We start from the raw sequence: 72,089 nt of genomic DNA, 5'->3' as shown, positions 1-72,089 counted from the left end.
TGGATGGGAAGAGAAACGTCTTCAAACTCGGAAACAATGTCGAGTGGATTGTTTTTTTAAACTTTTTTTGTTTGAGATAAAAACCCTCATTTCACTGCTAATTTAATGTCATTCTTACACAATATCCCGCTAAAGGAAATATATAATAGTTTTTAGACAATTTTATACATTTTGGCAGGTCCAAATATATATTTACTTCTTACTATGATGCCGACGTCGACACTACAGGATTCTGCAGCAATAGGAGTAGTAGGCTGAAGTCACTTGAGACAGAGCCCAGGCGTTTACCAGATGGTTGTAGCTCTGTAATAAAACTGAGAAATGTTTTTTTCCTGGGGGTTACATTTCTGAGTTTCAAGCGGACCCAAAAAGAAGTAAACTGAGGGTGAAGATTTGCTAAACTTCTAGGTGCTGGTATCAGTTTTAGGAAGCAAAAGGGTTGAATTGGGCTTAAAGTCATGTTTGCCATTAGTGCAAACAGACGACCACAGCTGCTTAAAAATGGGGATGAGTTTAGTCCATAATGTGCTGTGTTCCCTGTCGCAGGGCTAAATGAGAATAAGCCATTCAGTTCGACTCATGTTAAGACACAGATCTCAATGAAAACCTTAGCTCAGAACAAAGGATGTATTTTGTAGTTTTAATATCATCTTAAATAGTCTGGAAAATTGTTTACTGCTGTATAAGAGGACCTTTGTAAAGCAAGAGCAACATATTTCTCCTCATTAGTACAAGAGAATAAGAATAATCCTAGTTATCTTCTTATTGCAGTTGCCAAACTGACCCAGAGCCATAGCTCTGTTGAACCGTCCATTCCACCTGTAGTCCTGTTTCTCTGACTTTGGCTGGCCTGATGTGCCCCCTTCTTCCTCTGGCATGGGGGTTGGCTCGGGGCTCATCTGCCTTGCTGCGTGTTTCCTGAATGGCGACGCCTTTTACAGTTGCCTGTATCAAAGGGAGTTTTTCCTCTCCACTGTCCCTACAAGCATGCTTAGTGTGAGGGATTGCCTTTGAGTCAATAAGTCGATGCAATCAGCTGGTTTTCCTTAGTTAGAAAACATGGAATCAATCTGACTGGATGATCTGGTTGAAATGTGCCTTGAGATGACATGTGTTGTGAATTGCTGCTATAGAAATAAACTGAATTGAATTGCAATGGTCTCACCACGGTTGGTTGACTCTGGAACTTTGATTGACACTTTCCCTCTGTAGTCTGACTGTCCGCCATCCTCATCCACCCATAAATCCATGTATACTGCAGCTTTTGGTTTTACTGGTTTTCTTCCAGGAATTTACTTTATTTATGTCTTTAACTCTGCGAGCTTCCCTGCCCACAGCATGATACTAGCATCACTGTGTTTTACTGCAGAGAATTTTAGTCGACTTGTTGAAAACTATGCTTTCTAAGAACAATTTCTTCTCTTTTGACTCTTTAATAATGTCTCAGTTTTAATAAAGCTTGATTCTCCAAAGCTGCTTCTCTAAATAACGTGGTTTAGGTTGATGATGGGCTCTTGGTAAGTCTTAAGTTGTGATCTTCTCCTTCAGTGCTCCGTGAGACTTGCCTTCTGGGCCTAGTGGCTTGTTTTCTGGACAGTAGGCTGACAGGAAAGGGGGTATGAGAGAGGGGCAGAGACATGCGGCAAAGGACCACAGGCCAGATTCAAACCCGGGTATGATGAATCGAGAACTAAGGCCTCTGTACATGGGTTGTGTGCGCTAACCACTGCGCCACCAAAGCACCCCCCCAACATTTATTAGTCATAGAAGCTAAAAACATCTGCGTTTCCTCATGTATTTCAATAATGCAATAATGAATTTTCCTATTAACATATCAAAAAATCCCATTTGATTATTGGAAAGCCTGGGGTTGTTTAGTAGAAGGAATACAAACAGCTTAACAGTGATATTATTTGTGCAACTTTCAACACTAAAAAGCACGAGAGTTGGAAAATGTCTCAAACAGACATGCAGCTGATCCTGAAACAGCAACCAAAACTAACAACTGGGAAAGTACAGTAAAAATACCGTAAACGCAGCAAAGCAGCAAAGACTTCGCTAAAAGCCGGAATACAAAACTGGGGGACAAACAAAACCTCAGAAAACTGAAAGTTACTGAAGCTTAAAGCAGCAGAAACGAGCAGATTGAGGGAAAAAAGGAGCATTGGGCGACCAGCAGAAAGGAAGCTGTGAGTCAGAGACAAGCAGGCGAGCAGCAACAGTCGATTGTGTTTGCTGCTGTGGTTCCGCCGCTTCCTGTCAGCGACAATAATAGCTCCGCGTGTTCCTCTCTGCGAGAAGCGTGGGCGAGGCAGAGAGGTGACACGTGGGAGGGCTGCTTGTTGCTGACGCTCCAGGGGAAACAGCAACATCCCCTTTGATAAATTCTCACACAAACACTCACAGACTTACAACAGGCAATAACAACCTTCAAATATGCAAATAAATGCTCAGTTTACTACAGAACAAGCTGTTATACCCTAAATAGTGTTTCAAATAATTTCCAAACTACAAACAAAAGGATTCAAACCAATTGATTTCCATCTTCATGCACAGAGAAGCCTCAAACTGAGACATACGTCATATATATTTGGTTTGGCACAATTACCAGTAATTCACTCCCACTCATCCAGGACATCACACAAAACCTGTCACTCCCTGCGGTCAGATCCAAGTCACCAGTTAGATGCTTAAAGAAAGTCTAGATGCTTAAACATTGAGTTGCCACCCAGTGTTTTGCGTCCTTGCTGTCTCTAGATGCACCCAATGAAGCAGACGGCCAGTGTGCATAAATACATAAACGATATTTGGCTTAATGTCCCAGGATTTCTGATAACTCATGCAAACTTGGTACAGCTTACTTAAATGTTATATGGAACCATAATTAATGACCAGTAACTGCATTGGCACTTAATTGAGCTATAATAACTTTGCCTTTTAACACGCTGGAGAGGTGTCAGTGGCCAGATGATGCTTTTTATACGGTCCTAGCTTTTCTCAAAGCAAACGGGTTCCAGGTGACGTTTCAGACAAAGAGCGATAAAAAAAAAACCTGTGAAGACTATAAAATGGAGGCTCTTGTCAACGCCTGGTACGGCGAAGATGTGACCTCACTCTGAAGGAAGACCAAGGGTCGGGGATCGTCGGTAGGCACCTGGTGGTCAGGTTCCACTGACCCGGGCCTAACCCGGTCAAGCCTGGAGGAGTGATTCAAGGCCAGTGGGATCAGCACTTGCAGTGGTAACCATGAAGGACCAGTGCCAACATCACTCTGTAGATGTAGCAATTTGCAGTCAGGGACCAAAGCCGCGGCTCTTAGGATGTGAAATGTCACATTGGGGGGGCTGAGCTTCTGTGGGACGTGTAGCAAAACCGGTTAGAAATATTCAGACTCATTTTCATGCATAGCCTGGGCTCTAGAACCCAGAACTTCTAAAAGCAGAATGGGAGGCAGATCTTTTAGTTCTCAGGCTCCTCTCCTGTGGAACCAACTACCAGTTTTAGTCCGTGAGGCAGACACCCTGTCTACTTTTAAGGCTAGGCTTAAAACTTTCCTTTTTGATAAAGCTTCTAGTTAGAGTGGCTCAGGTTATCCTGAGCTATCTCTATAGTTCTGCTGCTATAGGCTTAGACTGCTGGAGGACATAGGGACCCCTTTTTCATCATTCTGCTTCATTCTATCTCTATTCTCCCACTCTGCAGAATCTGTTAGTTCAATCTCTAACGTTCTGCTCTCTCTGCTTTTTCTCATAGTAGCTTCATCTGGTCTGTTCCTGTTTGGCTGTGACTCCATCCTGCCTGGAGAGAAATATCAGCTGTGCTGCTGCCATCAACACCTTTGTTTCTAGATGTTGGAGCTTGGCCTGTTTTCCAGTGTGGTCCTGTTTCTCTGACTGTGACTAACTGGATGTGCTCTCTTCATCCTCTGACATGGGAGCTGGCTCGGAGCTCGTCTGCCTGGCTGTGTGTTTCCTGGACGGGGCCGCCTGTGGAGCTGGTTGACAGTTGCCTTTTGTATCTATGCTTCTTTTTCTATGTCTGCTTCTGTCTCCTTGAACCCCAGTGGGCCTCAGCAGATGGCCGCTCACACTGAGCCTGGTTCTGCTGGAGGTTTCTTCCTGTTCAAAGGGAGTTTTTCCTCTCCACTGTCGCTACAAGCATGCTTAGTGTGAGGGATTGCTGAAGAGTCAATGAGTCGATGCAATCAGCTGGTTTTCCTTAGATAGAAAACTTTGAATCAATCTGACTGGATGATCTGGTGAACTGGAAAGTGACCTGAGATGACACGATGTGAATTGGAGCTATAGAAATAAACTGAATAGAATTGAATGAGAGAGTCTGGACTCACTTCTATTCTGGAATGGCCCATGAGTGGAGGCCGAGGGCTGGGGTGTGTCTGCTTAGCTCCAGGAGTTAGGGGCCCTTAACAGGGGCCACCCAGTCTCAGTAGATTCCCATACTATCTACGTTGGCGCTAGGGACCACCCTGCTTCCTGGTCCTGGTTCCTTAAAGCCAGCGCTCTTCAGCTAGCTCTTATTATGGGACTGCAGAAGAAATTCTGCCGAGGCTTAAGAGCCCTTACCGATTTTAGGTATTGAGATCAGGCCGATTTATTTTACTGTTTATGGTGTGGCACCATATGAAATGATGATTGTCTTCCCTCGGTTGTTTAGAGACCCTTTGCTTACGCTGAGCTACTTTTCAGCCTTTCTTAACTTTCAGTTGCTTTTTGCAACTTGCTGCCTTTTTCCTTTCTATTTACATTTTCTGTTTGAAATGCAACATAATTTTGGTGTTTCTAACATTTTTTTTTAAACATTTTTTCGGAATCCATGTATTTGCAGGGTGTTTTCACTCCTTGGCCACCCATCGTAGCTTCTCTGACCACCAACCTGCAATAAACAGGTTGTGTTAGTTTTTTATCGCCCATAAGGCAGCAGAACGACCAAAGCTGGGTCTGAAATCAGATGGAAACAGTTTCTGCAGAGTCGAAACCATCAGAATATCATTTTCAGATTTTGGTTCAACACAGCAGTGTTAAAGCACACAGGGCATAATCACCCCTCCGCTTCATCCTTTTCTCAACATGGAAACAAACAAAACCGCAACAATTTCTCATATAAACCTGTCCTCCCCCCACCCACAGTACTGACCTTCAGACAGCTACGTCAGTACCAAATATACATCATTTAAAAAAACATGAAACTTACTGCCTGAGCCCTGAAGACTGGCTTTCACTCACTTTTTCCTCCACTTCCTGTAAGTTCAGACTGAGGTTGAAACACTACCTGAATGTTTAGTCTGCAGCTAAAAACAGATGTTTGCATACATGTAGGTGTCATTAAAGACTTTAGAAGTTTCACTTTTTGCATCTGTTGCAGAAAAATCTAAAGTGTTGCTGCAGTTTTTTTTCTTCATAGTTTCATTAGCTTGAATAATAAATAAACCTTCAACATTGAGAAGTCTGCATAGAAGTAATAGAAATGTTCCTAACCATAGAATAGTAGAGAGATTTGAATAGAATTTGAATAATTCCATACTAACGAACGTGTTTTATGTTGCATTGACACATCCAAACCTCTGCATTTCACTTACTTAGACAAACTTTATTGAAATTTAGTTCTGTACAGCTCTCACGACATTTCAACTTCTTTAAGTGCATCAGTGACCAAAGTAAACATTGGGGAACAGTGGGAAAAAAAGCTGTTGCAGAACCTGCTTCTCCTCATTCAGGATCAGGCTGTTATCTTTGCACCAGTCCACCAGCTGCTCCACCTCCTGCAATGCAGTGTTTACCCCCTTGAACTGCATCATTAAGTAGGAGGAGCTTCAGTGGCATGAAGATGAAACCCCATTGTCATGAAAAACAATCAGCAAATAGACTGAATGATGGTTGCTTCTATGGTGCAGGTTTGTGCATTTAAAAGAGGTTATTTGAAAAAAAAAGGGAAAAAAGATCATATATGCTGCTGTTGTTTCAGAGATATTAAAGATTATTTTTTTTAGAACACCCAGAGGTCAACTACCTGTTAAACTCTCAATTGGATCAAAATTATCTAGCCAACTTTTTCAGTGCGTTTTTGCTTTTTTCATTTTTAAAATAGAATTATTGTTAATTACAGCCGATGACATCACGATCCCAGCCTACATTAGTGCTGCGCACGTTTCCTGACATTGAACATGTCATTCCTTACCTTATTTAGTGTCTGGAGTGATTGTTTTATATCTATTTAATCACCAGCCTCCAAGACCCTTTGCTTTCGACCTGCCGTTACCCCTGGCAACCCCATAATGTTTGCTGTATAGGTCTCGTTGTTGACATTTCACAATAAAAGCACAGGTGAAACTTAATATCACGGACTAATGCTAACTTGTTCTCTATTAACAACTTTGGAATCACCTTTGGGAGACCATCATTTTTGGAAAAGCCCGAAAAGAAAAATTGTCCAATTTGGTTCATCTAGATGCAGCTCGGATTCGGTCGGATTCAGCGGGATTCCTTTGTAAATCTGCCCCCTAGAAAGCCCCGATGGTAGGCAGTGTTACAGTTCTGTGCTGGAGGTGAGTGAGGATGATGAACAGTGCTTCTACGACTAAATTTGTTTGGATGGATGGATGGATGGATGGATGGATGGATGGATGGATGGACCAATGAGCTGACAGTATATATGTAATGATCCAGAATCCCCTCATCCCATTGGTTGATGCAAGAGCTCAGTGGATATACAAGTGGAAAAAGTGTTATTGAGCTAACAATTTTTTTCTGTTTTACAACAGTAGTCTACAGTCATTGTATTTAAGGCACAAACATGTTTATACGTTTGCACAAGTTCGCTCTTGCACCAAAAATGTGCACTATTTTTATTGTTTTATATTCAATTTTAGAGTTTGAAGTTAAGCAGGACAGGCTTGTTTGTAAGATACTTATTTTATTCAGCAAAGCTTGTTATTTTTTTTAATTAAAGTGAATTGCTGGATAATAATTTGTTTTCCATGTGTTCATGTCGCTCACAAATATGCTTCTAATTTAATGCAGATTTAAGTCAAATAGTGGAAAAAAAACATTTCACACACAAAGGCGGGCTGAAAAAAATCACCATGCCAGGAGGGGTAAAGGCAAAAGTGAAGATGTTAAACAAAAGTACTTAATCAAGTAAATGTAATTTGTACATAGATACATAGATGGGTCAGTAAAGGAGGATGTCTGAATAAATCCTAACAGACGATTATACCTCAGCGAAGACTTGGAGAAAACCACAGGATTCCATCAGGAATCACGTGACCCAAGGGATACCAAAAAATAGTTATCCATTGATGTTCATCCATGTCTGAATGATTTCTGTGTGATTTTCATAGTTAACATGCAAAAACTCTCCCCGCCTCTCGCCCATTGACTGCTGGAGATAGGCACCAGCACCACTCGCGACCCCAATTGGGACAAGCGTGTAAGATAATGGATGGATGGATGGACATGCAAATATCAGAACCACCCACCTTATTAACACAGAAAAAAATTAACATTAAAGATGATATTTTATTTCCAGGTGGATCCTCTAAATAAGTGGTCCTCCTAATTGTCAATCATTCTAGTGTGATGTTGTGATTGGATGCCCTCTAGACTCAGTGCAGGAGGTGGGAAACAGACGGATCCTAACTAAATGAACATCTCTGTTGGATAATGTCCATAACTTGATATTGGTTATTTCTTCTCCAGGTGAACAGTTTTATATTGTTAAAACACTTTACAGTGCAGGATTTTATTGTTTATCTTTTAACTCTTCACTATTATGTTATTCTTAGATATTTTTCTAAGATCCACATTTGTTCAACCATTTTTTTCCTATAATCTTTTTGCTGATGAAAACACCAGAATATCCCCATTATGTAGAATTACAGAAATAAATGTGGAAGAAATTGAAAAAAAAAGTAGAAATAAATCATATATATAAATACATAAAACAAGAAATAAATGAATGAAGTCCACACAATGGGGCAAAATTTATTAATAAATACATAAATAGAGAAATATGGGGACCCCCCCCAAAAGAATTTACCTTTTCATGATCAACACATTTTACAAAATGCATTTATACATGTATGTTGTCTTTCGTCCCTCATAAATTCCTAAATATTCTTAAATATAAACTTTACATAAAGTGTCCCAATGGTCATAACATTTTTTTTTTAGTGTTCAGAATTGGCCTTAATATCCTTCGTTTTGTTGGCTTGTTTCTGATTTTCTGGACAGAACATCTAAATCAGTTCCAATAATCTGAAGGGATCTGTCTCCCCCTGGTGGAGAAAAAGGGGAGTTACTGGAACCGGAATTTCTAATAGGCGGCTCAAATCGAACCACTTTTAAAACTAGAAGTGGAGCAACAGCTCCCTCTAGTGGAGACAAGCTGCTGCACACAATTTTTCTAAAACTTCTCAATTTCTTCATGATCCTATGTTGGCAGATATTCAAACCTTTAGAAAAGGTCTCAGATGAAAAACATCGACACAAAGAGAACCAAAAAATTTTACATCTTACATTTCTGGATTTTTACCAGAAGGATTTTCATAAAAATGACGAAAGACGAGAGCAAATTTACATGATGAATTTATTTTAAGCTACAACTTAAAGCAGCTGGATTTTTAAAAGCATGTAAAGATCTGTATAAAACATGTTAATAAAATAAGAGATCAATCCTGCTCCTCTCAGTCTTACAATTTATTCACTCCGTCTTCCTCTGATTATTGTAATCATTAAGAACTTATTTTTCAATTCAGTAATCTGGCAAACTGTTAATCAAACAAACAAACTAACAAATACATTACAAACTTAGTTGAGGTACACAAATACAATTTTTAACCAAGTTAATTACAGAGCTTGTAATTCATCAATTACAATTTATCACATATTTACAAACAGGGGCGGATTTAGGAAATTTGGGCCCCTAGACAAAGACAGGCAGGGGGCCCTCTGAATGGAGAAGATAACACATCAAACAGACCCATTCTACAGATAGAGAAATGTTAATAGAATAGACATTCATTATCTGTTCAACGATTTTCAACAAAAAAAGAAACAAAACCAATATAAAATTTAAGTTTTATGTGAAATAATTTAGTCCTAGAACATTCTTAAAATGATAAAACTCTTAAATTGACGTTTTCTTTCTTTCATAAAGCTTTTCTGGAGATTTCCCCAGTTGCTCCAAGCTTAAAGGAATAGTACACCCAAAACATGATTAGCCTTCATTTTCTACTCACCCCCATGCTGAGCAACACTCTGGAGTACTTTTTTGATATCTCAAATGCATCTGGAGATCTGGGAGGCTTCTTGCTGTCTGCTGACATTCAAATAATGGAGGTCTATGGCGCCCGAGGCAGAAAGGTCCATAAAAGTCCACAAAAAACGTGTCAATATTCCTCCATACTGCTCGTCCAATGTATTCCAAGTGTCCTGAGTGGGTAGCGTCCATAATTTACTCGAAACGAAGTCATTTAGAATGTTTTTAGAGCATAAACAGTAGTGTATAGGATTTCCTGAAAGCGCGCGCCTGTGAGTTCACGAGCCTACGGAAACCGCGGCAGACCAAACCAGATGAAAGTGCGCATTAAACCACTTAAATTCACCTCTGCCAACTCGTCTCTGCATTCAGGTCCTCCAAACCAACACCGCTTTCTTACACCGCTAAAAATTTTTTCATAACTGGATTTATACTTTCCGTTGCCTTACATTTTAGCACATATTGTTTCATTCTTTGCCTGTATTGCGATTTAGGAACTATTTTAACTTGATCTACAGTTGTCAACAGTCCTACATCAATTTTTCCTGTAGACCACAAAGCATTTGGAAGATCTTTAAATCATTTTCATCAGATTGTAATAGCAAAGAATGCTGAGTTATTTTAACACATGCTAAATCTTGAACCTGGGTTTTTACATCGAACAGAATTTTATAACGCTGTTTCCATAGTTGGAACAGATAGACATAGAGCAGAGACGATAAGCATGTTGCATAGAACACAGAAGGATTCAGTTGCAACACCATTACATGTATTATTCATTCAGCCTTGATTCCCCCCAGTGTGGGGAAAATTGCAATGCCTAATTTTCCATCAAGTCTCACTTTAACAGATTAATGGGGTGAGTTGGTGATATTACTACAGAAACATGCAACCTTTCAACCTTTTTTCTGTTTGAAGGTCTTCTTTTTCTATTGCCCTTGACATCCATTCCTAGGATGTTTGACCATTTGCTGATTTTACAAAAATTAGCATTTTAGATGGTTTTTTAGCATTTACATTATCTTTAATACAAGTGTAACAGGCTCCTGAATCGCATATAAGTCTAACCGTCTGTAAATTAATTGCTAGAACTATTCATGTTTTTTTATGCATTTAATATCCCCCATGCTCCATACACATCTACTATTTTAATGGCTCCTGATCCCCATAGTGCTTACCATACCATACCATACCAACTTTATTTATGAAGCACTTTATACACCGAACAGGACCAAAGTGCTGTACACAATCATAAAATACAATAAAATTATAAAATAGAGAAAAAAACGAGTGTAAAATACATATTAGTATACAAAAAGAATAAAACAAAGTAAAACGTCTCAAATTGTGTCAAAAGCCAAGGAAAAAAGAAGAGTCTTAAGAAGGGACTTAAAAGCAGTAAGAGAAGAGGCCTGTCTTATGCTCAGAGGCAGATCGTTCCACAGCTTAGGAGCTGCCACAGAAAAAGCACGGTCTCCTCTGAGCTTGCATTTCGTCTTTGGGACCCTCAGAAGCAACTGATCAGCTGACCTGAGGGAACGGGAGGGTGTATAAGAATGTAACAGCTCAGACAGATAAGAAGGAGCAAGGCCATTAAGAATTTTAAAAACAAATAAAAGAATTTTAAAATTAATCCTAAAATGTACTGGCAGCCAGTGTAAGGAAGCTAAAACAGGGGAAATGTGGTCGAATTTTTGTGTACCTGTTAAAAGACGTGCAGCAGCATTTTGAACCCTCTGAAGATGAGAAATATACAAGTCGCTGACCCCTGTATAAAGTGAGTTACAGTAATCCAGCCGTGTCGTCACAAATGCATGGATCACTGTTTCGAAATGCTGTCTGGAAAGAATGGGTTTTACTTTTGCTAGCTGCCTTAAGTGGAAAAAGCTGGACTTTATAACGGCTCTGATGTGCGCTTCCATTTTAAGACCAGCATCCATCTTAACCCCTAAATTTGTAATAACCGGCTTAACGTACTGAGCCAAGGAGCCAAGACTGGTCACAGAATCAGCAGTGGATCTGCCAAAGATCATTACGTCCGTCTTGTCCTCATTGAGTTTTAAAAAATTTAGGGCCACCCAGGCCTTCACATCTTCAAGACATAAAAACAGAGACCGAAGAGAGGTGGAGTATATATTCTTTAGCGGTAAATATATCTGTGTGTCATCTGCATAGCAGTGAAAGGCAATCCCATGTTTTCTAAAAATAGAGCCGAGCGGAAGAAGGTAAAGTGAGAAAAGGAGCGGGCCTAGAACTGAGCCCTGTGGGACACCACACGACAGTGGAGCAGAGGGGGACCTATGGCCATCAAGACAGACACAAAAAGTACGTTCAGCCAAATATGATCTAAACCAATCTAGAGCTATGTGACCGACGCCCACCCACTGTTCCAGACGGGAAAGTAAAATGACATGATCAACTGTGTCAAAAGCAGATGATAAATCCAACAGCACCAAAACAACAATGTCACCTGAATCAGTTGCTAAAAGTATATCATTAAAAACTTTTAAAAGGGCTGACTCTGTGCTATGAAATGGTTTAAAACCAGACTGAAAAACCTCTAATACATTATGTCCATTAAGATAGGCCATTAACTGATTACAGACTACCTTCTCAAGAATTTTTGAAATAAAAGGCAATTTAGAGATAGGTCGATAATTTGCCAGAACAGTAGGATCCAAAGCTGGTTTCTTAAGTAGAGGCTGCAGAACTGCATGCTTCAGAGCGTTAGGAACAATGCCTGAGGACAAGCTACTATTTACAAGAGCAAGGACAGAAGGACCTATAGCAGAGAAAGCTTCTTTAAATAATTGGGGCGAAATAACATCATCTGGAGAACCAGTTGGCCTTAAGTGATTAACCACCTCCTGCAATAATTGCAAGTTCACACATTCAAAGCTGTGGAAAACACCAGAACAAGGCACCACAACTGAAGGATCATAAGAAGAGGGGATAATCTGGGCCCTAATAGAAGCAACTTTCTCATCAAAAAAGTGTAAGAAGTTTTCACATGCAGCAGGTGAGGTCTCCATAAAGCCACTATGTGAATCATTTAGAACAGAGTTAATAATTTTAAATAGGATAGCAGGATTCTGACTATTTGATACAATCAAACCCGACAGGTATTTTCTTTGGCTGCCTTTTGCAATCCTTTGATAACGGCGCCAACATTCCTTTAATGTTTGGAGAGACACCTGTAATTTGTCCTTTCTCCATTTGCGTTCTGCTCTGCGGCAGTCTCTCCTGGCAGCCCGAGTGACCTCATTTAACCAGGGTTCATGCTTGGATTTTGGAAATCTAATTTTTAGAGGTGCCACCAAATCCAAGGCTGCTTTACTGGTAGAATAAAACCAGTTGCTGAGTTCCTCAGTGTTATTTCCCACATCCTCTGGAATAGTACAGTTCTGATTAAAAACAGAAGAAAACTGACCAGCAGTAGTAGGGTTAAAAACACGACAGAGCCGAGCTGCAGCTCGAGTTTTAGCTTTTCCACGGGACAGCGTTGTCTCAAACAAAACAGGCATATGGTCAGAAAAGAATGAGTCACCAATTTCTAAGTTAAAGACTGAGAGACCATAAGATAAAACCAAATCAAGAGTGTGACCATGTTCATGAGTAGCACCAGTCACAGACTGCACAAAATTAAAAGAATCAATAACATTAAGAAATGACTGAGCCATAGGTGAAGTCGGACAGCAGACACGAATATTAAAATCACCAACAATGAGAACTCGGTCATATTTTGGCATGATATCGGCCAAGAAATCAGAAAAGTCATTTATAAAATTTTTGTTATACTTTGGTGGCCGATAGACTGCAGCACACAACACAGTGTGAGAGCTGCCAAGTTCAAATAGGCTCAGCTCAAAGCTACTAAACGAGGGTACGGGCAACTGCTTGCAAGTAAAACTACTTTTAAAAACAGTCACTATTCCTCCACCAGAGCCCGACATCCTTGGAGAATTAAAATAGCTGCAGTTCCCTGGGACAAGTTCATTAAAAATGCTGGAGTCACCCAAGCCACGTGTCCATGATTCTGTTATAAATAAAAAATCTAATCCTTGAGAGGAAAAGAAATCCCTAATTACGAAAGTTTTATTTGCCAGCGACCTGGCATTTACCAAACCGATCCTGACAGAAATCGGCGGATCCACGTCATCAGCTGCCGTCCGGGACTCCCGGCAGAGAGGGCGCAGGTTGCTAGGATTCACCCTGCGTCTACAGGGCCGAGAAGCGCAGGGACCACGGGACTGGAACGCTCCATCCCGGCCTCCACCGACAGGAACCAGACAGGAATCCACGGGATCCAACACACGCAATGGACAGGAAAGGCGAGGCACCAGACCACACATCGCGGAGGCAGAGAAACCACGCCGCAGGGCAGCCTTCAATCGCACCAGCCGACCGCTGCGCCTTCCACGGCGGCGCGCCCGCTTCCAACAGAAAGGCAAAATCCAGAAACGACACAGGTGAGCTGGAATGCCCAACGGCCGGGTCGAAGTTTTTTCTGCATTATACGTCCTCAGTAACGTGTTTCCAGCTGAGGCACCAATGTCCAGCAATGTTTGGCGATCATACACAATTAGAGAGTTTACACTTGTAATAAAATTAAAACCTGACAGGAGACAGAAACAAAACAGGAGGAGAGTCAGACGGCAAGCCTCAAACACTGGCGCCATCTTGCTCTGCTTGTTTCTAGCCAGCACATAACATTTCTCCATTGATCTACTTCCACACACCATCTATTTAATACTTTTCCATCCACTTCTACAAGTATTTTAAATTATTCGGATCAACCTGACACAAACTTTTAATCCCCTTTATGATCTTCTCTTTACTCTTTCCTGAACCCATCCTTTTTAATTCTTTTACCTCCCTGGCTCTCTTGAGTTATTTTACCCTTAAGTTCTATTATTCTATTATTTTGAAATAGAGGCGTCCCTCAAACCCATATATTTTTTTAAATCCAAATATTGAAGTGTTTATTTTTTGTTGGATCCTGCGTTCCTACAAACTTATAATCGTTGGATTTTAAATTATCTCTAAATTTACTTTGACTTTTACACATTTGAATGAATTTAGTCCAGTACAAACCCCTAGGGTATTCTAAGCACTGGATCTTTATTCAGCAGGACAATACCCCAAAACTGTTGTGGTAATTTCTGTTTCTACCTTTTCAGGTGAGAAATTCTTACCTCTGCATCCACAAGAGTTGTACCGTATTAACCAATGCTGTTTTGGCATGAAACAACGGAAACGAAAGGTTCGATTGTTTCCTCACACACTTTCACACAGTCACTCCTATTTTAAGGCCTACTTTTTAATATTTTTTTAACCAATATAGATGCAAAACTCCTATTATGTGTACACTTTGGAGTCCCAGACTCCGCACGCGCAGGCCCTCGCACGCATCGAATACCAAGATACCGATATCTGTCAACAAAACTTGGTTTCGTCAAATATCCCTGCTGCGGCAGCTGCAAACCTTACTATCTCGAGAACAACACAGAGTCCCAGACTCAAACGCACAGAATACTCAGATGCCATATCTGTCAACAAAACTTCGTCTCATCAAATATTCTTGCGATTACAGCTGTAACTTAAAAGGTCCCAGACCAACTTTTCATCAAAAGCTTCAGGCCCACCCATTGCCGTGCAGCTCAGTCCTCAGCGGGAGTCGTAATCAGGATGCCCAGGGCAGGGCTTGACCAACCTGGCCCCGTCCGGCGAAGGGAGGACGGCTGTCGACAGATTCTTGGCCTTGGTCCCACACGGTCCTGGACAATTGGATCTTGACTTCCGGGTTTCGGCACCAAAAATGTTCGGTTAAAAAATGTAGGTTTGTAAAAGAGAAACTGAGTCCACACAGGAAAGAGATTCAAACAGCTCCTGCAGGAGTGGAAAGAACCCAACCCAACTTTCAACTCTTTCTCCAACCCCCCTCCTGCAGTCGTCTTTTATTAACAGAACATAACACATGGTTACAAAACAGTATTGTTCTGACAGAACAATTGATCAGGTCATTCGACAGGATGCTCTCCTCTTGACTGAATCACAAGGCACAGTGGTCTTCTGACTGAATCACAAGACAGAGTGGAGCATCTCCTTGCTCCAATGTTTCATAAGCACACACACATTAATTTTATAATCATCACTGAATAAGCCTAACAGTAACCTGCCTTTCAGACATAGATGGCCGGATATCAGCATCCCCTGCGACCCTGATGGATGGATGGATGACTTCACAGAAACTAACTCCAATGTCTTTAAACTAATGATGGTAATGGTCTGTATCTTATTTATTTAATATATTGAGCTCTAAACAGACTTTTGTTTTTAAATCCACGTGTTTTATATTATGGATAAAAAGAGGGATTTTATTTCTTTTAATCAGGTTATATTTTTTAATGTAATAATGAAACTGCCATTAAAGAAACAGACTTGCTGAGTGAGAAGAAATTTCCCTATTGGTAAGTGATTTTTAGCAACAGTTTTTTATTTGTAAGCTGCAGCTTCATGTTTAGAATTAAAGCCACAAAGCTCCTCAAACAGAAAAGTGAGACAAACATGTTAAAGGAAACATGATTGAAGCAAAGCAGTGAATTGTGGAAATACATTTCTTATCTCAGCAAACACTGAGTGAGTTTAGTTTCTTCTTCTTCTTCTCTTCTATTATGGCGGAGAGTTTAGTTTCTTGAGAGCAGAACCAATTAAGAGTTGATGATCTGCAGCTGTGGAGCCTGCAGAGAACTGTATTTAAACCTTAGGTGTGGTTTGTAACTTCACTTGTTACTGGAATCATGGGAGGTGTCTGGATCCTGGTGCTTTGTCCTCTGATGTTTTTGCTCCATGGTTTGTAGTTTTCCCTCATAAGTTTATAAGGTTGTTAGATTTGATTAGTGATGAGTTAAAGAGGCATCTTGAAGTGTTTTGACACATTGCCAAACTGTATTGATTCTGCATTAAAATTGTCTCTCAATACTGACACCTGCTGCACCTTTAAAGACGGCACAGGCAGCTTATTTGACACACTGAATTGATTTGATAACCTAGTACAATATCAAGTTATTTCATATTAATCTTTAGATTTAAAGTATCTGTGATATATATATATATAGTGGCAGCAAATAAATGTAAAGATATAACCTGAGGATGCTTGTGGACTACATTTTTAAATCTTATTAAAACAATCAGTTACCTCTTAACTTATCTGAATAAAAGTTTACAGTTTGTACTTAGAGGAAAAAGGACGAGAAAACTAAATTTAAATTGCAATGGCTGAAGCATTCCTATTCCTTTTAGGCTACTACAAAATTATTGTTTAATAAACCCAAAAAGATGCAGCACTTCATCAGATCCATCATGTTAACAGATATGTTTTTAAACAGTTTAGTGAGTCAGTTAAAATCACTTCCTAGTTTGGTCACATGACTTTTTTTGAAACACCTGCACTGATGGTGTTTAGCTCTATGGGCTCCATGATGCATCAGTGTTGCTGTACCCGTCACTAGGTTTGTTTACTTTTTATGCACAGTAAAAATTAGAGGTGGAAAAACTAATTGGCATTTCTAAACTGATTTAGAACACATTCTGAATATTTATAATGTAACCTTTGAGACTTAAAAAATTCACTAACTAATCTTAAATGAGGACAGGCTGTTAATGTAGTACAATTAGAGAAGCAAAACATGTGGAAACTTTAAAAAATACATTTGAGATGCAACGGCTAAAGTAAAACGAAGCATATTTTCTTAGAATTTACTAAATGTATTCAAATGAACTCAACTTTAAGTTTCAAACTTTATATTTTTTTTCAATTCACAAATGGTTGGGCGCTACTTTCGTCATATTGGTATTGGGTGTTGATGATAACCTTTAACTTAATACTTTGGCATTACTGAAGCCTATGTTATTGTGGGGTCTATGCTATCGTTAAGGAGCTCTGCAGTAAACATTTGATTTGTCCACAGGGTCATGCTTTCCAGTTGATAAAAATGAAGCGCATCAGGAGCCAAAGACTGGAAACTGTAAGCTGTGAAGGGGTTTAACAATGTTTTCAGGGTTCATTGCTGGCACTAATGTGGCTTTTCTATTTTTCAGTGTTTTCCCAAAATGAAATTTACATGAAGAGGAAAAGTGTGTCTTTGCTCCAGTCAATGGATTCCAGGTTGAGGCTGATTTCAAAACAAGGTAATAGATTACTGGAACATGCATGAATTGTTTTTAGTTTAGCAATACAATGTAAACAGCCAACTACTTATGACTCTACAGATCAACTGGACAACAATGAAGTGGAGCTTTCAAGTGGAGTGTCAAGCGACGCTGCTGGCTCCCACAACGTGTCAAGCGACGCTGCTGGCTCCCACAACGTGTCAAGCGACGCTGCTGGCTCCCACAACGTGTCAAGCGACGCTGCTGGCTCCCACAACGTGTCAAGCGACGCTGCTGGCTCCCACAACGTGTCAAGCGACGCTGCTGGCTCCCACAACGTGTCAAGCGACGCTGCTGGCTCCCACAACGTGTCAAGCGACGCTGCTGGCTCCCACAACGTGTCAAGCGACGCTGCTGGCTCCCACAACGTGTCAAGCGACGCTGCTGGCTCCCACAACGTGTCAAGCGACGCTGCTGGCTCCCACAACGTGTCAAGCGACGCTGCTGGCTCCCACAACGTGTCAAGCGACGCTGCTGGCTCCCACAACGTGTCAAGCGACGCTGCTGGCTCCCACAACGTGTCAAGCGACGCTGCTGGCTCCCACAACGTGTCAAGCGACGCTGCTGGCTCCCACAACGTGTCAAGCGACGCTGCTGGCTCCCACAACGTGTCAAGCGACGCTGCTGGCTCCCACAACGTGTCAAGCGACGCTGCTGGCTCCCACAACGTGTCAAGCGACGCTGCTGGCTCCCACAACGTGTCAAGCGACGCTGCTGGCTCCCACAACGTGTCAAGCGACGCTGCTGGCTCCCACAACGTGTCAAGCGACGCTGCTGGCTCCCACAACGTGTCAAGCGACGCTGCTGGCTCCCACAACGTGTCAAGCGACGCTGCTGGCTCCCACAACGTGTCAAGCGACGCTGCTGGCTCCCACAACGCTGCTGGCTCCCACAACGTGTCAAGCGACGCTGCTGGCTCCCACAACGTGTCAAGCGACGCTGCTGGCTCCCACAACGTGTCAAGCGACGCTGCTGGCTCCCACAACGTGTCAAGCGACGCTGCTGGCTCCCACAACGTGTCAAGCGACGCTGCTGGCTCCCACAACGTGTCAAGCGACGCTGCTGGCTCCCACAACGTGTCAAGCGACGCTGCTGGCTCCCACAACGTGTCAAGCGACGCTGCTGGCTCCCACAACGTGTCAAGCGACGCTGCTGGCTCCCACAACGTGTCAAGCGACGCTGCTGGCTCCCACAACGTGTCAAGCGACGCTGCTGGCTCCCACAACGTGTCAAGCGACGCTGCTGGCTCCCACAACGTGTCAAGCGACGCTGCTGGCTCCCACAACGTGTCAAGCGACGCTGCTGGCTCCCACAACGTGTCAAGCGACGCTGCTGGCTCCCACAACGTGTCAAGCGACGCTGCTGGCTCCCACAACGTGTCAAGCGACGCTGCTGGCTCCCACAACGTGTCAAGCGACGCTGCTGGCTCCCACAACGTGTCAAGCGACGCTGCTGGCTCCCACAACGTGTCAAGCGACGCTGCTGGCTCCCACAACGTGTCAAGCGACGCTGCTGGCTCCCACAACGTGTCAAGCGACGCTGCTGGCTCCCACAACGTGTCAAGCGACGCTGCTGGCTCCCACAACGTGTCAAGCGACGCTGCTGGCTCCCACAACGTGTCAAGCGACGCTGCTGGCTCCCACAACGTGTCAAGCGACGCTGCTGGCTCCCACAACGTGTCAAGCGACGCTGCTGGCTCCCACAACGTGTCAAGCGACGCTGCTGGCTCCCACAACGTGTCAAGCGACGCTGCTGGCTCCCACAACGTGTCAAGCGACGCTGCTGGCTCCCACAACGTGTCAAGCGACGCTGCTGGCTCCCACAACGTGTCAAGCGACGCTGCTGGCTCCCACAACGTGTCAAGCGACGCTGCTGGCTCCCACAACGTGTCAAGCGACGCTGCTGGCTCCCACAACGTGTCAAGCGACGCTGCTGGCTCCCACAACGTGTCAAGCGACGCTGCTGGCTCCCACAACGTGTCAAGCGACGCTGCTGGCTCCCACAACGTGTCAAGCGACGCTGCTGGCTCCCACAACGTGTCAAGCGACGCTGCTGGCTCCCACAACGTGTCAAGCGACGCTGCTGGCTCCCACAACGTGTCAAGCGACGCTGCTGGCTCCCACAACGTGTCAAGCGACGCTGCTGGCTCCCACAACGTGTCAAGCGACGCTGCTGGCTCCCACAACGTGTCAAGCGACGCTGCTGGCTCCCACAACGTGTCAAGCGACGCTGCTGGCTCCCACAACGTGTCAAGCGACGCTGCTGGCTCCCACAACGTGTCAAGCGACGCTGCTGGCTCCCACAACGTGTCAAGCGACGCTGCTGGCTCCCACAACGTGTCAAGCGACGCTGCTGGCTCCCACAACGTGTCAAGCGACGCTGCTGGCTCCCACAACGTGTCAAGCGACGCTGCTGGCTCCCACAACGTGTCAAGCGACGCTGCTGGCTCCCACAACGTGTCAAGCGACGCTGCTGGCTCCCACAACGTGTCAAGCGACGCTGCTGGCTCCCACAACGTGTCAAGCGACGCTGCTGGCTCCCACAACGTGTCAAGCGACGCTGCTGGCTCCCACAACGTGTCAAGCGACGCTGCTGGCTCCCACAACGTGTCAAGCGACGCTGCTGGCTCCCACAACGTGTCAAGCGACGCTGCTGGCTCCCACAACGTGTCAAGCGACGCTGCTGGCTCCCACAACGTGTCAAGCGACGCTGCTGGCTCCCACAACGTGTCAAGCGACGCTGCTGGCTCCCACAACGTGTCAAGCGACGCTGCTGGCTCCCACAACGTGTCAAGCGACGCTGCTGGCTCCCACAACGTGTCAAGCGACGCTGCTGGCTCCCACAACGTGTCAAGCGACGCTGCTGGCTCCCACAACGTGTCAAGCGACGCTGCTGGCTCCCACAACGTGTCAAGCGACGCTGCTGGCTCCCACAACGTGTCAAGCGACGCTGCTGGCTCCCACAACGTGTCAAGCGACGCTGCTGGCTCCCACAACGTGTCAAGCGACGCTGCTGGCTCCCACAACGTGTCAAGCGACGCTGCTGGCTCCCACAACGTGTCAAGCGACGCTGCTGGCTCCCACAACGTGTCAAGCGACGCTGCTGGCTCCCACAACGTGTCAAGCGACGCTGCTGGCTCCCACAACGTGTCAAGCGACGCTGCTGGCTCCCACAACGTGTCAAGCGACGCTGCTGGCTCCCACAACGTGTCAAGCGACGCTGCTGGCTCCCACAACGTGTCAAGCGACGCTGCTGGCTCCCACAACGTGTCAAGCGACGCTGCTGGCTCCCACAACGTGTCAAGCGACGCTGCTGGCTCCCACAACGTGTCAAGCGACGCTGCTGGCTCCCACAACGTGTCAAGCGACGCTGCTGGCTCCCACAACGTGTCAAGCGACGCTGCTGGCTCCCACAACGTGTCAAGCGACGCTGCTGGCTCCCACAACGTGTCAAGCGACGCTGCTGGCTCCCACAACGTGTCAAGCGACGCTGCTGGCTCCCACAACGTGTCAAGCGACGCTGCTGGCTCCCACAACGTGTCAAGCGACGCTGCTGGCTCCCACAACGTGTCAAGCGACGCTGCTGGCTCCCACAACGTGTCAAGCGACGCTGCTGGCTCCCACAACGTGTCAAGCGACGCTGCTGGCTCCACAACGTGTCAAGCGACGCTGCTGGCTCCCACAACGTGTCAAGCGACGCTGCTGGCTCCCACAACGTGTCAAGCGACGCTGCTGGCTCCCACAACGTGTCAAGCGACGCTGCTGGCTCCCACAACGTGTCAAGCGACGCTGCTGGCTCCCACAACGTGTCAAGCGACGCTGCTGGCTCCCACAACGTGTCAAGCGACGCTGCTGGCTCCCACAACGTGTCAAGCGACGCTGCTGGCTCCCACAACGTGTCAAGCGACGCTGCTGGCTCCCACAACGTGTCAAGCGACGCTGCTGGCTCCCACAACGTGTCAAGCGACGCTGCTGGCTCCCACAACGTGTCAAGCGACGCTGCTGGCTCCCACAACGTGTCAAGCGACGCTGCTGGCTCCCACAACGTGTCAAGCGACGCTGCTGGCTCCCACAACGTGTCAAGCGACGCTGCTGGCTCCCACAACGTGTCAAGCGACGCTGCTGGCTCCCACAACGTGTCAAGCGACGCTGCTGGCTCCCACAACGTGTCAAGCGACGCTGCTGGCTCCCACAACGTGTCAAGCGACGCTGCTGGCTCCCACAACGTGTCAAGCGACGCTGCTGGCTCCCACAACGTGTCAAGCGACGCTGCTGGCTCCCACAACGTGTCAAGCGACGCTGCTGGCTCCCACAACGTGTCAAGCGACGCTGCTGGCTCCCACAACGTGTCAAGCGACGCTGCTGGCTCCCACAACGTGTCAAGCGACGCTGCTGGCTCCCACAACGTGTCAAGCGACGCTGCTGGCTCCCACAACGTGTCAAGCGACGCTGCTGGCTCCCACAACGTGTCAAGCGACGCTGCTGGCTCCCACAACGTGTCAAGCGACGCTGCTGGCTCCCACAACGTGTCAAGCGACGCTGCTGGCTCCCACAACGTGTCAAGCGACGCTGCTGGCTCCCACAACGTGTCAAGCGACGCTGCTGGCTCCCACAACGTGTCAAGCGACGCTGCTGGCTCCCACAACGTGTCAAGCGACGCTGCTGGCTCCCACAACGTGTCAAGCGACGCTGCTGGCTCCCACAACGTGTCAAGCGACGCTGCTGGCTCCCACAACGTGTCAAGCGACGCTGCTGGCTCCCACAACGTGTCAAGCGACGCTGCTGGCTCCCACAACGTGTCAAGCGACGCTGCTGGCTCCCACAACGTGTCAAGCGACGCTGCTGGCTCCCACAACGTGTCAAGCGACGCTGCTGGCTCCCACAACGTGTCAAGCGACGCTGCTGGCTCCCACAACGTGTCAAGCGACGCTGCTGGCTCCCACAACGTGTCAAGCGACGCTGCTGGCTCCCACAACGTGTCAAGCGACGCTGCTGGCTCCCACAACGTGTCAAGCGACGCTGCTGGCTCCCACAACGTGTCAAGCGACGCTGCTGGCTCCCACAACGTGTCAAGCGACGCTGCTGGCTCCCACAACGTGTCAAGCGACGCTGCTGGCTCCCACAACGTGTCAAGCGACGCTGCTGGCTCCCACAACGTGTCAAGCGACGCTGCTGGCTCCCACAACGTGTCAAGCGACGCTGCTGGCTCCCACAACGTGTCAAGCGACGCTGCTGGCTCCCACAACGTGTCAAGCGACGCTGCTGGCTCCCACAACGTGTCAAGCGACGCTGCTGGCTCCCACAACGTGTCAAGCGACGCTGCTGGCTCCCACAACGTGTCAAGCGACGCTGCTGGCTCCCACAACGTGTCAAGCGACGCTGCTGGCTCCCACAACGTGTCAAGCGACGCTGCTGGCTCCCACAACGTGTCAAGCGACGCTGCTGGCTCCCACAACGTGTCAAGCGACGCTGCTGGCTCCCACAACGTGTCAAGCGACGCTGCTGGCTCCCACAACGTGTCAAGCGACGCTGCTGGCTCCCACAACGTGTCAAGCGACGCTGCTGGCTCCCACAACGTGTCAAGCGACGCTGCTGGCTCCCACAACGTGTCAAGCGACGCTGCTGGCTCCCACAACGTGTCAAGCGACGCTGCTGGCTCCCACAACGTGTCAAGCGACGCTGCTGGCTCCCACAACGTGTCAAGCGACGCTGCTGGCTCCCACAACGTGTCAAGCGACGCTGCTGGCTCCCACAACGTGTCAAGCGACGCTGCTGGCTCCCACAACGTGTCAAGCGACGCTGCTGGCTCCCACAACGTGTCAAGCGACGCTGCTGGCTCCCACAACGTGTCAAGCGACGCTGCTGGCTCCCACAACGTGTCAAGCGACGCTGCTGGCTCCCACAACGTGTCAAGCGACGCTGCTGGCTCCCACAACGTGTCAAGCGACGCTGCTGGCTCCCACAACGTGTCAAGCGACGCTGCTGGCTCCCACAACGTGTCAAGCGACGCTGCTGGCTCCCACAACGTGTCAAGCGACGCTGCTGGCTCCCACAACGTGTCAAGCGACGCTGCTGGCTCCCACAACGTGTCAAGCGACGCTGCTGGCTCCCACAACGTGTCAAGCGACGCTGCTGGCTCCCACAACGTGTCAAGCGACGCTGCTGGCTCCCACAACGTGTCAAGCGACGCTGCTGGCTCCCACAACGTGTCAAGCGACGCTGCTGGCTCCCACAACGTGTCAAGCGACGCTGCTGGCTCCCACAACGTGTCAAGCGACGCTGCTGGCTCCCACAACGTGTCAAGCGACGCTGCTGGCTCCCACAACGTGTCAAGCGACGCTGCTGGCTCCCACAACGTGTCAAGCGACGCTGCTGGCTCCCACAACGTGTCAAGCGACGCTGCTGGCTCCCACAACGTGTCAAGCGACGCTGCTGGCTCCCACAACGTGTCAAGCGACGCTGCTGGCTCCCACAACGTGTCAAGCGACGCTGCTGGCTCCCACAACGTGTCAAGCGACGCTGCTGGCTCCCACAACGTGTCAAGCGACGCTGCTGGCTCCCACAACGTGTCAAGCGACGCTGCTGGCTCCCACAACGTGTCAAGCGACGCTGCTGGCTCCCACAACGTGTCAAGCGACGCTGCTGGCTCCCACAACGTGTCAAGCGACGCTGCTGGCTCCCACAACGTGTCAAGCGACGCTGCTGGCTCCCACAACGTGTCAAGCGACGCTGCTGGCTCCCACAACGTGTCAAGCGACGCTGCTGGCTCCCACAACGTGTCAAGCGACGCTGCTGGCTCCCACAACGTGTCAAGCGACGCTGCTGGCTCCCACAACGTGTCAAGCGACGCTGCTGGCTCCCACAACGTGTCAAGCGACGCTGCTGGCTCCCACAACGTGTCAAGCGACGCTGCTGGCTCCCACAACGTGTCAAGCGACGCTGCTGGCTCCCACAACGTGTCAAGCGACGCTGCTGGCTCCCACAACGTGTCAAGCGACGCTGCTGGCTCCCACAACGTGTCAAGCGACGCTGCTGGCTCCCACAACGTGTCAAGCGACGCTGCTGGCTCCCACAACGTGTCAAGCGACGCTGCTGGCTCCCACAACGTGTCAAGCGACGCTGCTGGCTCCCACAACGTGTCAAGCGACGCTGCTGGCTCCCACAACGTGTCAAGCGACGCTGCTGGCTCCCACAACGTGTCAAGCGACGCTGCTGGCTCCCACAACGTGTCAAGCGACGCTGCTGGCTCCCACAACGTGTCAAGCGACGCTGCTGGCTCCCACAACGTGTCAAGCGACGCTGCTGGCTCCCACAACGTGTCAAGCGACGCTGCTGGCTCCCACAACGTGTCAAGCGACGCTGCTGGCTCCCACAACGTGTCAAGCGACGCTGCTGGCTCCCACAACGTGTCAAGCGACGCTGCTGGCTCCCACAACGTGTCAAGCGACGCTGCTGGCTCCCACAACGTGTCAAGCGACGCTGCTGGCTCCCACAACGTGTCAAGCGACGCTGCTGGCTCCCACAACGTGTCAAGCGACGCTGCTGGCTCCCACAACGTGTCAAGCGACGCTGCTGGCTCCCACAACGTGTCAAGCGACGCTGCTGGCTCCCACAACGTGTCAAGCGACGCTGCTGGCTCCCACAACGTGTCAAGCGACGCTGCTGGCTCCCACAACGTGTCAAGCGACGCTGCTGGCTCCCACAACGTGTCAAGCGACGCTGCTGGCTCCCACAACGTGTCAAGCGACGCTGCTGGCTCCCACAACGTGTCAAGCGACGCTGCTGGCTCCCACAACGTGTCAAGCGACGCTGCTGGCTCCCACAACGTGTCAAGCGACGCTGCTGGCTCCCACAACGTGTCAAGCGACGCTGCTGGCTCCCACAACGTGTCAAGCGACGCTGCTGGCTCCCACAACGTGTCAAGCGACGCTGCTGGCTCCCACAACGTGTCAAGCGACGCTGCTGGCTCCCACAACGTGTCAAGCGACGCTGCTGGCTCCCACAACGTGTCAAGCGACGCTGCTGGCTCCCACAACGTGTCAAGCGACGCTGCTGGCTCCCACAACGTGTCAAGCGACGCTGCTGGCTCCCACAACGTGTCAAGCGACGCTGCTGGCTCCCACAACGTGTCAAGCGACGCTGCTGGCTCCCACAACGTGTCAAGCGACGCTGCTGGCTCCCACAACGTGTCAAGCGACGCTGCTGGCTCCCCTTTTAAATAAAGAAATGAACTTTGAATTTCTGTTTCCTGAGTAGAATTATTCATATTTAGCCAGATGGGGTGTCTTATCATAGAATAGGCCAATGTTGAGGGAACCCATTAGACATTGGGTCCAATAGATCTAAACTGAAATGGAGATGAGGCCTTAAGGGCCTCATCCATGAACACCTCCATTCTCAAGTTGATCTTTTCTATTTTTAACGTCAGTTTAATCACCCACGGTTTAACAATACCATAAAGAAAGCTTTGGACCTTCAAGTTTGACAGGCCTGAATTACAGGGTCCTACAACTTTATTTCAACACACCAGAATCAAATGTTCAGAGCTCAACTTTCATCATTCAGAAGTGTAAAAGCTGCAGAACACCAGACCTCAAGGACAGTTTCCCTACTCTGGATCACAGAGCACAGGTATTGGACTCTTAATAGGTGAATTTATACAAATTAGACAAGACTATACAGAATCAAATCGGTTTCTTTGCTAATATCTGAACATGGCCAATATTTTTTTAGCTAGATTGTCTACATAGTCTGGCTTGTCTTTGCTGTATATACAGGTCCTTCTCAAAAGATTAGCATATTGTGATGTTTTCCATAATAAAACTTGAACATTCATATTTTAGATTCATTGCACACTAACTGAAATATTTCAGGTATTTTAATGTCTTGATATGGATTATTTTGGCATACAGCTCATGAAAACCCAAAATTCCTATCTCACAAAATTAGCATATGAAATAGGTCTCTAAAAGAGCTATGCACCTAATCATCTGAATCAACAAATTAAATTGTTAGAAATATTTTATACTGTGTTTCATGGGTTGTGTTCCCCAAATTCCCCAAAAATAATAGAACTTAAGGATAAAATAACTAAAGAGTGCAAGGGAGGTAAAATAATTTAAAAGGATGGGTTCAGGAAAGGGTAAAGAGATCATAAAGGGGATGAAAAGTTTTTGTCAGATTGATCCAAGTAATTTATACTTGCAGAAGTGGAAGGAAAAGTATGAAATAGATGGTGAGTGGAAGGTAGATTGGAGAAATGTTGTGTGCCTGCTAGAAACAAGCACTAGTGCAAAAATATATAAATAAATAGATAAATAAATACATAGATAAATAGTTAAATGAGCTCCAAATAGCGAGTTGTTTATATAATACAGGCACAAAGTAGATACAAGGTTATTATAAAAAATTTAATAAATAGATTTCATGTTATGTTTGTGGGTATTTTAAGTTGTGCGTGAGTCCAGAAGGTAATGAAATCCCTTGTAGATGGAGACAGCTTGAATCTGCAGCATCGGGGGGGGGGGGGGGGCAGAGCCTGCTTGGTCTCCAACAATACTAGGTTATAAACAAAAGAAAAGAACCCGTCAGAAAACGACTTTAGTCAAGCGAACTATGGTAGCGACTGAAAAACATCAATCACCGCCATGTAATTATTCAACCCCCCAGGCAAATTGCCCAATTTGTATCCAGAGTTGGATGACCTTAGTAAATCAGATCTTCCTTTATCTACAGACCAGACGCAGCCTAGAAGTTTTCCACAGGAGGGCGGATTATAGATATTTAGGGTCCATAAAATAAAAAAAGGAATATAGATTTTACAGTGGTATGCCCTACATAGATGAAACACAATATCAGCAGCAACTAAAAAATATGTTAATGGGAGATGTCCAGCCTCATATCTCAGCGTGGGATAAAAAATAAAAATAAATAAATAATTACTCAAACTGGCAACGTCTAATGTAACCACAGCAATGCCAAAAAAAAGCTAAAAAGGGAGGTGGTGCATTAATATTATGGGCCTATTCTATATGTAACCCAAGAGAAATATTTCCTTTCCAAGCCACCGGACCCTTCAAAGGCATCAAAGAGGCAGGGGCGGTCTGAGGGGCCGAGGGGGCTTTCAGCCCAGACCAGTAAACACAGATGAGGGAAACTGGAAGTGTGGGTCACCAGAACATTGGGTTAGAGAGTGTTCCAATCAGATTTGGGAAGAGGCTGCAGGGGCGGCTAGAGCAAATCCAGAGCCTTCTAAAACAGTGGAGCATGGGAGCTGTTGAATGCATAAAAAAACAATAAAAAAAACATAAATAGTACTTACTGTCATGATGGGTTCACTGATGAGACCCAGTTATGCAGAACACCACGGAGACGGAAACAAGAGTAAAAAGTTTAACAATGTTTATTGTTCACAAGCACATGGAATATAGTCTGGAACTGGTTCAGGCCTGGGGACTGGTTCACTGGAGTCTGTGTAGATAACAGAGCAGTTAGCTTTGAGAGCAATGGGGTTTGGTTTTGTGATGTTCAGATTTATACCTTGAGGGTTCCGGTTTGAGCTCAGAGAGAGGAGCTGTTGGGTCCAGAGAAGGTTTGTTTCGGCAGAGTCCAATAACTGCTTCAGCGTCTTACTTCTGATGAGGGTGCAGACCTTGGCTTTGGGTTTCCAGCTCTTAGTCCAGAGCTGCATGGGAAATCCAGAGAAGAGTCTTCGGGTTTGGCTCAGAGGGCAGGCTCGGCAGTCTAAGCTTATCCAGAGCTCACAGAGAAAACTGGTTTCCTGGAAACAGAGACACAAAAGGATTAGAATCCTAGCAGGACTCAGAGGGCAATAAAAGATTCTCAGAAGGTTCTTTGGCTGAGGTGCTAACCAACTAGATTCAACACTGCGGCGTCGAGGCAAGGTCTGAAGTAGTGATGGGTCGGGCAACACCGATGCGTCGGCGCATGTGTCGGTCTCATAGAGCGAAACCTGTGTCGACGTGTGTATCGCTACGGGAAAGTCACGTGACCGAAACAGTTTCTGTATCGGTCACGTGACCGCTGTTTCGAACTGATTGACAAGCCTTTATAAGGAAGCGCATCTGCCAACGAGATGCATCTGCCAAAACAATCTTGCGTGTTTTGCGAATATAAAATTCATCAAAAATTATGGAGCTTCCTCAAACAAAAAGAAAGGTTTCTGCCGTGTGCTTTGATGTCATTTCGGAAAATAAGGTATTTGTTTTAATTTCCTTGTTTCATCCTGTTCCTCTCAGAGTTTCCACTTAATTTTCTGAGTAGAAATTCATTTCAAAGTGACCTTTAGTTTACTGTTCGTGTTATTTTCTGCAGGTTAAACGTCGCAATTGCTCAACAGAGCTTGCATATTGAAATAACAGCACCTCCTCAATGCTGAGGCATTATAGGGCCAAGCATGAGAGTGAAATCCATGATACACCCATGATGAACTCAGGTATACAGGTATTTTACAACTTACTGACTTTGTTTTATTGATAATTCTGAATAATTTACACTTTCTCATTTTACACCATCAAGCTTCCAGGAAGCAGATGCTTGATGAGGCTGTGCTTAATTTCATTGTAAAGGACTGCCAGCCCCTCGCTGTTGTGGAGAATGAAGGGTTCAGGGAGCTGGTTCAGCTCCTTGAGCCCTCATATGTTTTGCCAACCAAAAAGGTTTGTGTGGAAATTATCTAAAGTGGTAGTTTATTCATCAAATTTATTTTAAATATACTGATTTTCTTCTGGTTTGACTTGGTGTGGTTTTCAGACCATCAAACAACTGTTGGCCAAAAAGTACGAGGAGGAACGGGAACGAGTGAAAATGGAAGTACAGCAGACTGCGGACAGAATGTGCCTCAATAGTTGGAAGCTCAAATGAGCCCCAGCCGGGAACATCTTCACAACAGCTGTCTGCCCCCACTTCAGGCATGATATTGAGCATCATTTTTTGTTGTTTTTAAATCATGTACTAAAATACTATTTTATTTATTTTTTTAAGATGACCTTTGGGAACATTTTGATCTCGAAGTGGGGAGGCAGACCAAAAGTGCCACAGCTGATGCCATCCTTGAGGTGCAGAGATACATGGCAGAGGGCAATATTGCGAGGTCCCAGGATCCACTTGTATATTGGAAAAACCAAAGGACGGTTTATCCAAACCTCTTCCGCCTGGCCATAAAATTTTTGTGCACTCCAGCTTCATCTGTGCCGTGTGAGCGGGTGTTTTCCACAGCTGGAGAACTAATATCAAAAAAGCGCAACAGACTGAATTTCAAAACGCTGCAACAACTTTTTTTTTTTTGAATAAAAATTTGTAAAAAAAATACCAGTGAACAAGCATCTTCATTTACTACATGTTTACTTAGAGATTATTACATTATGATGCAGGTTCTCATTATTCATTGACTGTGTCTAAAATATCAAATATGTTTTAATAATAATACAATGCATCATACAATGAATTGCATCATATTAGTGTATATAATAGGTCATCAAATCAGTGTCAGTTAACTCTGTCAGCTAGGTTCCCTGTAGGGATTTTTAATGTCCAGCAGGTGTCAGTATTCAGTGACACAGTATCGACACTGTATCAATACAGTTTGGTAATGTGTCGAAACGTTTCATGACGCCTCATCAACCCATCACTAGTCTGAAGACAGCTTTTATACTGTGGATCCTCTGATGATGGAACGAGCCACAGGTGCGTTGAAGGCTCGGCTCAGGAGGACAAGGTACTTCTCCAGCTCCCAACACTTACAATCAATGGACAGGCAGTTACACTTATTTGTGATTCAGGAGCCTGTATTACTTATATTGAAGATAATGTAAATGCTAAAAGCATCTAAAATGCCACTTTTTGTAAAATCAGCAAATGGTCGAACATCAAAGGAATGAATGTCAAGGGCAATAGAAATAGAAGACCTTAAAACAGGAAAAAGGTTGCAAGGTTGCATGCTTCTGTAGTAATATCACCAACTCACCCCATTAATCTGTTAAAGTGAGACTTGATGGAAAATTAGGCATTGCAATTTTCCTCACGCTGGGGGGAATGTAGACTGTACGAATAGAACATGTAATGGCGTTGCAACTAAATCCTCCAGTGTTTTATGCAACATGTTTATCATCTTTGCTCCATGTCCATCTGTTCCAACTATTGAAACACCCTTATAAAATTCTGTTCTTTGTAAAACCCCGGGTCCAAGATTTAGCATGTGTTAAAAAAAAAACTCAACATTCTTTGCTATCACAATCTGATGAAAATGATTTAAAAGATATCCCAAATGTTTTGTGGTCTACAGGACAAATTGATGTAGGACTGCTGACAATTGTAGATCCATTTAAAATAGTTCCTAAATCGCAATACAGGCCACGGATAAAACAATATCTGCTAAAATGTGAAGCAAAGGAAAGTATAAAACCAGTTAAAAAAAAAAAATTAGGGGTGCAGAAACAAGTCTGTTGCTTGGGCCATGCTATGTCTCAACAGGAGGGATGGCAACTTTAAAATAGCAACATTTTACAACATATGGATTTAATTCTTATGCAGAAATTTTTTTGTAAAGCCTTTACAGTTTGTGTTAGACATAGTCCTCAAGGTAATATAAGACCAAAACGAGGACATTTTCCAGAACCAGATGGAGTTTCTTTAAGTGATGCATATAGATTTTATTGAACTAACAAGAAGTGGCCCTTACAAATACTGTTTAATGATTGATGTATTTTCAAAATGGGTTGAAATAGTCCCAGCAAAGCACGCAGATGCACTGACAGTAGCTAAAGCTTTATGCAAAGTTGGAATCCCACAAAAAATTTACAGTGACAATGGTCCGCATTTTGTTATTCAGCAAATGGCAGGCAGGTTACAAATAACTTTAAAGAATAACTGCGCTTATCTTCCACAAAGTGCAGGACTTGTGGAAATAACAAATGGGACAGTTTAATCCAGGCTTAAAAAGTGTATAAAAGAAACAAAAAGGGCCATGACCAGAATGCCATGACATGGTAACACTGTCCATGAAAATAACTCCGACCAGTGGTTTGACTCTGTTTGAAATAATACATGGCAGACTATACAAATTACAACACAATTGGGGTGGGTGAGGTTCACAATAGAAATGGCACCTAAGGAGGAAGAAAAGACACTAGTAGATCACATCGTAGAGAAATGTTGCAGTCTAAAGAAGTGTCCAAAGCAAATTCACTGCGGTAAAGTTCTTTATCTCCACAGGATCCACAAGCAGTGAGACCAGGGACTGGACTGGGTGTTCATCAGTCATCAGAGGGAAGAACTGGACGAGTCCAAGGTGGAAATGACCACTCCAAGTGCTACTGACCATGCCAACAGGTGTGAAGATTGCTGAAAGACCATCTTGGATTCACCTCAGCCACTGTAAGTTACAGAGAGTGTCAAACACCTAAGGTTGGAACAGCGGGGAAGTCCAACTACAAAGGGGTTTGGTTTTTTTAGGGCCACTTGTCTCAAAGTCGGTGAAGAAATCAACTGATCCCTGTTCTTTAGAGTCCTGGGTGAAATGAACATCTATGCTAACCTAGCTAAAATGGGGTTCCCATGGAGATGGGGCTTCTTTAAAGTTGTGGCTGTTGTGTACAATATCTGTTTCAGTCCAGAGGTGTTCCTGATTAATATAAACTAGTAGACCAAGTCGCTGCAGGATTTGAATCAACAATTTCCTGGTGGTGTACAATTAATAAAAATGTGGATAGAATTAATCATATACATTACAATGTCCAGAAATTAGGTAACTGGTTCAAAGTGGTTTTAAAGCTGTACATGGGCAATTAGCTGCAACTTCACTCATGCCTTTCCAAAACAGAATAGCTTTAGATATGTTATTAGCTGAAAAAGGCAGAGTCTGTGCTATCCTTGGCGAGCAAAGCTGCACCTTCATCCCTAACAACACGGCTTCAGATGGCAGCCTAACTAAAGCCCTGGAGGTCATTAGGTCACTGAATGGTAAAATGAAAGAGCACTCCGGTGTGGACACATCCATGTGGGACTCGTGGTTGGACGCCTTTGGCAAATACCGCACCCTGGTGTCCTCTCTACTGGTGTCCATAGCTGTGTTTGCCGCCATCTTGACCCTCTGTGGTTGCTGTCTGATTCCCTGCATTCAAGGTCTCATTTAGAGACTGATCTCTACTGCTATCTCCTTTCCACAGCAGCAGTTTCAGATGTATCCGCTCTTCGCCCAAACAGATTCCCCAGATGAAGATGACCAGAATGTGGCACAGTTTTATTCCCGCCATGAGTGAACTTGTAGCTCCTCCATGTGTAAGTGAATGTATCTACATTATAGTATGAGCTGATGGTCGAAAATCGTCTTTGAAGTAACTTGTTGGTGAAGTTTGATAACGTTTTGCTATATTCACATTATACACCATAAACAGGAGGGAAATGTTAGAAATATTTTATTTATACTCCGTTTGTGTTTCATGGGTTGTGTTTCAAAGATTTATTATGATGCATAATGTGTGATTCATCTTTTATTAACTCTTGCTTAAGATTGTTCCAGATAAAGGTCATGCAACGGGTGGGTTGTGAAAGAGGCCTGAACATCCTCTTTCACATGCTGGGTTGTAAAAGAGACCTGAACATCCTCTATCACATTTCTTCTAAACATGTGTTTTTTGAACAATTCAATTGTAAAACAACCACATGCTTTGTTTTAACATATGTGCTGAGGTTTAAAGTAAGATCCTTTTGTTTCCCTGTATGTATGTATGATGTTTTAGGTGCTTAGACCTGACATAACTCTAATCACATGCAAAAGATTTGTGAGGCCTTTAAAACTCCCAGCCTGGTTCATCCCTCAAAACCATCGGTGTCAAAAGTTCACACGTTTGTCACTTAAGTAGAAGTATAGATCCTGCAGTTTAAAAACACTCTGGTAAAAGTTGAAGTATCAACTTGACCTAATTTACTCAAGTAAAAGTGAAAAAGTATGTGCTCCAAAAATTACTAAAAGCATAAAATAACCTTTAAAAAGACAGCCAGATGCCACTATATGAATATTAAAGCTCAATTTTTGGACTATTTCTAAAAATTCTGTGAGATAGGGCCAAGGATGAGGGAGGTCTTGTTGGTCTCCGTCTCCCGATACGCTCTCGCCTGTGTCCGACCTTTCAGACATTTCAACATCTTTTTCTGAATCCCACATTGTAGCATGGCATAGACAATTCACGTTAGCAGTTTGAAGAACACCTGCTTGCTTCTGATGATTTCCTTTAGCTAACCAATGAGTGTTTGCTTTATTTGACTCATCCAATCACACTAGTTTTCACTAGATGTGGGCGGAGCCAATGATCTGCATTGGATGGAGCATATGATGGGAAATAAATATTTATAAACATTAAACCAGGGGTAACCAATTAAATAACAGCGGGGTTCGAATAAAGAAAAATCGTCAACCAGTAAAGTTCCGGAGAAATTTTTAATGATCTGTTACTTCAAACAGAATTTAACACTGAAATAAAATGAGGTGTTTATAAAATAAAAATAAAATAAAATAAAAAAAAAACAGAACATTTTAAAATCTAAAGTTTTTTTTTGAAGCAGAGAACAACAATCGTTCAGTTTGGTTTATAGACAATTTCTTGATTCCCATATTTTCTCAAACCCCTGAACTGATCGTTTGTTATTTTCTTTCTTTTTTCTGTCTTAATGTTGGCAGTGGGCTTTAGGCTGCCCTGCAAGGCTTTAAACCTGGGTTTAACCGGAGACTAAGCCATTCTCAAGCACATATCAAGGTGCTCATTTTGAGCCTGGATCCAGATTTATTGTTGATTCTGTTCATGGTGGAGAATCCTGCTTCACAGCAGCAGGTTGAGCCAAACATCCTCTAAATGTTCAGGCTCCGCTCCGGTCCGGCCAGGTCAAGATCCGCTATAGCAATCGCACCAAACAGGAAAAAAAGAGCGGCGAGAAGATCCGGTGTAGGTACCAGATTGACTCGGGCTGCCAGATTGACTCGGGGGCCTGCGCCTTTTGATGACGTCACAATACATAATTGTTTTAACGTTTGCACAATTGCGCAAAACATTTTGATTGGTCTGGACAGCTTACTAAAGTAATTATAGCGGGGTGTAGGTTTTATTCGAAAGCGGGATTGCTGTTTGTAAACGGACAATTTTACGAAGACATTCTCCATGGTCCCTGCGCCTTCTGATGACGTCACCGAATTCGCCATGGGCCTTGCGCCTCCCGATGACGTGACATTATGGCAATGCCACTCAAACAAACTACATTGAGCCCGCGGTCTGCATTTGTAACGAGAATAAATTCAGGAGAATGAAGCTAAAGGGATACAAAAAATAAACTTGTAATATTACAAAACCAAAAATACTACGAATACAAAGTATATTCAGAGATTAAAGTCCCTCTGATACTGTTTAAGTGACTGAGAAACTGCAGATTTGCCACATTTAAGATGGCGGACGCTCTGACCTATCTCAAAAGGCGCAGGCCCCCGAGTCAATCTGGCAGCCCGAGTCAATCTGGTACCTACACCGGTTTGTCAAATTGAAATATAGTAACAACAGATGGGTAACTACAAATTAGAGCATAATTCTTCTTTATTTAAAAAAAACTAACACCGTTTATTTAAAAGATTATATGCAAACTATTGGTTCTTTAACAGACCAGGAAGCAGATTTCTCATCTTCATCAGAAACCGCACATCTGCCGGATGCTGAGGATTTTTTAAATATATCATATGAAATTAAGCGTTTATTTCTGCATGTTTAATCACCCATGCTTTCCTCGTGCTCCGAGGATAAGTCGGAGAGCAGCAATACGGGAGGAACAGCGGAGGCTGTAGGCTTTGCTTTGCGCAGGAGGTCTGGAGCGCTGCGGGCGGAGCATGTGGGATTTCAGGGTAACAGGAGAAGCAGCGCAAGTGATGTTTAGACACTGTTGTCAGACAATATGTGGTAATTTATAAATGTTTTAAATCAGGTTGGGTCCGGATTAGCAAGCAGGTGGGTCCGGATCCGGACCGCGGTCCGCTAATCCGTGACCTCAGAATTAAACCGAAGCCAAGAGTGATGATCACATAAGAGCAAACTGCCTCTATGGATCATCACAACCTTACAGCAGATTTCAATCCTCAACAATCTGGGTGTAGATGACAGCAGTAAAGACGCTTCGGTCTGAGCTGTGGACTGTTTTCTTCTTCTTTGGTTTCTTTAATGTTGGATGGTCTCCCAGGGCAGCAAAACACACATTTCTCCCCTAAAATGAAACATTTGATGTAGAATGAATTTCAATAGAATTTCATTTCATCCACTTCCTCCACTGAGCCAGGAGGAGCGAGTGCTTCAAGAGCTGGAGGCAGTAGTAGCAGCTCAACAACAACTGCTGCTTACCTTAACGTCATACACACTCCGCTTTGTTTGAAATATATATAAATATAAAATGTATAACGGCAGATGTCTGGGGGACAGTGATTCACCTCCATGTTCTGAATGCTGGCGTACCATAAAGAATAAATGATGAACAGTTTAGTTTGTGCCTTCAAGTCGTTGCCCATAGGAAGACGTTACTTGAATATAACGGAATATCTTCAGAGCGGCTCCAAATGACACTAAACTCATTTCGTGAGTAGAACATGATGGAATAACGTAAAATCAGGGACCCAATGTAAAAAAAAAGGTGTTCCCCTTTAAATTGTCTAGACAGCTGTTCTAAACAAAATTTCTTTTTATTTACACTTGTGTATACAAAATGACAAAATAAATCCATCGAAGTCTAAGAATGATGGCAGTTCTGCTAAGGAATGCAATGTGTGTGAAAAATCTGCAATCGATTATTTAGAAAACTATAACTATACTTCAAAGGTTGCATGAAGCGAATTTATTGTTTGTCTAAAAATCTGTTCATAGAAAACTGATAAATGAGTTTCAGTTGGTTACCTCTGTTTTTCCTGCTGGTCTCATAGAGTCAGATTTGTTTTCCTTATCATCAGGTGTTTCTGCAGCGGGAATTAAAATAAGAGTCAAGGAATCAAAGTACTGTAATAGAAATGTAGGTTTGGAAGGATGTATATTCAGTCAGTACCTGGTTTCCAGCAAAAGAAGGAACCAAGAAGTGAGGAAAGAAAAGTGGAAAGAAAACAAACAGCAGGACAGACAGAGAACAGCAGCTTCCAGCACAAACCACACTCCTCCACTGGTCTCCACTGGTCTAAAAAAAGAAAACAATTCAATTCAATTATTTATATTAATTATTTCTTAATCACCTCCTGATTCTGTGGATGTCATTAGCTGATCTCTACCAATACTGACAATTTGCATCATTTATTAATCATAATATCAACAGGAATGATTATTGAAATGTATAAGTATTTTTCTCAAACCCAAAACCCTATTTTATATATGCATGCAGTACATTTGGAAGTTTTTATTTATTTATTGTGACTGTTTCAAACATTGTTTAATTTTCTATTTTATTTTATTTTATTGTGAGATCTCTACTGAAAAAGAGATATTGTTAATATTAATGGTTATTTTGCAGAGTCAATAAATATCAAATGACAAAGTAATTAAAAATACATTCATCAGGTTGACCAAAGCTTGAGAAGTTTCTTGTAGTGTTTTTATTTTTAATATTCCAAATAAATCATTAGATGAATCCACTCATTAACATCTTGATGTTTCATCTTTCTCTGATTCAGCTCCACATTAATGTTAAAACACTTTGGTCCAACTTTTGAAAAATAATTATTCTTCTAGAAGCTCTGTGATCAAATGAGAAAGGAGAACTTACAGAGTGTGATCCTTGTGCTGATGTTTCCATAGATGTAGACATTTTTCTCCACCTTTTGTTCAATTGTTCCACAGTAATAAAGTCCTTCATCAGAATCAGTGACGTTTATGATCAGCAGGTCATACGAGTCGGACGACTGATTCTTTAAAAATTTAAAACGGGGATATAAGTTTTCCCTTTCCGAAAAGCTTTTATGTGTCTCCATCACAAGAGTGGGTTGGTGTTGATGGGAGCAGTTTCTAAACCAGACTATATATACTACAGTGGACGGCCTGCAGTCACAATAGAGGGTGATGTTGTCTCCAGGTCGAACAATCGTCTCCAGCATTGAAGCAGAAATGGAGCAGAGATTCCAGGAAAAAAGTCCTGAAACAGAAAGACGTTGAAGAAAGAACATGAATATTGTTCCAGGATTAAAGCTCCGACATTCAGGAGATCTAAACTTTAAATATAGCCAACTTTAGTTTTATCCATATCATGGTCGTAATTATTTATATGTTCGTAAATCTAAAAATTACCAAAGAGAACAACCAGAATCATCTGCCTTTCATCCATGGCGACATTGATCTGCATCTAAGTGACAGTTTCACAGGTTTCATACGGTGAAGATATGATGCAGATTCTTTCATTAAAGGAGATGTAGAAGCTGATTGGCTGCTGGAATGGAACATTTTATTCTGAGGTTTTTTTGGGCGGGCTTAAATTCATGATGGTCATGTTTGAGGTTTTGAGGACCTGAATGCAGAGACCAGGTGGCAGAGGTGAGACTTGCAGATTTAAAGGGGTCATAAAATGCAAAACCCAGTTTCCATTGTCATAGATGAATAACGATAGTTCAGTGGGTGAAATGGACGTACAGAGAAGTTCAAACCCCTTCAACACCTCATTTCTCTGCAAATCTCACAGTTCTAAACTTCCACTATAACACGTGTGAATTAAAAGAAAGCCCGGAGTTGACGTAAACTCTGGGATGTTACCTTATGTGGTTCTGGTCTGTACTTTTGTCACGCCCCGAAATTGACATACAAACCAGGCCAATGGTTCACTAACCTAAATGCAGTTTTTCAGGCTGCACAGAGAAAGGGGAACATTTTCACAGTCTTCCCAAGGATCCAAAGACTCCACAGGCATGGATACCCGATTAAACCCCCCTCCAGCCCCTCCTCCACCATCACAGCTAACACTTCATCAGAGCGTCATTCCTCCTGTCTCATCTCAACCAGTCAGGTTGAAGACCACCATGATGAGCCTGGTTCTCCCAGAGGTTTCTTCCCAACAGGGAGTTTTTTCTCCCCACTGTTGCTTTGTGCTTGCTCATCATGGACAGGTTTCTGCAACCTGTGTTATCCAAGCTGGCCTTCCATCTTCCAGGTCCCTGATGAAGCTCTAGTATCAGCTCATACAGTCCACTGGATCTCTCCAAACAGCTACAGCAGACCGTCTCTCCAACCAGCAGTCTACAGACTGACCAACTTCATCTATCTCCACTCCACCACCAGTTTGAGACCTGGGGGGAAACAGCCCTGTTCTTTACTCCTGTTCATGCATATCAAACAAAATTCAGCGCTAATGTTTCCTGCTGAGGTCTGAGCGCCTTCTGATAGAAAAAAAATCTTTTAATTGTCTTTTTCTTTCTGTGAGTTTTCCAGATTGAACTGCAGTCCAGCATTAGTCTTCACAAACACCACAGCCTTCTCTCTTTGTCAGCTTGGCCAACTTAGATCAGAAATCATAAATGTAATTATTTTCTTAGGATCAAAAAGGCCAGAGTGGCAGTACAGGAGACAGTCTGATTTAAAAAGAAGCAGCAGTGTTGTAGTAAATCTGCTTTTAGGCATTTATCTTGTATTCACTCATTGGCTGGAACACGTAGCTTTGTGAAACCATGATAGAAATAGTTATCAGATGTACAGAAACAGAAAAACTGTTTAGCAAAGTCCTGTGGTCTCTGCACTGCTCTGTTATAACTCAGACTTTTCATGTTAGTATTTCATTTAAAAGTTATCTCAGTTAAAGAGAACTTTACCAGAAAAGCTGAACTGGTGAAACCTGAATTATTGGTTTGGTTAATCTTTTATTTTCTCCCATTTCATTTGTCTATAATAAAAACATTATAAAAATACAGTTGGTATAAAAATATTGTTTCTACAATTTCTATTGTATTGTAGAAAAAAATGTTTTAAAATCCCCCAAATGATCAATCTAACATCTGACTGGGCTGCAGCCAGTCTGTCCTAATCTGTTTCTCTCTAAAATAGTTGATGATGAACTGCGGTCAGTAAGTTCGTGTTTATCTGCAGATTCAGTTTCTATGCAGAATCACCTCTGCAGATGCATGAGGGGCCGCTTGTTATTGTGGGTTTCCTACATTTAGCAATGCAATAGTTTACAGAAATCCTGAACGTGGTAACAGGTTTTTAAAACTAGGGGTCATTTGGAAGCAAAGGTTTCGATTAATAAAAATACATTTTTGATAAACCAATGAAAGAAAAGAATGTTTTTCAGCACATCTGCTTCTCTTTCATTACAGTAGAGCAGCTTTTAGATAAAGAAACTGATTTCCAGGTATCTCTATTTTCACAGCTTTATCTGTGCTAATCACATTTCTACACTGATAGAAGTATAGAAAAACATTTAGGTAAAAAGAACAGTTTTAGGTGAGTAAACTTCTTAAATAACCTGCATTTGATTTGGCCTGAAATAAAAATTTCCCCCCAACATGTAGTAAGTTGTGATTCAGATGAAAATGAACCTGATAAGTTTAGAGTTAGTAAGTTTAGTAAGTTCAGATGAGTACCAATTACCTTGCTAGCTCCAGTTAAGCTTAAATGTCTTCCTTGAAAGATTTGGTGAATACAAAGGTTCTTCTTTACAGTGAACTGTTTTGATCAATGATTAGTGGTTTTAGGATTTAGTGCACTGGTTAATATTTTGAGAGAGTTTTGATAATTGTCAGTCTTTCACTTCTCTGTTCTTGTACTATGGCTGTAAAAACTACAATGCATCCTGCTGGGTTCGGCTTACTTGATCTTTGCTGGGCTGGATTGTCAAGGGTACCCTGAAACGAATACTGTAAACCTCACTCCAAGTGTCGACCATTAACCCCCCCCCCAAGTTGACCTCTATGCCCAAACCAGTAGGAAGGATCAGAGCCACCTTTTGTTCCCCCTAATTGTCATGATCTTGGCACTGATGGCTGGATTTGGCTCATCTCTTCCACCTGTTTAGCTCCGCCCAGCGCTCATTGTAACTCATCAGATCCACCTGTTCCTGTGTCTTATTTAAGCTGCCTGTTCCCAGCCATCAGTACCACATTATTTGATCTGTCTGTTCTCTGTCAGTTCTCTAGCGTATGAGTGTGTTTCTGATTATCTGATCCTGACCAGTTTCTGCTTAATTCCTGAGCTTTGGTTGCCCCTTATGAGTGTCCCTGCTTCAACCTCCTTACAGCCCCTTTGATGAGTTGACTATTCTTCTCTCTTGTGGGCCAAAGTCCATCTTGTGTGTCTTCAGGACAGCCAGACCCTATGCTGAGTTTTTCTCCTGCAGCTGTTTCTCTAGTGCTGCTACCTTTGTACTCTTTCTTTTTAACCCTTTGTGCACATCTTTGGCTTGGTTGACAAGGTCAGGCAGCTCTGTGCTGAGTTTCTGGTTTTGCAAGGCTCTCTGGGCCATCAGTGAGGAGGCCTCCTCCTGGGCTTTGCTCAGGCACAACTGAAGTTGCTCTTTCAGGCTCCTGCGTTTTAGCCACTCCGACTCCTTCAACTGCAGAACCCAAGGATCTGATTCAGATCATAAACTCATCCCTCATGACGGGTGTTTTCCCCAGAGCCGTACAAACCGCAATTATCAAACAATTGTTGAAAAAGAGGAGGTTGGACAAATTAGTCCTCCAGAACTACAGGCCCATCTCTATCCTTCCCTTCATCAGTAAGATTATTGAAAACAGTTAAATACCTCCTTAATAATGACCAGCTCCTTACATGGTCAGGTTTCCATAGCAACCACAATACAGAGACGCCGTGATTAAGGTGTTCAATGACATCCGTATAAAATCAGACTCTGGAATAGTGCTGGTATTATTAGACATCTGTGCAATTAATGAATTTTTAAAGATAATATGAAGTGTTTTTTTTCTCAAATTAACAGTTTTCTTTCTCTTTTATTCTTTAATCATTAAAAATAAAAAAAAAATGTAATACATATTTGAATCTCAACATAAAACTGTCACGATTTGGTGTTGGATTGAGGACCCAAAAGTAGAGGCAGGTAGGCAGAGGTGAATTTAGGTGGGTTTAATGAGGTTCACAGGTACAGAGGCAGGAATCAAAAAATCCAACAAAAAATAACAAACAAACCAGAACCAAGGAGACATCAGGGGAAACCAAACTCTAGGAGCCAGGGAGAGACGAGGTAAGGAGACAGATGTTAGACAAGGATCCAGCAAACAGGAACTGAAGAGGGAGGCTTTTAAAGGGGACAGAGACAAAGAGAGGGCTAACGAGAGGATTGGAAACAGGTGAGGACAGAGCAGAAAAAAGAGCTAGGGATAGAGGACACAAGGGGGCAGCAGAGGACAACAAATGGAAAACCTGGAAGACAGGAACTAACAAGAAAACAACAAAATAATAATTAAACACTAAAACAAGGAGCAAAGTAAAACTGAATACTCTAAATAAACATAACAAAACCAAGACTGTGACAAAAACTTTACAGTAAAGCCTTAGGAAATGCTGAACTTTTTTCTCAAAATAAATAATTTTATATCGTATTAATCATCAAACTAAATCTTTAAAGAGTTGCTAAAAATCTGGTTTCTTTTGCCACACAATAAGGTCAGTAACAGAAAAGAGCTGAACAAACCCTGATCCAACAATTTGGTTTCAAACTAAAAAGATGTAGCCTGCTGAAGATCTAACAACTGCTCACACTTTAAGAAATTTACTAAACATCTAAGAAGTAGGGTTTTCAGATCAGCTAAAAGCTGAAATCTAAGAATATTTCTAAAATCCTGTCCTTGTTGATGTTCCCCCACCTGATGACTTTAATGACTGTTTGAGTCTCAAACAAGGGCGTAGGTTTGATTTGAACTTTGGTAGGGACACTATTGGTCGGGTGTCATTGGTGCTATGCAATATTCATGCCCTTATTTAAGCTCGATGTAAGCATCCGTACTAAGAGGAATTCATTGTTAAAAGAGAGAAGCATCCTTTTGCTACATTAATAAAAAATGTATAAGCACTACACTCATTAGATGCTGTTTATCAATGTTTGAAGTATCACCGGCTCTGATGAATGTGGAATTAGGACTGTTTTCCACTGTGAAAATCTTTTCATTTGAACGACTAAGAGAGAAGGTAAATACAGGATTTTCCTTTGAAGATATAGAATTGTGCAGAGTTAAACCCCACTCTTATATTTTACCTACTATGCTCTCTCTGTATCAAGCAAAATAATACATTCATTAAAATATTAACTTCACTATAAAAGTTGAACATCTGGGCTGTAGATACTCTGCATAGCCCCTTTCATGTATTTTATCTGGGGCTGAAAAAAAATTAATAGTATTAATTGATTATTTCAATAATCGTTAACTAATTTAGTATGTAATTTATCATTAACTGGAGTATGGAGACTTTAAAACATACAGTAATATAAATGTAAAATGTGCCTTTCCCCGACAGAGCAACCCACTTAGATTGTAAGAATACAATATATATATATATATATATATATATATATATGCAGTGTGTGTGTGTGTGTGTATATATATATATATATATATATATATATATATATATATATATATATATATATATATATATATATATATATATATATATATATATATATGAGATTTAAAAAAATATAAATATAAAATCACTTTTAACAATTATAAAAGACAATATAACACTATTTTATTTGGAATTTAATAATATCCAAAATAAGATTCAAGCATTTTTACCAGACATTAATGTTTGTACTAATTTACTTATAGAATGTGTGGAAATCTAAGTAAGATAAAATCAATATTAATATTCTTCCTCTGATATTCTTCCTTACTATTATTATGTTTAACCCTAATTATGCTTTTTAAACCAAAAATAGCAGATGTATAGGCGCCATTTCTTTTTGTTAAACTGTATAAGAGAAATAACACCTGCTAATAATTATACCTGAACTTCATCAAAGAGTCATCAAAAAATGAAAACAGTAATAGCAACTAGATATAGGCAAAAAGGAAACCCTCACATTTTCTTTTTTAATTGGCTGTGGCTAAGAATCAGATATGTTGATGGCTTACAGCCTTTATTTGCCCATTTTTCCAGCAGTTTTCAGAACTCCTGGCTGACTCAGAATATTTCGTTTTATAAAATAAAACAAAAGGTTTTTGTTTTTTAGTGTACATGATATTCCTTTTTTTTAAATTGGGACTTGTTTTGTAGCCTAATATTAATTGTACTAACCGCGGCATTCTAGTGTGAATAAATGTTAAATTTTGTGCTCCAAGAACACGCAGACTAGAAAACAGCCAATCAGAGAGAGAGAAGGCGGAACTTAAGCCAGAACAACCAATGAGAGTGGAGTTAAACAGCGCAGCACAGTTCCATGCGCTGCTACATGAAAGGGACAGGAGAGACCAGGCAGAGGAGCTGCGAGAGGAAAAGAAGCCACTGCTGCAAAAACTACTGCTGTAAATTATAAACATGTGGCTCACATCCAATTATTGGTAGGGACAATTAGGTCGGTTCAAAATTTTGGTAGGGACATGTCCCTATGGTCCCTATGCAAACCTACGCCCATGGTCTCGAATATTACAGCTGGAAACTAAACCTGAAGAAACCTTTTAAATACGAGGAGAGAAGATGTCATTCAAACAGATTTCTATAAACCTTTTGGTTTTTCATTCCTTTCAATGGCCTCAAGTGAACTAAAATATTATTAGATATAAAAGATTTAAATATATGTAACAGTTTAGATTTACCTTCTACTTTTAGGTAAACAGTAGAGAGCTGGCTGTAAAAGAAAAAAATAGTCACACAGTCTGATGTTACATGATTCAAAAGTTTTACAAATTCAATTTGAGTTTAATAAATGCCAGTGAAAATGTTTGAAAATATATTTTAATGTAAAAAAAAGCAAAAAAAGATGCATGTGTAACTAGAGCTTCTGCAAAGTGAAATATAGAACCAGTATTAGAGTAGTAGGGTACGGCATGTCGGAGGTTCGCTGCTGTTTTTGACTAAGCGGTCTCAGTGAGGAGCTCAAGGCGTCTATGATGAAAGTTAGACATTTAATTTAAAACAAGCAGCAGTCTGCAAAGGTCAGTGCTGGACTGAAAAGAGCTTTACTGATGAACAGAGATGTAAATACCACCAAGACAAAGAAGAGTTACGATGAGGGTTTAAATATTTTTTCTTTAGTTTGAAAGAAAGTTAATAAAAGGAAATAAAACTCTAAGGACTCCTTTATTACTGTTTAACTTCTGTGTTAAATATGAATCTCCTCATGTCTTGATGGCAGAGTATGTACTGAAATCTGAACTTTGGATCGTCCTCTTTCTCTTCGTCCTCTGTGATGGCGGATGGATTTCCAGGGCAGCGTAACAAACATTTTCATCCTAGGAATTAATATTCAGAATCATCATCATTTTAAAAAGTTTAACAAAGAGATAATTTCTATGGAACTAAAACAAATAACTGTTCCGTTGTTTGTTACCTGAGCTCCTTCTGTTTGTCTTGAAATGTCACATCTCATTTTCAGCTTCATTGTTTGCTGCAAGTATAAAAAAAATTCAATATAACTGAATAAAAAGGTTGGTTTCACATTTCTAAATGTCAAAAATCATCTTCAGCACCTTTCTTCAGGCAAAGCAGGTAGACCAGCAGTGAGGAGAAGAGAGCTGAAAGCAGAGAAACAGCAGGACAGACAGAGAACAGCAGCTTCCAGCACAAACCGCACTCCTCCACTGGCCTGGAAATGTTCTGATGCAGGAAACCAGACCCTGCATCTAAAACGAGACACATAAAAAAACTCACTCAGAGGGTCTGCATTGGTCACATTTAATGAAAAGGGTTAGGATTATGAAAAAAATAAAACGTTATTAGTTGTGTTTTATTTTTTATTGAGCCCCAAATAAAAGTATCTAAACAGATTGTTCTAGTCTGTAGTTTTAAAACAGAGATAATTATTTCTTAATCACCTCCTGATTCTGTGGATGTCATTACCTGATCTCTACCAGTAAATACTGAGAATTTGCATCATTTATTAATTATAATATCAACAGGAATGATTATTGATCAACCAAAGAAATGTAAGATTATTTTCTCACTATTATATAAATGCATTCAGTACATTTGGAACAGTTTTTATTATTTATTTATCATTGTAACTGTTTCAAAGGTGATTTAATTTTCTATTTTATGTTTTATTTTATTTTTTGTCAGATCTCTACGGAAAAAGAGATTGTTAATCTTAATGGCTATTTTCTGGGGTCAATAAAGATCAAATGATAAAGTAATTTAAAATACATTCATCTGTTTGACCAAAGATTTAGAAGATTCTTCAAAAGTTTCCTGTACTTTTTTATTTGTAATATTCCAAATAAATCATTAGATGAATCCACTCATTGACATCTTGATGTTTCATCTTTCTCTGATTCAGCTCCACATTAATGTTAAAACACTTTGGTCCAACTCTTGTAAAATTATTATTCTTCTAGAAGCTCTGTGATCAAATGAGAAAGGAGAACTTACAGAGTATGATCCTTGTGCTGATGTTTCCATAGACGTAGACGTCTTCAAAGACAATATTTCCGTTTTCTTTTTTCTCCACCTTATTTTCAAATGTTCCACAGTAATAAAGTCCTTCATCAGAATCAGTGACGTTTATGATCAGCAGGTCAAAAGCGTCGGACGACTGATTCTTTAAAAATTTTAAACAAGGATAAAGGTTTTCATTTTTTTTTGTGTACGTCCCACCTCCAATTGTCTTCACCTCAAGAGTGGGTTGGTGTTGATGGGAGCAGTTTCTAAACCAGACTATATATACTCCAGTGGACGGCCTGCAGTCACAATAGAGGGTGATGTTGTCTCCAGGTCGAACAATCGTCTCCAGCATTGAAGCAGAAATGGAGCAGAGATTCCAGGAAAAAAGTCCTGAAACAGAAAGACGTTGAAGAAAGAACATGAATATTGTTCCAGGATTAAAGCTCCGACATTCAGGAGATCTAAACTTTAAATATAGCCAACTTTAGTTTTTATCCATATCATGGTCATAATTATTTATATGTTGGTAAATTTAAAAATTACCAAAGAGAACAACCAGAATCATCTGCCTTTCATCCATGGCGACGTTGATCTGGATCTAAGTGACAGTTTCACAGGTTTCATACGGTGAAGATATGATGAAGATTTTTCCGTTGAAGGAGATGTAGAAGCTGATTGGCTGCTGGAATGGAACATTTTATTCTGAGGTTTTTTTGGGCGGGCTTAGGTTCATTATGTGAGTTTGGTTGGTGTTTAAGATGATGCAGCTTTGAGAAAAGTAACACTGAGCTGAATGGATGAACTGATGAAAGTAATTATGGATCAAACCAAATACTTTACTTGTTAATACTTGATCGCATTAATTAAAAAAATGTTTGTTAAATATGTTAAAATTCAGTAGAAGATCAAAGACACAGGGATGTTTATCCTTCCATTTTTTTTACACGCTTAATCCCAAGTGGAGTCACGAGGGGTGCTGGTGCCTATCTCCAGCTACAGGGATTTTTAGTTAATCTTAAAATCTCCTTTAAATATTTTACATATTTTTATTTTAGTCTTTCACAGGAACATCTATGTAGGTGAAGATCAGACATGATTAATCTATCCCTGTTACAGATATATACCTCAGGGTTTTAAGGTGGCTGAAATTAAAACTTTATTTAAGAAATATTGTGTCCTGGCTCTAAGGTGGAGACGAGTTTAAAGTTCTGCAGTTCTCCTGGTACTCTGTCTTGTCTCTGTCCCTCAACCACTGAGCCTGCCTGTCTGCATCTGCGCACATCCGTCTGTGCTCGCTGCTGGACTCATGGAACTCTGAACCTGTCTTCACGCTCTGTGGCTTCCTGGAGGCCTGGATCTGTCAGTTCCTGTGCGGATCAGGACCCCTAACTGGGCTGCAGACCAACATTAAGAACTGTTCCTGTCTGATCTGTTTTCTCTGCCCTAAATCTGATTCCTTCCTGCTCACTGAGGTCACTGCATCAGGATTCGCATACTGATGAATTGTTCCACTGAGGACGCTATCTCCTCTGTTTTGCATCTTAGCCTAGCATGCAGTCAACACCATCATCCCACAGAATCTCATAGGGAAACTGGAGCAGTTGGGCTTCAACACACCCCTCTGCTATTGGCTGCTAGACTTCCTCACCAACAGACCGCAGTCAGTCCGGGTTGGACAGAACACCTCTGATGTCATCACCCTAAACATAGGCTCCCCTCAGGGCTGTCATGTTTGGTTTAAGGTTTCTAACCCACATTCAGAACACACGGACACAGGAGAAAAGGTTCAAAGGTTTATTGAAACAACACAGTGAATAAAGAACTGATCCAAGGGGTTTTCAGATCTGGGACTGGTCACGACTGGGTTAACTGCAGAGGGGGACAGAGTGGTTAGCTGAAGTCCAGGTAATTTGTAGAGAGAGTGAGTGCAGGTCTGTACTTGATCAGGAGTTTGAGCAGAGCGGCAGGGAGGGGGAACCAGGAGGGTCCAGAGGCTGTCGGCAGACAGAGGGCTTGGCGGAGGCAGAGCTTGGTTTGAGAGTTTGCAGATACAGGTTTGAGTTTCCCTTTCAGATTCTTCAGAGAGCGGGCAGGCAGGTCTTTGACAGGTTTGATTCTCCAGGGTTCTTCAGAGATCAGACTGACAGATTTCCAACAGAGAAAGAAGGTTTTTCAGGTTTCAGGTTTCAGGCAGGTTCAACCTGGGAAGCAGAGAGGACAAAACCGATTAGGTTCAGGTTTTCTGGGAGTCAGAGATTCAGACAGGTAGGTTGGCTCAGGCTTGCTAACCATAATTGGCAAAACACTCTGGCGTCGGAGTGTAGCTCTCCGCCTCCTTAAGTACTGGTCTCCTGATGAGCAAACAAGCCGCAGGTGGTGAAGTCAGCTCCAGCTCCAGGAGACCTAGAACGCCCTCTGGTGGAGAAAAGTGGACAGACCTCCAGATCCCAACAGTACCCCCCCCCTCAACGACCGCCTCCTGGCGGTCCAGAAGAAGTAGATGGCAGAGACTCACGGTATTCATCGATCAAGGCGGGGTCCAAAATGAAGGATCCAGGAACCCAAGTGCGGTCCTCCGGACCGTAGCCCTCCCAGTCGACCAGGTACTGTCAACCGCGGCCCCGGTGACGGGAGTCCACGATCCGGTAAACGGTGAAGGCAGGATGACCATCAATGTCCCGGGCGGGTGGAGGGGAGTCGGATGGAGGGCAAAGAGGGCTGGTCAGGACAGGTTTGATCTGGGAAACGTGGAATGTAGGGTGGATTCGGAGTGAAGATGGCAGATGCAGGCGGACAGTTGATTACGGATTCAATCTTGTATGGACCGATGAACCTAGGAGAGAGTTTACGGGACATGGACTTGAGGGGAATGTCTTGAGTGAAAAGCCAAACCTGTTGACCGGGTGAGTAGGTGGGAGCAGGGCGTCGTTTGCGGTCTGAGAATTTCTTGTTTTGAGCGGATGATCTGTTCAGAGCTGATATGGTGTCCTTCGAAATCTTTCGGCAGCGGCGGATGTGATGGTTGACAGATGGGACAGAGATCTCCTTTTCATCGGTAGGAAACAGGGGTGGCTGATAACCTAAGGACACTTCAAATGGAGACAGACCGGTTTCAGATGAAGTGTGTGAGTTGTGAGCGTATTCTACCCATGGAAGATATTGGCTCCAGTCTTTTGGGTTGGTGGATGTGAAACAGCGGAGGGTGGATTCCAGTTCTTGATTCATGCGCTCTGTTTGTCCGTTGGATTGTGGGTGATAACCTGAAGAGAGAGAAATCTAGGTATCTAGAGCAGAGCAGAAGTGTTTCCAGACCTGAGCAGTGAACTGAGGGCCTCTGTCGGACAGGATCTCCTGGGATGCCATGGAGTTTGAATACGTGTTTGACGAGAAGTCAAGCTGTTTGGAAGGCAGTCGGGAGCTTTCTGAGGGAAACAAGATGGCAGGCTTTAGAAAATCGGTCTATGACTGTAAAGATGGTTGTCATACCTTTGGATATTGGCAAACCGGTTACAAAATCTACAGCAATATGGGACCAGGGACGAGATGGAGCAGGTAATGGATGGAGAAGACCCGAGGGAGGCTGATGAGAGGGTTTGTTTGGGGCGCAGACAGGACAGGCTAGAACATATTCTTTACTGTCTTTGTGGAGGGATGGCCACCAGAAATGGTGACAGATCAAGGCAAGGGTTCTGCTTACACCGGGGTGAGCAGAGAATTTAACTGAGTGCATCCAGTGGATGAGACGGGACCTGACAAGAGAGGGTACGTACGTCCTGTTGGGTGGTCCATTTCCTGGGTCGGGTTCAGAAGCTTGGGCCAATTTGATCAGGTCGGAGATCTCCCAGGAAACAGTGGCCACTGTACAGCTGGCAGGGAGAATGGAGTCCGGGGTTTCATGCTTGTCAGGTGAGTACAGGCAAGACAGAGAGTCAGGTTTGATGTTTTTAGACACAGGCCGGTAGGAGATAATCAGGTTAAAGCGGGAGAAAAACAGAGACCAACGGGACTGACGGGGATTGGATCTTTTGGCTGACTGAATATATGACAAGTTCTTATGATCTGTCCATACCAGAACGGGATGCTCTGCGCCCTCCAGCCAATGCTGCCATTCTTCGAGAGCCAGTTTTATTGCGAGAAGTTCTCTATCGCCGACATCATAATTTTGCTCTGCAGGTGAAAGTCTGCGGGAGAAAAAGGCGCATGGGTCCTCCACTGGACTCAGTGGAGGAAGTGGCTCAAATATAAAGAAACAGGTTGAGAGGAGGGTGCTGTCCAAGCTTCCATCCACCATAGACAACACTTTTCACTCACTGCACCAGAGTGTAGAGGAGCTGAGCAGCTCCTTTAGTCAAAGACTTTTACACCCTTATTGTAAAAAGAAGCGCTACCATAGGTCATTCATCCCTGCTGCAACCAGACTCTACAATGCAACACTACAACCTTTATAACTTGTGCAATGTATAATGTTCAATTACTATTTGATACCCTGTGCAAAAACCTGCATAGTAATCCTGTTTTGTTTTTGTTTTGTGTTTTCTTTTTAAAAAAAGGACTTATTGTTTAAGTTATTACCATACTTACACCCATTTCCCCTGCCTTTGATAAATCTATTACAAAATCATAGTTGGAATATAAATAAATGTAGTGTGTTTAGTTTTGTGTACTTTAACATTACCCAGAAATAACCAACAACTGACTGGGCTGCAGCCAGTTTGTCCTAATCTGTGTTTCTCTTAAGATATTTGTTGACGAACTGTTGTCAGTAATTCTGTTTCTAAGCAGAAACACGTCTGCAGATGCATGAAGGGGTGTTTGTGGGTTTCCTGCTAGTTTACACAAATACTTTTCCATCTTGGACCTGGTAACATGTAACATGAAAATTGTGAAACTCTTAGATTAACTATCAAGCTTATTCTTTCTTTCATAAAGCTTTTCTGGAGATTTCCCCAGTTGCTCCAAGCTTAACAAACTACTAGTTCTAGAACTGGACAGTCAGCTCCAAGACTTTAATAAAAGCCACATTAGTGTTTTGTTGAGGAAACATTTAGCTTCATTGTGGTCATGAATGTTTGTGAACACAAAGCTGTTAGAAACTTTAGGCTTAGCCCTCTACCTCTTTTCTCTGTAAAACAGGAAACCCACAACGACCATGAGACCTTTCTACCTCTGCGTAAGTTAACCCACTGATCCTGCAGAGTTTCACTGTCCAAAGCCAGCTATACATGTTAAGATCACACAATGAGCCTAAACTGCATCAAATACTCTGTAACCAAGTGTTGGGCTGTTGGTGTCTGGTTTGTTTTTATCTACATGAAGGAAACTCTGCAAACACCTAGACAACAAATATGGTGACCTATAGTTAGGGTCTCACTCTTACTAGAAGTTGATTCTTTCCTTTATTTTAGAGAAGCAGCTAATTAATAAAAAGACTAATGGAAACATAAAACCAAACAGATCCAAGCAGGTTTCACAGCTTTTGTCTTTCCACAGCATGTTCACTCATTTTTGAAAAATGTCCTGAATGTATTGTCATATTTTTTATTTGGGTTTTTTAACATTTTTATAAAGGGAGTTTACAGGAGGAAAAACGTTCAGTTCTCCTCCAGACTTCATTACCATCATAGGGTGAGCCAGACGGTGAGTGTGATCGATCCTCCCTGCATTGATTAGTCTGACGTAGTCCGACTCAATTCTAGTCAGAATGAGTCTGATGCTGCTCCATAGAGCTGTGATTATGGGGCGTGTTTTGAACGAACCAGGAAAAAAAATGCCTCTGCACTCAATTGGATAGACCTACAACCAATAAGAGCAACGGAGTGCGTGACGTATGTTAAGCGAGGCATAGTTGTTGTCCACAAAAATCAAAGCGTGCAGTTGCACGCCTATAATAAGAAGATGAGACTTGATCGCGTTTTTCTGTTCCTCTTTTAAAATTAATTTGCTGTCAATATCTTCTAGAACAGACCTAATCGCAGAATCTACTCACCTAAACTCTCCAGCGGCAGCCATTATTGTTGTCACCCAAGCGCGCATTGGTCACGTGGTTGATTACGTTACTGTTGGTCATCTGTCCATCATCGTATAAAGCCCGCCCTGACAATTTGATTGGATCGCCTGACAGTGGGCGATAATACTCGCGCTACTATAGAGCAGAGCCAGACCGAACTTCCCGACCTCAAACTTTGACAGCGATGTTGAGATTTTTCAACTTACGCAGTCAACCCTCCTCTCTCTCCATGTGGTGCTGCTGTTTAAGAACACCTCAGTTCTGTCAAACAGCAGCTGATGAGAGTGAGTGGTGACAGCTCACTCACTGGAATTTGCCACTGGCTGCCTTGTTTCTTTTGCTCTTGATTTGCTAGGGATGTTATATAAATCCACCACTCTTCCAGATGACACTGCATTGAATGTGAATGCATGTTATAGCTACTGAACTCTGATATACAGCAGCATAATTCCAGAGTTTGGGACTGATTACAGAGAAGACGAAGAGTTTACGCTTCGTTCTAGGCACTGACAGGAGGAACTGATCCACTGACCTAATGCCATGTTCAAACAGCACAACATTGAAGCAGTTGCTTTACATGCAAAGTCAATGGTTGACATGCATCAAGGCATCATCAAAAGATCCTGCAGCGCGTCTAGAGCAGCGCATGTTGACGCATCTGAGCAGCTGAAGTGACACTTTATGAGCTTCTGAGCCAAGGGCATAGATTTGATTTCCACTTTGATAGGGACTCTATTGGTCCCAAGTTTCATTAATGTCATTTTACCCATGCAAAAATATGCATGCTTTATTTATGATTGACGTGAGCATCATGGGGAATTTTGTTTAAAGAGAAAAGCTGTTTATCACTGTTTGAAGCTTAAATGGATCTGATGAATGGGGAATTAGAACTTTTTTCTACTTTGTCAAGATTTGCATTTAAACTTACCAGTGACTAAGACAGTAGGTAAATATATGCCAATTTAACCAAATTTAGTCTAAATATGCCCGTTATATGTGGATTTATCCTGTATTTTCTTTTGAAGATATATAATTGTGCAAAAGTAAACAGGTGAAACACACTCTTTAAAAAAAAAAAAAATGTCACCAGTTTCTCCAAGGAAGCGCCCACTAACCAGGACTCTAAGGGACTGGGTTAGGTTGGTTTCTTCACCAGCATTGAGACGAAAAGTTCTAAGTTGCTTAACCTCTTTGTAGCTGGGCTTCACCACAGATCCCTACCTTAGTCGTGGGGTCCCTGTGAAGGTAACTGGGTTTCTCGCTGAGGAAAATCTTTAACCCCTAGAACCCTACGGACCCACCGGTGGGTCCAGCTGCCACGTGACCTCGTAATTTTAACAAACCCCCAGTATTGATGTAAAAAACACATTTGGCACAGTTTGGTGACATTTTTGGATAAATGTGCCTCTCCGCCTAAGAAATTTCTCACTAATACCATTCTAAAATAAATATGATTCATCTGATTGAGTCCAAATTTGGTATATTTTTACACAACATTTAGATTTCAAAGTCTGTAGTACTTTTTTGTGCCATAAATAATATTTTGGTAGTGTTTTGCAATGTTTATTTCAAAGAAAATTTTGGCGAGGTTCAAAAAATGCAAAATATTTTGTATTTTGTCCCTAATATTTCAGGCAGGGTCAAAGCTACAATGGTGCTGACACCAGAAAACCATTCTATGACATCTTACCTTTACAGACGTACCAAAAGTTTCTTCTTAAATCTAATAGCTGTGAGGCTATAAGTGATTTACTTTTGTGTGTTTTTGTCAGGCAGAAATTTATTTATACCCCCTGAGGGTGTAAGAGGTTAATCAGCTTACAATGACTCTGGTGGATCCAAGTGTCTCTCTCCTGGATCTTCACAGCGGTTGGAGTTGCTAGTTGCACAATGTAGGGTCCTTCCCACCTTGAAGCTGCGCAAGATTACATGTTCTTCCTAACATGTGAGACATGCTCTGCAAAAAATTTTAAAATGGTTATTTAATCCTGCAGTTGGATTAAATACTTGTTGTACTATACTCATTATCCTTCCTGTGGAGACATGGTAAACCCATGGCTCAAAATAGCTGTTGCTTTTAATCAGAATCAGAAATACTTTAATAATCCCAAAGGGAAATTACTTTTGTTACACGCTCCAGTTACAGTTTTATATACAGTATATATATATATACAAACATCCAACTACACAATATAATAAGGATACAAAATAAGAATATGGGGGAGCTACTGTTTCCAAGGGTCCCCTTTAACCCTTTAGAGTAGGACACTAAAGTTTTGAGCTTATCACCATGAGACTGTAATAACACAGAGGTCATATAACTTGTTTAACCGTCAACTGTTTGGATGAACGGTTTTTGATAATTTTGTACAGCTAAGACAGTTGCTGAGAAAAGTTCTACTTTTAGCTTTGTGAATTGCTGTTCTGCTTCTGGGGTCCATTAAATTGCCTCTGACGTAGCTATTGGTTTGTCATGAATAAAGCTTAAGAGAAGCTGAGTTTTTTTTATAATGTGGAATCTAAGCTCTGCAGTAATTGCACAATTCTAAAAAGACATTTGTTCTTTAGTTACTGGCTTACGCTCTCTAGCTATAACAGTTTTTCACTCTTCTTGTAGCTTTTTACCTTCTTCTGAAATAACACGGCCCAAGCAACAGACTTGTTTCTGTACCCGCTAAAAAAATCTTATAACTGGTTTTATACTTTCCTTTACCTTAAATTTTAGCAGATATTGTTTTATCCTTGGCCTGTATTGCAATTTAGGAACTATTTTAACTGGATCTAAAGTTGTCAACAGTCCTACATCAATTTTCCCTGTAGACCACAAAGCATTTGGAATATCTTTTAAATAATTTTTATCAGATTGTAATAGCAAAGAATGCTGAGTCATTTTAACACATGCTAAATCTTGAACCTGGTGTTTTACATCGAACAGAATTTTATAAGGCTGTTTCCATAGTTGGAACAGATAGACATAGAGCAGAGACGATAAGCATGTTGCATAGAACACAGAAGGATTCAGTTGCAACACCATTACATGTATTATTCATTCAGCCTTCATTGCAATGTCTAATTTTCCATCAAGTCTCGCCTTAACAGATTAATGGGGTGAGTTGGTGATATTACTACAGAAACATGCAACCTTGCCACCTTTTTCCTGTTTGAAGGTCTTCTATTTCTATTGCCCTTGACATCCATTCCTACAATGTTTGACCATTTGCTGATTTTACAAACATTAGCATTTTAGATGGTTTTAGCATTTACATTATCTTTAATACAAGTATTACAGGCTCCTGAATCGCAAATAAGTCTAACTGCCTGTCAATTAATTGCTAGAACTATTCATGTTTCTTTTTATGTATTTAATATCCCCCATGCTCCATACACATCTACTATTTTCCTATAGATCCCTATTTGCTCAAGCACCTATTCACACTCAGATGAAGAACTGCCCTGTGGACTCTTCCTTCCTGGTCTGCTTTTACTGGTCTGGGCTGAAAGCCCCCAAAGTCCCTAGGACCGCCCCTGCATCCTTGATGCCTTTTGACATTTCACATGCTTTTGTTAGTGCAAAAATCTCTGCAGTTTGCACATAGTATGATGATTTTAAGCCAGCACTGTAAATGTTTTTTTTTTTTCCAATCATCTACAATTGCAAAACCAACTAAGTTTTTTCCTTCTTCTGATCTGGAAGCTGACCCATCCACATACACATTTTTATAACCCTCCTGTGGTTCATCTTTTCCCCTGGGTGGTTAGATCCAGGGAGTAAAATGTTTTTGGGAATGAGCCTGAATGTACACCATGTGTGTCAGCTGTTTCTAATTCTGTTGTAGCATAAAATCTGTACATCTTTTCACTCCCATCTCTTTGTCTGTAGGCACCAACGCTAATTGCAATTTCCTTAACAAATCTCTGCCAATAAATTAACTGGACAGTCTGGGCTTAACACAAAATCAGCTTCCACTGTGAATCCCTCTTCATCAGTGACCAATTGTTTTTCAGAAATGCGCTGAACCACCATTCTCCCATCAGCAGAGACTACAGTGATCCATTTTGGTCCCAGTTTAATCTATGTTTAAATGCCAGTATGGTTTTTCTGATGTGTTTAATAAAGAAAAGAAAATTTGCTGTAGGTCCCGGACCTCCACTGGGTCCACAATTAACTGCACTTCACTTTTTGCTGGTGCACATGACTCCTGGCGTCAGTGTTGGTCATAACATTGGTGACGGGGAGGGTCACTCTGTGGGGGTTCTGGACATTCCCGAGCAAAGTGGCCCTCCTTATCACAATTGTAGCACCTATTGTGCTCTCTACGTGGCCCCTTGTTTTCCCCCTGTGACCACCGGCCCGTCACTTGAGCCCAATTATGGCCCAAACTTCATAGCCTTTTCTATGTTTAGCTTGCACAATCCACTTATTTAACCCCTGTGATTTTTTTTTCTGTATGTAGCTTGCATGACTAAAGCAATTTTCTAGCGGGTTATTTATTTTACATTTTTTGGCTTCGAATTTAATATTGTTGGAGAGCATGCAGGCGCACTAGGAAGGCTGTCAGCTGAATCAGCGCTGCAGTCGCTGCTCCATTGACCGATCCCCCCCGCTGCTGCAGACTCAAGCTGTCTTCCTCTAAGCGGTGTTCCATTATCTTTTGGACACACAAACAACTTAAAAGACCCACAAACATAACTTTAAAGACGGAAGTACATAATATTAAAAGACAAAACACAACATTAGATCTATTTATTTAATTTTTAATAATAACATTATATCTACTTTGCGCATGCATTATACCCACACCCCGCCATTTGGAGCTTATTTATTTATTTATATATTTATCTATTTTTGCACTAGTGCTTGTTTCTAGCCAGCACACAACATTTCTCCATTGATCTACTTCCACACACCATCTATTTCATACTTTTCCTTCCACTTCTACAAGTATTTTAAATTATTCGGATCAATCTGACACAAACTTTTCATCCCCTTTATGATCTTCTCTTTTACTCTTTCCTGAACCCATCCTTTTTAATTCTTTTACCTCCCTGGCTCTCTTTAGTTATTTTATCCTTAAGTTCTATTACTCTATTATTTTGAAATAGAGGCGTCCCTCAAACCCATATATTTTTTTAAATCCATATATTCAAGTGTTTATTTTTTATTGGATCCTGCGCTTCTACAAACTTCTAATCGTTGGATTTTAAATTATCTCTGAATTTACTTTAACTTTTACCCATTTGAATGAATTTAGTCCAGTACAAACACCTAGGGTATTCTAAGCACTGGATCTTTATTCAGCAGGACAATACCCCAAAACTGTTGTGGTAATTTCTGCTTCTACCTTTTCAGGTGAGAAATTCTTGCCTCTGCATCCACAAGAGTCGTACTGTATTAACCAATGCTGTTTTGGCATGAAACAACGGAACAGAAAGGTTCGATTGTTTCCTCACACACTTTCACACAGTCACTCCTATTTTAAGGCCTACTTTTTAATATTTTTTTTAACCAACATAGACGCAAAACTCCTATTATGTGTACACTTTGGAGTCCCAGACTCCGCACGCGCAGGCCCTCGCACACACCGAATACCAAGATACCGATATCTGTCAACAAAACTTGGTTTCGTCAAATATCCCTGCTGCAGCAGCTGCAAACCTTACTATCTCGAGAACAACACAGAGTCCCAGACTCAAACGCACAGAATACCCAGATGCCATATCTATCAACAAGACTTGGTCTTGTCAAATATTCTTGCGATTACAGCTGTAACTTAAATGGTCCCAGACCAACTTTTGATCAAAAGCTTTAGGCCTACCCTTTGCCGTGCAGATCAGTCCTCAGCGGGAGTCGTCACCAGGATGCCCAGGGCAGGGCTGGACCAACCTGGCCCCGTCCGGCGAAGGGGGGACGGCTGTCGACAGATTCTTGGCCTTGGTCCCACATGGTCCTGGACAATTGGATCTTGACTTCCGGGTTTCGGCACCAAAAATGTTAGGTTAAAAAATGTAGGTTTGTAAAAGAGAAACTGAGTCCACACAGGAAAGAGATTCAAACAGCTCCTGCAGGAGTGGAAAGAGCCCAACCCAACTTTCAACTCTTTCTCCAACCCCCCTCCTGCAGTCGTCTTTTATTAACAGAACATAACACATGGTTACAAAACAGTATTGTTCTGACAGAACAATTGATCAGGTCATAAGACAGGATGCTCTGCTCTTGACTGAATCACAAGGCACAGTGGTCTTCTGACTGAATCACAAGACAGAGTGGAGCATCTCCTTGCTCCAATGTTTTATAAGCACACACACATTAATTTTATAATCATCACTGAATAAGCCTAACAGTAACCTGCCTTTCAGACATAGATGGCCGGATATCAGCATCCCCTGCGACCCTGATGGATGGATGGATGACTTCACAGAAACTAACTCCAATGTCTTTAAACTAATGATGGTAATGGTCTGTATCTTATTTATTTAATATATTGAGCTCTAAACAGACTTTTGTTTTTAAATCCACGTGTTTCATATTATGGATAAAAAGAGGGATTTTATTTCTTTTAATCAGGTTATATTTTTTAATGTAATAATGAAACTGCCATTAAAGAAATAGATTTGCTGAGTGAGAAGAAATTTCCCTATTGGTAAGTGATTTTTAGCAACAGTTTTTCATTTGTAAGCTGCAGCTTCATGTTTAGAATTAAAGCCACAAAGCTCCTCAAACAGAAAAGTGAGAAAAACATGTTAAAGGAAACATGATTGAAGCAAAGCAGTGAATTGTGGAAATACATTTCTTATCTCAGCAAACACTGAGTGAGTTTAGTTTCTTGAAAGCAGAACCAATTAGGAGTTGATGATCTGCAGCTGTGGAGCCTGCAGAGAACTGTATTTAAACCTTAGGTGTGGTTTGTAACTTCAGTTGTTGCAGGAATCATGGGAGGTGTCTGGATCCTGGTGCTTTGTCCTCTGATGTTTTTGCTCCATGGTTTGTAGTTTTCCATCTTAAGTTTGCTTTAAGGTTGTTAGATTTGATTAGTGATGAGTTAAAGAGGCATCTTGAAGTGTTTTGACACATTGCCAAACTGTATTGATACTGAGTTAAAACTGTCTCTCAATACTGACACCTGCTGGACTTTTAAAGACAGCACAGGCAGCTTATTTGACACACTGAATTGATTTGATAACCTAGTACAATATCAAGTTATTTGAGGCTATTATTTCATATTTATCTTTAGATTGAAAGTATCTGTGATTTATATATATATATATATATAGTGGCAGCAAATGTAAAGATATAACCTGAGGATGCTTGTGGACTACATTTTTAAATCTTATTAAAACAATAAGCACGAACTGTAAACTTTTATTCAGATAAGTTAAGAGATAACTGAGAGGAAAAAGGACGAGAAAACTAAATTAAAATTGCAATGGCTGAAGCATTCCTATTCCTTTTAAGGCTACTACAAAATTATTGTTTTAATAAACAACAAAAGATGCAGCACGTTATCAGATCCATCATGTTAACAGATATGTTTTTAAACAGTTTAGTGAGTCAATCAGTTAAAAACATTTCCTACTTTGGTCACATGACTTTTTTGAAACACCTGCACTGATGGTGTTTAGCTCTATGGGCTCCATGATGCATCAGTGTTACTGTACCCGTCACTAGGTTTGTTGATTAATCTTTATGCACAGTAAAAAATAGAAGTGGAAAAACTAATTGGCATTTCTAAACTGATTTAGAAGCCATTCTGATTATTTATAATGTAACCTTTGAGACTTAAAAAATTCATTAACCTCTGCTTAAGTTGGTTTATCTTTGATCTAACATGACTTGGAGTGAGCAAGGCTTCAAAAGTAAAAATCTTAAATGAGGACAGGCTGTTAATGTAGTACAATAAAGAGAAGCAAGACATCTGGAAACTTTGGAAAAAATGCATTTGAGATGCAAAGGCTAAAGGAAAACAAAGCATATTTTCTTAGAATTTACTAAATGTATTCAAATGAACTCAACTTTAAGTTTCAAACTTTATATTTTTTTCAATTCACAAATGGTTGGGCGCTACTTTCGTCATATTGGTATTGGGTGTTGATGATAACCTTTAACTTAATACTTTGGCATTACTGAAGCCTATGTTCCTGTGGGGTCTATGCTGTAGTTGAAGAGCTCTCCAGTAAACATTTGATTTGTCCACAGGGTCATGCTTTCCAGTTGATAAAAATGAAGCACACCAGGAGCCACAGACTGGAAACTGTAAGCTGTGAAGGAGTTTAACAATGTTTTCAGGGTTCATTGCTGGCACTAATGTGGCTTTTCTATTTTTCAGTGTTTTCCCAAAATGAAATTTACATGAAGAGGAAAAGTGTGTCTTTGCTCCAGTCAATGGATTCCAGGTTGAGGCTGATTTCAAAACAAGGTAATAGATTACTGGAACATGCATGAATTGTTTTTAGTTTAGCAATACAATGTAAACAGCCAACTACTTATGACTCTACAGATCAACTGGACAACAATGAAGTGGAGCTTTCAAGTGGAGTGTCAAGCGACGCTGCTGGCTCCCACAACGTGTCAAGCGACGCTGCTGGCTCCCACAACGTGTCAAGCGACGCTGCTGGCTCCCACAACGTGTCAAGCGACGCTGCTGGCTCCCACAACGTGTCAAGCGACGCTGCTGGCTCCCACAACGTGTCAAGCGACGCTGCTGGCTCCCACAACGTGTCAAGCGACGCTGCTGGCTCCCACAACGTGTCAAGCGACGCTGCTGGCTCCCACAACGTGTCAAGCGACGCTGCTGGCTCCCACAACGTGTCAAGCGACGCTGCTGGCTCCCACAACGTGTCAAGCGACGCTGCTGGCTCCCACAACGTGTCAAGCGACGCTGCTGGCTCCCACAACGTGTCAAGCGACGCTGCTGGCTCCCACAACGTGTCAAGCGACGCTGCTGGCTCCCACAACGTGTCAAGCGACGCTGCTGGCTCCCACAACGTGTCAAGCGACGCTGCTGGCTCCCACAACGTGTCAAGCGACGCTGCTGGCTCCCACAACGTGTCAAGCGACGCTGCTGGCTCCCACAACGTGTCAAGCGACGCTGCTGGCTCCCACAACGTGTCAAGCGACGCTGCTGGCTCCCACAACGTGTCAAGCGACGCTGCTGGCTCCCACAACGTGTCAAGCGACGCTGCTGGCTCCCACAACGTGTCAAGCGACGCTGCTGGCTCCCACAACGTGTCAAGCGACGCTGCTGGCTCCCACAACGTGTCAAGCGACGCTGCTGGCTCCCACAACGTGTCAAGCGACGCTGCTGGCTCCCACAACGTGTCAAGCGACGCTGCTGGCTCCCACAACGTGTCAAGCGACGCTGCTGGCTCCCACAACGTGTCAAGCGACGCTGCTGGCTCCCACAACGTGTCAAGCGACGCTGCTGGCTCCCACAACGTGTCAAGCGACGCTGCTGGCTCCCACAACGTGTCAAGCGACGCTGCTGGCTCCCACAACGTGTCAAGCGACGCTGCTGGCTCCCACAACGTGTCAAGCGACGCTGCTGGCTCCCACAACGTGTCAAGCGACGCTGCTGGCTCCCACAACGTGTCAAGCGACGCTGCTGGCTCCCACAACGTGTCAAGCGACGCTGCTGGCTCCCACAACGTGTCAAGCGACGCTGCTGGCTCCCACAACGTGTCAAGCGACGCTGCTGGCTCCCACAACGTGTCAAGCGACGCTGCTGGCTCCCACAACGTGTCAAGCGACGCTGCTGGCTCCCACAACGTGTCAAGCGACGCTGCTGGCTCCCACAACGTGTCAAGCGACGCTGCTGGCTCCCACAACGTGTCAAGCGACGCTGCTGGCTCCCACAACGTGTCAAGCGACGCTGCTGGCTCCCACAACGTGTCAAGCGACGCTGCTGGCTCCCACAACGTGTCAAGCGACGCTGCTGGCTCCCACAACGTGTCAAGCGACGCTGCTGGCTCCCACAACGTGTCAAGCGACGCTGCTGGCTCCCACAACGTGTCAAGCGACGCTGCTGGCTCCCACAACGTGTCAAGCGACGCTGCTGGCTCCCACAACGTGTCAAGCGACGCTGCTGGCTCCCACAACGTGTCAAGCGACGCTGCTGGCTCCCACAACGTGTCAAGCGACGCTGCTGGCTCCCACAACGTGTCAAGCGACGCTGCTGGCTCCCACAACGTGTCAAGCGACGCTGCTGGCTCCCACAACGTGTCAAGCGACGCTGCTGGCTCCCACAACGTGTCAAGCGACGCTGCTGGCTCCCACAACGTGTCAAGCGACGCTGCTGGCTCCCACAACGTGTCAAGCGACGCTGCTGGCTCCCACAACGTGTCAAGCGACGCTGCTGGCTCCCACAACGTGTCAAGCGACGCTGCTGGCTCCCACAACGTGTCAAGCGACGCTGCTGGCTCCCACAACGTGTCAAGCGACGCTGCTGGCTCCCACAACGTGTCAAGCGACGCTGCTGGCTCCCACAACGTGTCAAGCGACGCTGCTGGCTCCCACAACGTGTCAAGCGACGCTGCTGGCTCCCACAACGTGTCAAGCGACGCTGCTGGCTCCCACAACGTGTCAAGCGACGCTGCTGGCTCCCACAACGTGTCAAGCGACGCTGCTGGCTCCCACAACGTGTCAAGCGACGCTGCTGGCTCCCACAACGTGTCAAGCGACGCTGCTGGCTCCCACAACGTGTCAAGCGACGCTGCTGGCTCCCACAACGTGTCAAGCGACGCTGCTGGCTCCCACAACGTGTCAAGCGACGCTGCTGGCTCCCACAACGTGTCAAGCGACGCTGCTGGCTCCCACAACGTGTCAAGCGACGCTGCTGGCTCCCACAACGTGTCAAGCGACGCTGCTGGCTCCCACAACGTGTCAAGCGACGCTGCTGGCTCCCACAACGTGTCAAGCGACGCTGCTGGCTCCCACAACGTGTCAAGCGACGCTGCTGGCTCCCACAACGTGTCAAGCGACGCTGCTGGCTCCCACAACGTGTCAAGCGACGCTGCTGGCTCCCACAACGTGTCAAGCGACGCTGCTGGCTCCCACAACGTGTCAAGCGACGCTGCTGGCTCCCACAACGTGTCAAGCGACGCTGCTGGCTCCCACAACGTGTCAAGCGACGCTGCTGGCTCCCACAACGTGTCAAGCGACGCTGCTGGCTCCCACAACGTGTCAAGCGACGCTGCTGGCTCCCACAACGTGTCAAGCGACGCTGCTGGCTCCCACAACGTGTCAAGCGACGCTGCTGGCTCCCACAACGTGTCAAGCGACGCTGCTGGCTCCCACAACGTGTCAAGCGACGCTGCTGGCTCCCACAACGTGTCAAGCGACGCTGCTGGCTCCCACAACGTGTCAAGCGACGCTGCTGGCTCCCACAACGTGTCAAGCGACGCTGCTGGCTCCCACAACGTGTCAAGCGACGCTGCTGGCTCCCACAACGTGTCAAGCGACGCTGCTGGCTCCCACAACGTGTCAAGCGACGCTGCTGGCTCCCACAACGTGTCAAGCGACGCTGCTGGCTCCCACAACGTGTCAAGCGACGCTGCTGGCTCCCACAACGTGTCAAGCGACGCTGCTGGCTCCCACAACGTGTCAAGCGACGCTGCTGGCTCCCACAACGTGTCAAGCGACGCTGCTGGCTCCCACAACGTGTCAAGCGACGCTGCTGGCTCCCACAACGTGTCAAGCGACGCTGCTGGCTCCCACAACGTGTCAAGCGACGCTGCTGGCTCCCACAACGTGTCAAGCGACGCTGCTGGCTCCCACAACGTGTCAAGCGACGCTGCTGGCTCCCACAACGTGTCAAGCGACGCTGCTGGCTCCCACAACGTGTCAAGCGACGCTGCTGGCTCCCACAACGTGTCAAGCGACGCTGCTGGCTCCCACAACGTGTCAAGCGACGCTGCTGGCTCCCACAACGTGTCAAGCGACGCTGCTGGCTCCCACAACGTGTCAAGCGACGCTGCTGGCTCCCACAACGTGTCAAGCGACGCTGCTGGCTCCCACAACGTGTCAAGCGACGCTGCTGGCTCCCACAACGTGTCAAGCGACGCTGCTGGCTCCCACAACGTGTCAAGCGACGCTGCTGGCTCCCACAACGTGTCAAGCGACGCTGCTGGCTCCCACAACGTGTCAAGCGACGCTGCTGGCTCCCACAACGTGTCAAGCGACGCTGCTGGCTCCCACAACGTGTCAAGCGACGCTGCTGGCTCCCACAACGTGTCAAGCGACGCTGCTGGCTCCCACAACGTGTCAAGCGACGCTGCTGGCTCCCACAACGTGTCAAGCGACGCTGCTGGCTCCCACAACGTGTCAAGCGACGCTGCTGGCTCCCACAACGTGTCAAGCGACGCTGCTGGCTCCCACAACGTGTCAAGCGACGCTGCTGGCTCCCACAACGTGTCAAGCGACGCTGCTGGCTCCCACAACGTGTCAAGCGACGCTGCTGGCTCCCACAACGTGTCAAGCGACGCTGCTGGCTCCCACAACGTGTCAAGCGACGCTGCTGGCTCCCACAACGTGTCAAGCGACGCTGCTGGCTCCCACAACGTGTCAAGCGACGCTGCTGGCTCCCACAACGTGTCAAGCGACGCTGCTGGCTCCCACAACGTGTCAAGCGACGCTGCTGGCTCCCACAACGTGTCAAGCGACGCTGCTGGCTCCCACAACGTGTCAAGCGACGCTGCTGGCTCCCACAACGTGTCAAGCGACGCTGCTGGCTCCCACAACGTGTCAAGCGACGCTGCTGGCTCCCACAACGTGTCAAGCGACGCTGCTGGCTCCCACAACGTGTCAAGCGACGCTGCTGGCTCCCACAACGTGTCAAGCGACGCTGCTGGCTCCCACAACGTGTCAAGCGACGCTGCTGGCTCCCACAACGTGTCAAGCGACGCTGCTGGCTCCCACAACGTGTCAAGCGACGCTGCTGGCTCCCACAACGTGTCAAGCGACGCTGCTGGCTCCCACAACGTGTCAAGCGACGCTGCTGGCTCCCACAACGTGTCAAGCGACGCTGCTGGCTCCCACAACGTGTCAAGCGACGCTGCTGGCTCCCACAACGTGTCAAGCGACGCTGCTGGCTCCCACAACGTGTCAAGCGACGCTGCTGGCTCCCACAACGTGTCAAGCGACGCTGCTGGCTCCCACAACGTGTCAAGCGACGCTGCTGGCTCCCACAACGTGTCAAGCGACGCTGCTGGCTCCCACAACGTGTCAAGCGACGCTGCTGGCTCCCACAACGTGTCAAGCGACGCTGCTGGCTCCCACAACGTGTCAAGCGACGCTGCTGGCTCCCACAACGTGTCAAGCGACGCTGCTGGCTCCCACAACGTGTCAAGCGACGCTGCTGGCTCCCACAACGTGTCAAGCGACGCTGCTGGCTCCCACAACGTGTCAAGCGACGCTGCTGGCTCCCACAACGTGTCAAGCGACGCTGCTGGCTCCCACAACGTGTCAAGCGACGCTGCTGGCTCCCACAACGTGTCAAGCGACGCTGCTGGCTCCCACAACGTGTCAAGCGACGCTGCTGGCTCCCACAACGTGTCAAGCGACGCTGCTGGCTCCCACAACGTGTCAAGCGACGCTGCTGGCTCCCACAACGTGTCAAGCGACGCTGCTGGCTCCCACAACGTGTCAAGCGACGCTGCTGGCTCCCACAACGTGTCAAGCGACGCTGCTGGCTCCCACAACGTGTCAAGCGACGCTGCTGGCTCCCACAACGTGTCAAGCGACGCTGCTGGCTCCCACAACGTGTCAAGCGACGCTGCTGGCTCCCACAACGTGTCAAGCGACGCTGCTGGCTCCCACAACGTGTCAAGCGACGCTGCTGGCTCCCACAACGTGTCAAGCGACGCTGCTGGCTCCCACAACGTGTCAAGCGACGCTGCTGGCTCCCACAACGTGTCAAGCGACGCTGCTGGCTCCCACAACGTGTCAAGCGACGCTGCTGGCTCCCACAACGTGTCAAGCGACGCTGCTGGCTCCCACAACGTGTCAAGCGACGCTGCTGGCTCCCACAACGTGTCAAGCGACGCTGCTGGCTCCCACAACGTGTCAAGCGACGCTGCTGGCTCCCACAACGTGTCAAGCGACGCTGCTGGCTCCCACAACGTGTCAAGCGACGCTGCTGGCTCCCACAACGTGTCAAGCGACGCTGCTGGCTCCCACAACGTGTCAAGCGACGCTGCTGGCTCCCACAACGTGTCAAGCGACGCTGCTGGCTCCCACAACGTGTCAAGCGACGCTGCTGGCTCCCACAACGTGTCAAGCGACGCTGCTGGCTCCCACAACGTGTCAAGCGACGCTGCTGGCTCCCACAACGTGTCAAGCGACGCTGCTGGCTCCCACAACGTGTCAAGCGACGCTGCTGGCTCCCACAACGTGTCAAGCGACGCTGCTGGCTCCCACAACGTGTCAAGCGACGCTGCTGGCTCCCACAACGTGTCAAGCGACGCTGCTGGCTCCCACAACGTGTCAAGCGACGCTGCTGGCTCCCACAACGTGTCAAGCGACGCTGCTGGCTCCCACAACGTGTCAAGCGACGCTGCTGGCTCCCACAACGTGTCAAGCGACGCTGCTGGCTCCCACAACGTGTCAAGCGACGCTGCTGGCTCCCACAACGTGTCAAGCGACGCTGCTGGCTCCCACAACGTGTCAAGCGACGCTGCTGGCTCCCACAACGTGTCAAGCGACGCTGCTGGCTCCCACAACGTGTCAAGCGACGCTGCTGGCTCCCACAACGTGTCAAGCGACGCTGCTGGCTCCCACAACGTGTCAAGCGACGCTGCTGGCTCCCACAACGTGTCAAGCGACGCTGCTGGCTCCCACAACGTGTCAAGCGACGCTGCTGGCTCCCACAACGTGTCAAGCGACGCTGCTGGCTCCCACAACGTGTCAAGCGACGCTGCTGGCTCCCACAACGTGTCAAGCGACGCTGCTGGCTCCCACAACGTGTCAAGCGACGCTGCTGGCTCCCACAACGTGTCAAGCGACGCTGCTGGCTCCCACAACGTGTCAAGCGACGCTGCTGGCTCCCACAACGTGTCAAGCGACGCTGCTGGCTCCCACAACGTGTCAAGCGACGCTGCTGGCTCCCACAACGTGTCAAGCGACGCTGCTGGCTCCCACAACGTGTCAAGCGACGCTGCTGGCTCCCACAACGTGTCAAGCGACGCTGCTGGCTCCCACAACGTGTCAAGCGACGCTGCTGGCTCCCACAACGTGTCAAGCGACGCTGCTGGCTCCCACAACGTGTCAAGCGACGCTGCTGGCTCCCACAACGTGTCAAGCGACGCTGCTGGCTCCCACAACGTGTCAAGCGACGCTGCTGGCTCCCACAACGTGTCAAGCGACGCTGCTGGCTCCCACAACGTGTCAAGCGACGCTGCTGGCTCCCACAACGTGTCAAGCGACGCTGCTGGCTCCCACAACGTGTCAAGCGACGCTGCTGGCTCCCACAACGTGTCAAGCGACGCTGCTGGCTCCCACAACGTGTCAAGCGACGCTGCTGGCTCCCACAACGTGTCAAGCGACGCTGCTGGCTCCCACAACGTGTCAAGCGACGCTGCTGGCTCCCACAACGTGTCAAGCGACGCTGCTGGCTCCCACAACGTGTCAAGCGACGCTGCTGGCTCCCACAACGTGTCAAGCGACGCTGCTGGCTCCCCTTTTAAATAAAGAAATGAACTTTGAATTTGTTTCCTGAGTAGAATTATTCATATTTAGCCAGATGCTGTGTCTTATCATAGAATAGGCCTATGTTGAGGGTACCCATTAGACATTGGGTCCAATAGATATAAACTGAAATGGAGAGGAGGCCTTAAGGGGGACATAAAGTTGATCAAAGTGAGTTGGTATTTGCAATCTGCCGATTTCAGATCAACAGTCATTGATCTTTTCTATTGTAATTTTTAACATCAGAATCAAATGTTCAGAGCTCAACTTTCATCATTCAGAAGTGTAAAAGCTGCAGAACACCAGACCTCAAGGACAGTTTCCCTACTCTGGATCACAGAGCACAGGTATTGGACTCTTAATAGGTGAATTTATACAAATTGGGCAAGTATATACAGAATCAAATCAGTTTCTTTGCTAATATCTGAACATTGCCAATATTCTTTAGCTAGATGAATGTCTGGCTTGTCTTTGCTGTATATACAGGTCCTTCTCAAAAGATTAGCATATTGTGATGTTTTCCATAATAAAACTTTTCATATTTTAGATTCATTGCACACTAACTGAAATATTTCAGGTATTTTAATGTCTTGATATGGATTATTTTGGCATACAGCTCATGAAAACCCAAGATTCCTATCTCACAAAATTAGCATATGAAATAGGTCTCTAAAAGAGCTATGCACCTAATCATCTGAATCAACAAATTAAATTGTTAGAAATATTTTATACTGTGTTTCATGGGTTGTTCCCAAAATTCCCAAAAAATAATAGAGCTTAAGGATAAAATAACTAAAGAGTGCAATGGAGGTAAAAGGATGGGTTCAGGAAAGAGTAAAGAGATCATAAAGGGGTTGAAAAGTTTTTGTCAGATTGATCCAAGTAATTTAAAATACTTGCAGAAGTGGAAGGAAAAGTATGAAATAGATGGTGAGTGGAAGGTAGATCGATGGAGAAATGTTGTGTGCCATCTAGAAACAAGCAATAGTGCAAAAATATATAAATAAATACATAAATAAATACATAGATAAGTAAATAGTTAAATGAGCTCCAAATAGCGAGTTGTTGATATAATACAGGCACAAAGTAGATAAGAGGTTATTATAAATAATTTAATAAATAGATTTCATGTCATGTTTGTCTGTCTTTAAAGTTATATTTGTGGGTCTTTTAACTTGTGCGTGAGTCCAGAAGGTAATGAAATCCCTTGTAGATGGAGACAGCTTGAATCTGCAGCATCGGGGGGGTTGTGGGGTGGTCAGTGGAGCAGCGACTGCAGTGCTAACTCCAGCTGACAGCCAGAGCCTGCTTGGTCTCCAACAATACTAGGTTATAAACAAAAGAAAAGAACCCGTCAGAAAACGACTTTAGTCAAGCAAACTATGGTAGCAACTGAAAAACATCGATCACCGCCATGTAATTATTCAACCCCCCAGGCAAATTGCCCAATTTGTATCCAGAGTTGGATGACCTTAGTAAATCAGATCTTCCTTTATCTACAGACCAGACGCAGCCTAGAAGTTTACCACAGGAGGGCGGATTATAGATATTTAGGGTCCATAAAATAAAAAAAGGAATATAGATTTTACAGTGGTATGCCCTACATAGATGAAACACAATATCAGCAGCAACTAAAGAATATGTTAATGGGAGATGTCCAGCCTCATATCTCAGCGTGGGATAAAAAATAAAAATAAATAAATAATTACTCAAACTGGCAACGTCTAATGTAACCACAGCAATGCCAAAAAATAAGCTAAAAAGGGAGGTGGTGTGTTAATATTATGGGCCTATTCTATATGTAACCCAAGAGAAATATTTCCTTTCCAAGCCACCGGACCCCTCAAAGTCATCAAAGAGGCAGGGGCGGTCCTAGGGGCCGAAGGGGCTTTCAGCCCAGACCAGTAAACACAGATGAGGGAAGCTGGAAGTGTGGGTCACCAGAACATTGGGTTAGAGATGTTCCAATCAGATTTGGGAAGAGGCTTGAGGGGCGGCTAGAGCAAATCCAGAGCCTTTAAAAACAGTGGAGCATGGGAGCTATTGAATGCATAAAAAACAAAATAAAATAAGAAAAACATAAATAGTACTTACAATCAATGGACAGGCAGTTACACTTATTTGTGATTCCGGAGCCCGTAATACTTGTATTGAAGATAATGTAAATGCTAAAAGCATCTAAAATGCCAATTTTTGTAAAATCAGCAAATGGTCGAACATCAAAGGAATGAATGTCAAAGGCAATAGAAATAGAAGACCTTAAAACAGGAAAAAGGTTGCAAGGTTGCATGCTTCTGTAGTAATATCACCAACTCACACCTTTAATCTGTTAGGGTAAGACTTGATAAAAAAATGAGGCATTGCAATTTTCCTCACGCTGGGGGGAATGAAGACTGTACGAATAGAACATGTAATGGCGTTGAAACTAAATCCTCCTGTGTTTTATGCAACATGTTTATCATCTTTGCTCCATGTCCATCTGTTCCAACTATGGAAACACCCTTTTAAAAGTCTGTTCGTTGTAAAACCCCGGGTCCAAGATTTAGCATGTGTTAAAAAAAATCTCAGCATTCTTTGCTATCACAATCTGATGAAAATTATTTAAAAGATATCCCAAATGTTTTGTGGTCTACAGGACAAATTGATGTAGGACTGCTGACAATTGTAGATCCATTTAAAATAGTTCTTAAATCACAATACAGGCCACGGATAAAACAATATCTGCTAAAATGTGAAGCAAAGGAAAGTATAAAACCAGTTTTATACTAAAATTTGCGGGTGCAGAAACAAGTCTGTTGCTTGGGCCATGCTATATCTCAACAGGAGGGATGGCAACTTTAATATAGGAACATTTTCCAACATATGGATTTAATTCTTATGCAGAATTTTTTTTGTAAAGCCTTTACAGTTTGTGTTAGACATAATCCTCAAGGTAATATAAGACCAAAACGAGGACATTTTCCAGAACCAGATGGAGTTTCTTTAAGTAATGCATATAGATTTTATTGAACTAACAAGAAGTGGCCCTTACAAATACTGTTTAATGATTGATGTATTTTCAAAATGGGTTGAAAATGTTACGTTCAAAATTGTAGGTTTATGATAAAAAAAGAAACTGAGTCCACACAGAATAGGGTTCTTTGGCTCCCGCAAGAGGAGAGAGTCACGTTCAGCTACATCTGCCCTCTCTCCCATGGGTCTCCTCAGCAGAAGCCTTTTATTAGCAGATCCTAACACATGGGGTGGGTTACAGAACAGTGTTCTTCTGACAAGGCAATTGATTGGGTCATAGGACAAAATGCTCCTCTTAATTGAATCACAGCAGGATGCAACCGTGTGACTTTGCCTCATGACCTATTGATTGAATCACAGGATAGCAGGATGCAGGTCACAAAAGTCTACGACCCTCTTGATTGAATCACAGCACACAAATGTAGCATAATTTTATAATCATAACTCTAACATTTCCCTCCTCTTAAACATAAAAAACATCAGCATCTTTCAATTCATATTGTATTCATAGAAGTAGGAATATGAGTATAAACATAACAGTCTGTTTTGTTCAAATCTTCAGCAACATGTTTTGCATGTTGCCACCACATATTGGCACCGTATGGATGATTTTCTGTGGATCCATCAAAAATCATCCTGCTCTTCCTTTGTTTCAGACAGTCAGTTTGAGTCCCTAGGAACAGCAGTCCAACGGTCACCACCAGGCAGCAGAACGTCATTAGTTTTCCCATCTTCACCAGCTCTTCCAATGAAACAACCATTAACTAGGACTCTAAAGGACTGGGTTAGGTTGTTTTCTTCACCAGCGTTGAGACGAATGGTCCTAAAAAACCACACCCCTTTGAAGCTGGACTTCACCACAGAGCCGTACCTTAGTTATGGGGTGCCTGTGAAGGTGACTGGACTTTCTGTTAGGGAAAATCTTTAATCAGCTTACAATGACTCTGGTGGATCCAAGTGTTTCTTTCCTGGATTTTCACGGCGGTGGGGGTTGTTAGTTGCACTATGTAGGGTCCTTCCCACCTCGGAGCTTTCCAAGTTTTCCTTTTGATGATCTTTAATCAGCACTCGGTCTCCGGGCTTCAGGCCTTCCTGTGGGGAAACAAAAGGAGCACTAAGCAGATTACATGTTTTCCGAACAGTTTTGTCACTGAAAAGCTTTAGCATCCACTTAGTTAGCGGGTCAATGTCATCTTGTTCTTTTTCTGCCCATGGCTGTCCTTCCCATAGAGGTAGAACAAAAGGTGTCCCATTCACTATCTCAAAAGGGGTCAAACCATCAGATGTTGGAATAATCCTCATGAGTAATTTTACCAAGTGCAAACACTCTGGCCATGGTTTTTCTATTTCTG

General features: G+C 44.4%; 1 protein-coding gene and 2 long non-coding RNA genes across 3 annotated transcripts; 1 reads left to right on the top strand and 2 right to left on the bottom strand.

The window, feature by feature from the left end:
- The first annotated feature begins 28,684 nt into the window (after positions 1–28,684).
- On the top strand, positions 28,685–29,157 carry LOC119777737. Its single transcript, XR_005279956.1, has 3 exons — positions 28,685–28,703; positions 28,821–28,941; positions 29,025–29,157. It is a non-coding gene; the product is annotated as an uncharacterized LOC119777737 (long non-coding RNA).
- A 5,914-nt stretch (positions 29,158–35,071) lies between these two features.
- On the bottom strand, positions 35,072–44,078 carry LOC119777739. The gene is made up of 7 exons (XM_038276737.1): positions 44,073–44,078; positions 40,845–41,039; positions 37,793–37,847; positions 37,275–37,640; positions 36,567–36,692; positions 36,422–36,480; positions 35,072–35,741 (listed from the first exon to the last, which is right to left on the bottom strand). The coding sequence occupies exons 1-7, from the start codon at positions 44,076–44,078 to the stop codon at positions 35,610–35,612; spliced, it is 939 nt and encodes a 312-aa protein (XP_038132665.1). The 3' UTR covers positions 35,072–35,609.
- A 954-nt stretch (positions 44,079–45,032) lies between these two features.
- LOC119777738 lies at positions 45,033–46,645 on the bottom strand. Its single transcript, XR_005279957.1, has 4 exons — positions 46,586–46,645; positions 46,272–46,432; positions 45,133–45,285; positions 45,033–45,050 (listed from the first exon to the last, which is right to left on the bottom strand). It is a non-coding gene; the product is annotated as an uncharacterized LOC119777738 (long non-coding RNA).
- Positions 46,646–72,089: the final 25,444 nt, after the last annotated feature.

The sequence above is a fragment of the Cyprinodon tularosa genome, unplaced genomic scaffold (genome assembly GCF_016077235.1).
Source record: "Cyprinodon tularosa strain WSP-4 unplaced genomic scaffold, ASM1607723v1 ctg1267, whole genome shotgun sequence".
NCBI classification, from domain to species: Eukaryota; Metazoa; Chordata; class Actinopteri; order Cyprinodontiformes; family Cyprinodontidae; genus Cyprinodon; species Cyprinodon tularosa.
The sequence above is the reverse complement of the archived record's forward strand: the minus strand, read 5'-3'. Positions and strand labels throughout refer to the sequence as shown.

Coding starts and splice junctions, on each gene's coding strand:
- LOC119777739 (XM_038276737.1), bottom strand. Junction 37,641..37,792: donor GATTCTGGTTGTTCTCTTTG/GTAATTTTTAGA, acceptor TTTCTGTTTCAG/GACTTTTTTCCTGGAATCTC. Junction 35,742..36,421: donor GACCAGCAGGAAAAACAGAG/GTAACCAACTGA, acceptor GTTTCATTTTAG/GGGAGAAATGTGTGTTTTGC.